The 59,291-nt window shown below is 31.3% G+C and overlaps 4 protein-coding genes across 4 annotated transcripts; 2 read left to right on the forward strand and 2 right to left on the reverse strand.

Moving 5' to 3' along the window:
- Positions 1-12,520: 12,520 nt before the first annotated feature.
- On the reverse strand, positions 12,521-20,764 carry LOC119669495 (delta-1-pyrroline-5-carboxylate synthase). The gene is made up of 12 exons (XM_038079399.1): positions 20,666-20,764; positions 18,690-18,860; positions 18,464-18,607; positions 18,302-18,409; positions 18,082-18,249; positions 17,826-18,014; positions 17,238-17,430; positions 16,876-17,117; positions 13,600-13,857; positions 13,312-13,537; positions 12,982-13,260; positions 12,521-12,916 (listed from the first exon to the last, which is right to left on the reverse strand). The coding sequence occupies exons 1-12, from the start codon at positions 20,762-20,764 to the stop codon at positions 12,651-12,653; spliced, it is 2,343 nt and encodes a 780-aa protein (XP_037935327.1). The 3' UTR covers positions 12,521-12,650.
- A 9,006-nt stretch (positions 20,765-29,770) lies between these two features.
- On the forward strand, positions 29,771-36,439 carry LOC119671810 (chitin synthase chs-2). The gene is made up of 14 exons (XM_038082607.1): positions 29,771-29,905; positions 29,975-30,210; positions 30,289-30,455; positions 30,526-30,652; positions 31,101-31,301; positions 32,611-32,789; positions 32,855-33,364; positions 33,444-33,666; positions 33,744-34,825; positions 34,877-35,024; positions 35,087-35,235; positions 35,293-35,823; positions 35,875-36,121; positions 36,232-36,439. Exons 1-14 carry the CDS (start codon positions 29,844-29,846, stop codon positions 36,402-36,404), a joined length of 4,035 nt encoding a protein of 1,344 aa, XP_037938535.1. The 5' UTR covers positions 29,771-29,843; the 3' UTR covers positions 36,405-36,439.
- A 15,453-nt stretch (positions 36,440-51,892) lies between these two features.
- Positions 51,893-52,942, forward strand: LOC119669418 (biogenesis of lysosome-related organelles complex 1 subunit 3-like). Its single transcript, XM_038079301.1, has 5 exons — positions 51,893-52,278; positions 52,335-52,386; positions 52,438-52,518; positions 52,571-52,680; positions 52,772-52,942. Exons 1-5 carry the CDS (start codon positions 52,210-52,212, stop codon positions 52,886-52,888), a joined length of 429 nt encoding a protein of 142 aa, XP_037935229.1. The 5' UTR covers positions 51,893-52,209; the 3' UTR covers positions 52,889-52,942.
- On the reverse strand, positions 52,883-58,459 carry LOC119669417 (cell cycle checkpoint control protein RAD9A). Its single transcript, XM_038079300.1, has 7 exons — positions 58,308-58,459; positions 58,221-58,254; positions 57,941-58,167; positions 56,750-56,901; positions 56,535-56,696; positions 53,553-53,687; positions 52,883-53,495 (listed from the first exon to the last, which is right to left on the reverse strand). The coding sequence occupies exons 2-7, from the start codon at positions 58,252-58,254 to the stop codon at positions 52,952-52,954; spliced, it is 1,254 nt and encodes a 417-aa protein (XP_037935228.1). The 5' UTR covers positions 58,308-58,459; the 3' UTR covers positions 52,883-52,951.
- Positions 58,460-59,291: the final 832 nt, after the last annotated feature.

Consider the following 59,291-nt stretch of genomic DNA (forward strand, 5'->3'; position numbering starts at 1 on the left):
GAGTCAATGTGCATTATATTGCATTAAAATACATACAATCTTGTAATGTTGGATGTTATTATAAACACACTCAAAAAACAAACAAATTTATGTAAAGGTTCACTTAGAATTTTGTACTTTGACAGTAAAATTCCTGAATTTATAATAAATTTTTTTTATTTCATTAAATGTTTTCGATGATTTTCTAATTTCTCCTTAGTCAATTTACGAATACATTGAGTTTTGTTAATACTATGAACTAAAACTGCTTTATGTCTGCGCTATTTAAAAATATCTTCATGCACCTTAAGCAATCATACACTTAAAAACAGCAAAGAGTTACTCCATAGGCGTAGCCAGGAAGTGGGTAAAGGGCCAAGAAATAGTTTCCATTTATGAAATCATAATAATAAAAAGAAATGTAATTTACTGAAATAATAACTCACGTTCTGCTTAATATCTATTATACGAATTTATTTTGCTAAAAAGAACAAGGTCCTTAATATTAAAATTCTTTTGTTATGCCTGCGCAAACTTTCTAATATATATGGGGATGTCCTTAACTTCACCATTTTGCATCCCAAAATATTTTAAGGAAGAGTGACATTATTCCGGATATAAAATATTATCTTAACCATATATATTTACAGGTGCGAAAACCTCCCCTCTTGGCTACACCCATTGATAACTTCAAGTACTCTACACCAACATATATGGTTTTAAAAAGTTCAAATAATTCAATTAAATGAAACTGTATGTATATCCACTTATACTTCAAGTCGTTGTACTGGGTTACCATGTTCCATTAGTTTCGCTCCCAATGCATGGAAAACAATTTGTTTGGTTAAAGTCTCCAGAAAAGTATTTCATCTTACATTTCTCCATCATAAAACACTTATCCAAATTGATTAGATGAAAACTGAGCAAATTGTGTTATAAGTGCCATTGATGCACTCTTATTACATATTTTCATTGACAAGTTAAACCATTTAAAAGGGTCTCCACTTACAACATCAGACGAAACTTTCTTTCACTACGATGAAGTTTGTATGTATAGTAGTAGGATTTTCTAACTCAATTTGCTGCTGACGAATTGCGAATCGTTTATGAAAAGTACGGAAAATAAGGATTTCGCTTAAAAAATATGTAATTTTGTTTACTCTGTTGAAGTGATTCCATTATATAGATCTCATTTAATTTTCATTTTTGTATGTTAAGGTACTTTAACTAATTTTAAGACAATTTAAAACATTGTTAGATTTATACCGTAGCAATGCAAACAGGTGTTCACAGTTTATTTATATGGATCCTTATTGTCCATATTATTTCCTTGTTACTTTCTCATGTCCGCGGCTGCGTGTTAATCAAAGTTGAAGTTTTGTGGAATCTGAGAGCTTACTTAACAGTCACAACAAAAATGTTAATTTATCCGTAAAAACCTTCTGAAGGCGATTTGAACAGAACTTAAATTTGTCACCAAGCAATTGTTTATTAATTTGATTTATTTTGCAATGTTTTTGATTAATAAATAATATAAATATTTTCCTTATAAATATTTTTGAAATTAAAATAGACTTTTAGTGACTTTTAGTGGATTCAAAAATAAGTGAAAGCAACATATGATCTAAAATAATGGTATTACCTGTTATTAATAACCTCAGCTAATAACTGTAGTTATTACTTTAAAGTTAACTAACTAAATAACTTTAGCTTAAGCTAAATATTAGCTAACAGCATTACGAAAAAAATTCAAAGCTACACTCATTAATTTTAGTACTATATACTTCAGTATATTTTTATAATGTAGTGTTTAATTATATTCAGAGTGTGGCACCCATGAAACCAAATATGCTATTATTTATTACATTATTAATACCGTCAATGAAGGCATTTCATAAGAAATAATTGGAGAAAGCCAAATTCTTGCATTAACCTTCATTTTGTGATTCTAAACAAAATCCCAAAAACCTCCATTGATATCGCTCCATTGATATCGTTAATCGATATCTAAGGACATGAGAAATAGTTTTTCATAAAAAATATCACTTTTATTAAAAGGAGGAGAAATCAAATTTCGCATTAAATTTCTGAAACAAAACCGGATCAATAAACAGAGGTAATTAGGCATACATATAACGGTCATTATTACGAAAATATGAAAACATTTAATTGACGCTGTTAAATGGAGATGTATATATACATTTATATTACTGAAACAGTAGATATTTCAAATATAATTGCGAATACTACGTATACTTTCAAGATTTGTGGGATATGTTTCTTTTTTGTTTTTGTTTTTTTATTCCATTGATATTACAACTATCTTAGATATCTAGTAATACTTTTAACAAATGAAAATTTGGAAGTTTCATGTTAATGATAATGATATATTTCATACAAATTTCAATACATTTCATAAATAATTAGATAAATAAATACATAAGTAAATAAATAAGTAAATAAAATAAATAAATAAATAGATAAATGTATACATAAGTAAATAAGTACATAAGTAAATAAATAAGTCAATAAAATAAATAAATGAATAAATAAAAAGATATGTATATATATATATAATAAATAATAATAAAAAATAACAAACATAAATTAAAGTAAAGGATTCAACTTAATTTAATACTTAATACTTAAGTATGTTGGAAGTGTATGTTTAAGACGTTTTTTGTACCCTAGTTCCAAGGCAGGAAGTCTTCTCATTTCTAGGTTTGAATTCTGAAGCAATTTAGAAAAGTGGTTAGCACTGCTTTCTTGAATTGTTTCGTCTACAGTAGGGATATTCAGATCTTTGTGAATATCGTCGTTTCTGATGTACCATCTAGCATCGCAGGATTTTTGATTGGAGCCTTTGACTAGTATTTATATAAGTCTTGCAGGTGGTTCCCCATATTTCAATTCCATATTTCTAGATCGGAATAATAATAGTTTTGTAAATTAGTAGTTCGTTATCTATTGACAGACTGGAATTTTTACCAAGAAGCCAATATAGATCTGCAAATCTTCGACGAGCTTTCTTTTTCTTCTGAATTACGTGCTCCTTTCAAGTCAGCTTTTGGTCTAATAGCTTGCCCAAGTATTTGGCTTTCTTGCAGATTGGTATATCAATGTTAGCAATTTTCAGTTTCAGTTCTTCAAATTTCCTGTTGGTGAAAATAACTTGGACAGTTTTTTCGGCGTTTATCTTTATCCCCCAGGTGTTAAACCAATGCATCACTTCGTTTAAATGATTTTGAATGTTTACAGTTGCTTTAGTGATATCATGGTTCGGTGATAAAAGTCCAGTGACGTTAGGAATGTCTGCAGTGTATAATAGATATAGAATCGGGCCTAATACCTTGAGGGACACCGGCTTCTGTTTTTATCATGTGGGATGTGTTGTTTTGATATTGCACAAAGAAGTATCTATCTTTTAGGTATCTCTTCAGTAGTAAATAAAAATCGGCCGGCAATATTCTTGATAGTTTGTAAAGCAATCCTTCGTGCCAGATGCTATCGAATGCTTTAGCTACATCTAAAAACACACCCACAGTGATCTTCTTAGAGTCTATATTCATTACAACTTTACTAGCCACCCGATGAATTTCCTGAATAGTATAATGCTTTTTACGAAATCCAAATTGGTGATTTGGCAATAGGTTGTTTTCTTGTATTATTGGTTCCAGTCGGGAGAAAAAAAGATTTTCAAATAATTTGGATAAGATAGGTAATAAGCTGATCGGTCTGTAAGAGTTGGCAATTGAAGCATTTTTGTTTGTTTTAGATATTGATACAACCTTCGCTACTTTCCAAACAGAAGGGAAAATCGTACTGCTAATCATGCAGTTAAAGATGTTTCTAATGTAAATGATAGCTATTACAGGTAATTCTAGAAGAAATTTACCAGATATCTCATCATAGCCTGGTGATTTTTTTGGGTTGATGTTAACGGCGATGATGTTTTTATTTCAGCAATTGTTGTCTTCTTAATTTTAACATTCTTCTGGGTCAGGTTCTTGGGTAGTGCATGGTTTGTATCATTTTTAGGATTTGTAAATGTGCTCCTAAAATACTCAGCGAGAACAGTTGCTTTTTCTTCTTAAAAAAGAAGTGTTATCTTCTTTTTTAAACGGTGCGCAATGTAGTATGACACCATTACTACCCTTTGTCGCTTTCCATAAGGAGTAATTTGTATCCTTTGTAGCACAGTCTTAAGATAAAATTTGATACATTTTTTTGTCTTTCAGCCTCTAATAAATCTTTCAGATCTTTTGTTAATTTATTCAACTTTGTCTTTATTTGTGGAGCTCTAGATACTTACCAGATTTTTCTCAACTTTCTTTTTTGTTCTATTTTATGTTTGATGTGATTCGAGACAGGTATTATATTTTTGGTTTTTGTTATTGGTGTAGATGCAGATGCTGCAGATAATAGTCGAGAATTGAAATTGAATATTGCATCCTCTTCTGTTCTTAGAGCTACATTTATAACTAATTGTTCTTATATTACCTCGCGATATGTGTCCCAACACGTTTTATAATTGTAAATATTAATGTTCGTATTGTTCATAGTAAGAGATGCGCTGTAAACTAGTACTATCGGTGAGTGGTCAGAGGACAACTCAAGGCTGGAATGAATGGAAAGGTTACTTACATTTATGTTTTTTGTTATAAAGAAGTCAATCAAATCAGGTTCCTTTCTTGGGTCACTAGGTTTACCAGTACTTATAAATTTTGCTTTGTATTCATTCAGTGCAATATAAAGATTTTTGTCCTTTGCGTTTGTTAAACGTGATCCCCATAGCGTACTTTTTGCGTTGAAATCCCCTCCGACTATAAATCTTTAAGTACGTGTCTTTGGTATTTGAGAAAGACAGGAAGGACAATAAACAGCAGCCAATTTTAATAGACCATAGGAATCTTCAATCATTATTGTGGTCGCTTGTATTTGTTCTGTACTATAATTTTCTGATTCCAACAGATTTGAGGAAATTTAAGTACGTGTCTTTGGTATTTGAGAACTTAGGAGGACAATAAACAGCAGCCAATTTTAATAGAACATAGGAATCTTCAATCATTATTGTGGTCGCTTGTATTTGTTCTGTACTATAATTTTCTGATTCAGAGCTAACTATACAGTTTTTTATGAAGATGGCAGTTCCACCGTGTGCTTTTCCGTCGGGATAATTGGTTTAAAATATTGTGTAATTTTCTATTTTAACATAGCTTTTTTCAGTGAAATGCGTTTCTGAGGTTAATAGTATGTCGATCAAATTTGAGTACAGAAATGTTTTCAATTCGCTGATATGTCTACTTATACCGTTTGCATTCCATGCTACTATTTTCAAGTCATTGAACTTACCCATGGGATATGTTAATAGAACATATATTAAGATATCAGCAAATCCAATTAAGTAATGGAGTGCTACAGATAATCGGAATATAAATATGTGATAATAGTTTTAAAAAATAATATATCACACAAAAATAAATTTTGACGAATTCTTTATAGGAATTACAAATGACTAATAAGCCATAAAGAACTATTTCTACAGACCACTGGAGATCACTATCTTTATAAAAAAAAGCACTGATTGTGAAATTTTAACAATATTCGAAATAACTGTGTGGTCAGCCAAAATATTCAATTGAAAAATATAAGTAATATATTTTATTTTAAGTATTTTATTATATATAACATTATTGCTTTTTCAATGCATTACAATTTTTAAAACCATTCTATTGAAATATTGCTTCATTTGTCTTATTTGATTTCAAATAAAATTTAATTTAAAATTAACACATGACGTTTTCGATTGGTAAAGCTGGATTTAATCTAGTAATGTTAGTAATCATTAATCATAAATAGATATATTAAAGAATTTCAGAGTAATCTTGCTACTCTAGCAAAATATCTAAAGTTTTATAAATAAATCGCAATGAAAATGAAATTGCACTAAAAGTGCATTAAAAGAGCATCTCGATTAAAAAAATTACTCCAGCTTTACCAATCGATAACGACAATAAAAAATAAACCAATATAATATTGTTCGGTTGCCTGACGCATTTAAGAACGATCATATCGTAACTTCTTCGCAATCACAAACACAAAAATATAATTTAGTATGTTAGGAGAGGAAACCGTCAAACAATTAATGCAGACATTATCAAAAAGTACACAATAATTTTTATAATTTATTTTATTCTTATTAATTATTACCAAAAAAACTAGTTTGTAAATAGAAAACGCTTGAAATAGTTATGAATTACAGCAATTTAAACATGTTTACTTAATAAATTAAATGATTTGGCTAACTAGGTATACAGCTGTTTTGAATACTGTTGAATACCCATCATCAGTGGTCTCCACTAACAACTGTTATTGGTTTTATAGTCCGTATGTAACTTTATGGATTTTAAGTGCCTGGTTGAACATGTCGAAAATTTTGAAGAAATGTCACGCTCATACATCCGTTGAAAGTGCCAAATACTGTAGGAAGCATCGTTATATCGGAATGCAAGGCCTTTGTTACACTTTATAAGACAGCAACCGAAAGTACTTGCTGTACTTCTATTAAAACTTGTGCTTCTATAAATTGTGAAAGAAAAAGCAGATCCAATGATACCAAATGTGTTTTTTGTGAGGGAAATCATCCTGCCAACTACAAAGGATGTCAAATCTACAAAAACATGCTAAAAAATGTATCTCCAATTAAGGCCTAAGGCACCGAAACTTCAAATTCAAGAAAATCCTCTGTCTTCTCTAGCTAAAAATTACATTAAGAATTCTCATGCATCACAAACATTCGCACAAATAGTGAAGTCAGACACCTGTAGCGCAACAGATGCGAAGCTTTCACCAATTTCAAATAATTTTGTGGAAGAATTCCTCGAGATGACAACGCTGTTGAAGCAAATGATGCAACAAATCGTAGTAATGACCAATTTACTGATCAACTTGATGAATAAACAAAATTCTTGATTATGTCGTAGTTATATGGAACGCAAATGGTTTATCAAAACATTCTGTCGAAATAAAAGCATTCTTAAAAATAAACCAGGTCGACATAATGTTGATATCAGCAATCCATTTTACGACGCTTAGTTTCTTTAAAATTCCGAACTACGAACTTTACCACACAATGCATCCCAATGGTAAAGCAAATGGTGGCTCTGCGATCGTCATAAGGAAATCGATAAAACATTATGAAGTGAAACCATATTGAAATTAAGGCAACAAACATTGTAGTACAAACTGAAGAAGCCGATATGACTTTCTCATCACTCTATAGCCCTCCGCGTCACAGTATTTCGAAAAATATGTACAAAACATTTTTTCAGTTGCTCGGATCTAGGTTTCTAGTAGGTGAAGATTTTAATGCCAATCACATAAAATGGGGTTCCCGCCTAATATCCCCAAAAGGAAGACAACTTTTCGAAGCAATTAATGTACTCAATCTCCAAACAATTTCAACAGGTGAACCCACATACTAACCAACGGATAGAAGAAAAATACCTGGCTTAATTGATTTTGCAGTATCAAAGGGGGTATATATCGAGACAACTACCTGTAAGTCCAATTTCGACTTGTCCTCTGACCACTCGCCAGTAATAATCACTCTCGATGACTCTTGTGAAATTATGGAAAAATGTATTCTTCATAACAAAAATACAGATTGGAACAGTTATCGTCAACTAATTACAATTGGTCTAAATACTGAAGTCCAGTTGAAAATTGAATTTGATGTGACTGAAGCAGTAGAGCATTTCAGCTCATGTGTCCAAATGTCTGCCTGTGAATCAACTCCTCCGTTTTGAAATAGTGTAAAGCAAGAATATCCATTTAACATTAGATACCAAATCAAAGAAAAGCGGAGGATGAGAAAACATTAGCAATCGCACGTCCCTATACCTCAAAAACCTAAGTGCTTCATATAATACAAAAAATTCCCTCTAGAAAGCCATAAAAAAGAACAACAGACCGATTGCTTATCAACAACCTGTACGCAAAATAGACAACTTATGTGCTAAAAGCAATATTGCAAAAGCGGAAACATTCACGTTACATTTGAATCAGGTCTTCAAACCAAATGATAATCAAAATATGCCAGATGTCATGATACAAAGAATAAATTTTCTATAAGAGCCTTACCAGTTAGAACTTCCAATTAAAAGATATTCTTTTAATGAAGTTAGAGATGTAATAGAGAAGTTAAAAGTGATCACAGGCATTGCCCTGCAGCAGCTACCACCAAAATAATTTGTATTTCTCACTCATCTACTTAACGCTGTGATAATAAGGGGGTTTATTCCGCCACAGTGGAAGATAGCGAAAATTTACATAATACCGAAACCAGGGAAAAGCCTAGAATATGTCAAATCTTCGGCCAATAAGTCTACTTCCGATCTTGTCAAAAGTTATGGAAATCCTGTTTTTAAAGCGCCTTACACCGATTATTTAACAAAACATACTCATCTCTCACCATCAATTCGGCTTTCGCCAAAAACATAGCACAATAGAACAAATTCATAGACTTGACAGACGTATCCATAGTGCGATAGATGGTAAGAAATATTGCACTGCGGCATTTGTAGATATTTCACAAGCTTTTAATCGAGTATGGCATGAGGGCCTTCTTTACAAACTAAAACTGAATCTACACCTAAATTTTTTCATATTTATTGAATCATACCTCTCGGCAAGGCACTTTTTCATTAAGTATGAAAACGAAACTACAGAACTTCATGATATAGGAGCAGAAGTACCTCAAGGTAGCATCTTCCCCTTACCGATGAGAGAGTTATCGGTACATTTGCAGACAATACACCTATTTTATCAGTTGAGAGTGACCCAATCCGTGCTTCCAACAAACTTCAAACCTGCCTTAACAATGTTGCTCTCTGGATGAAATATTGGCGTATCAAACCAAATGAGTTAAAATCTGTCCAAGTAACATTTACTACAAAAGGTTCTACGTGCCCGCCTGTCTTAATAAACAATACTTAATTACCACAAGCTGTAGATACAAAATACTTGGGCATACATCTGAATAATAAACTAACCTGGAAACCACACATATTTAATAAGCGTAAAGCCTTGGGTCTCAAATTGCGAATCTTATTTTCGTTCTTCAGCCGAAATTTCAAACTGTCACTACACAATAAACTGCTTATATACAAAACTATACTAAAACCTATATAGAGTTATGGAGCCCAATTATGGGGTAATGCAGTAGACTCAAACTTGGCAATTCTCCAGCGTTTTCAATCTAAAACACTACGAATGATCACAAATGCATCTTGATATGTAGCGAATGAACAGCTGCATAAACAACTACGTGTTCCGACAATCAAGGAAGAAATATCTCGAATTACAAAGAATTACGCTCAACGCACATATATGCATCCAAACCCGCTGGTTACACACCTGATGTCCCCCTCAAACACTTTTTCAAGGCTAAAAAGAAAAACATCGAGAGACGTTTTACATATGTATATGTAAGTCACACACTTCTATTTTAATTATATATGGATATATAACTGGACATAGTCCATACGTGCCTTTCTTTTTTAGATCGTAATAACTATAATTACGATTCATGTTAATATATATTACTTATTGTCATTCATACCTGACAGATTGTAATAAAATAAATTGATTCAAAAAAAAAAATATATAATGTCCTGCGAATTTGTAAAATTTGTAGTTCACACATTACGTTAAGTGAAATATATGTAATTGCAGTCTTTTATATACAAATATATGTAAAATTGCCCGTTTTCTACATTCTCTCTTTATACATATTTGTAATTCCAAGAATATAATTATTAATTCCATTTCTTAAGACCAATATTGATTAGTATTGTATATCAGAAACTTCCAAAAAAATTATGTAAAAAATTTAATTTTGATATTTTTCACGTATATTCTATTGATAAATTAAAAAATTGGAATTAACAATAACAGAAAATTGAATAAAAACTTTTCTTTATTCAAAAACACAAATAAATCATAATGCAATATATTTTTGTTAATATCGTTTTACACAACAAAGAATTATATTCCTTTAGTAAGAACCACATACAAGGGTATTCACTCTGTCTTACAAAGTCATTGCAAGGTGCAAAACTGTTAAAATTTGATATTGCACAAAAATTCAATTTTCTTAATATATTAATATTAGGAATAATATAATTTAATTAAATAAATAACGGCGAGTAGCTGAAATATTACTCAAGTAAAAGTATGCAGTCATCGAAGAAAATTACACACCATATGCAAATCTTTAGGAATTGGACCTTAAATATCAAGAAGCAACATAATATAACATTATAGTGATTAAATGGTAATATAATAATATTTACTATAATAATAAAATGATTTAATATTTACATATATATATACATCATAATCATATTTAATAATCGATTTTAGCAAATTTTTATCAAAAACTGTTGAACTAAAATTTGAAGAATGCTTTATTGAAGCACTAGTATAGAAACTGATTTCATTTATAATTCTCCAATTAAAAACAAATTGACCCAATGAAAAAGTCAATAATTCCGTTTAATTAATTGCCTTCACTATTTCACGGAAATTGAACATTGGCTGCTTAAATGGCACAATTTTACTTTCCGGGCTCTAAGCAAATTGAAATAAGTATGTAACAAAAGACGTACAGTTATCCAGGATGTAAAAAGTGAAACTGAAAATAACCTGAACGTATTGAATATAAAAGTAAATAAGTATGAGAGGTTATACTTACCGAACTACGTATTGTAACATAATTCTGAAAGGATAATAATTAGGTGTTTTTCCCAAATAACCCCTTTTATTTTCATTTAAATCTCAATCGTCATTTTGGTCAATAAATAACAAAAAACATAAGAAAGAATATAGGAAGATAGAAAAATTGCTACCAAATATTTTTAAAGAAAACTATTGTAGTCTCTAACTATGAAAGTTGTTTAGTATCTTCTTATGACTGAATTTTTATATTTAAAAACAACGGGTCATGCAAGTTAAATTCGGTGGGCCTGAATTTAATCTGTTTAACACATCGGTTTTTGTGATTAAGTCTGGTGAATTAATTCTTGCGTTACGCCCCCAGAGAACTGCAAAGATAACTCGCGTGTGAAAGCACACTAAAGTGTTTTCGTTGAACGAGTGCCAGTGCTAATAAATCGGTATCATAAATATGCGTAGACTTTTCAAAGTAGAATACCGCACATAGCAGAAGACTCATAAGTCATAACATATACTGGAAAGGATCTTGAGTCATAGATTATTATGAGTGCTGATAATGACTACCGATTTGATCAGTTTTGGGTTTCGTAAAAATTTTGTATGAGCGCTGTAATTTGCTAAACATATTATTTGGGTTTTTGTTTCTTTTTTTTTTCAAGAAAAAATGAAACACAATAAACTACAATATATGAAAACTTTGAAAAATGGTGTATTTCAACCGCCATAAAAATTCCCCACTTCCGGACGAAAAAATCCTTCAGGAACCACTGTTAGGTAACACGTTTGAAGGCGTGCTAAGAAAAAACTCAAATCGTTAGTCAGCTTGTCACGTCAGTAACCTGAAACCTAAGATTTACCCACTACAGCCTCATAATATCGACCAATCATATTAGTATATCATTTATAACATGTGCCAATTACGATTTAAGAGCACTGCAAAGCACAAAGCATCCTAGGTCTATTAAGAGTCCGAAGCGTAAGAAAGATAACAGCCCCCAGTTAGCAATACATGAAACATGAAAATCACACTCAAGAGGTTATTGTTAAATATTCAAGGTTCACAACACCAAAATAAGTTAAACTTGAGTGTTTAAGCTATTAATTAATTAATTTAAATGAGTTTGTTGGAAGAATACTAAGAATTCCGGTTTTTCGGAAATTGAAAGCACTACGTAAATATAAAAATTTGGTGTCATGAATAATTAACTACTGAAGCGCACAAACAAGAATAATATTTTTTAATAAATTTATTTGTATTGGTACTTTTCGAAATAGATGATTTGACATGAATATTATAAATAAATAACCTACAAATATTGAAAGAATCGAAATTCATCTCAATTTTCTGAACTTTTAAACGCAAAATGCTCTTACTTTATTTCAATAATAAATCCAATTATGTTGTTTTTAAAACTAATATGTAAGAAGTTCCCCATGAAAAAATTCAGTTATTGGAAAATAAGGGCCTACCTAAAAAGATATAATGTTCTTTAATTTAGGCTCCTTCAACAGAATTAGAATTCCTCTTCTGATCATCTTCTGGAGCATCATTTTAAAATTAGTGAGTCGCTGAATGCCAAATCTAGTGAATGCAATTAAAGCAATTCAATCGCGTGGTTTGGTCACCGTGACCATGATCTTGTGACTAGGATCAATGGGTTGATTAAAAATGAGTTTTTCTTCATCATGTAAAGTTTTTTGTTTAAAATTTCATCTTTACTAAGTGAATTTATAGGTAAGTCAACTGTAGTCGTTTTCTTATATTAGTATTTTATAATACTTTGAAAATTTTACGTTTGTAATTTTTTCATAAGTTTATTAATATTTTAAAAATTTTCATATGTACTTTCGGGATGTGAATTTTACGTTTACTACAAAATAAAGCATTTTGACTTAGAGAAATGTAAATAATAAATTTGTGGTTCAACATAAAATTACTCATTAACCGGTTCTGCTTCATGAAGCCATGTTTTTGGACCACCTTCTACGAAATCAACTACTGCATGATCTTTACCACAAAGTATCCATTTAGTAGTGAGAAGGCCCTCCACGCCCACTGGTCCACGAGCATGGATTCTAGCTGTTGATATACCTACTTCTGCGCCCAGGCCAAAGCGAAAGCCGTCAGCAAATCTCGAACTGGCGTTATGAAATACGCAAGCACTATCTACTGCAGATAAAAATCGTTTTGCTGTCACTTCTAAAAAATGAATAATCAAAATCAATTTATTAAATCAAGTCACGATGTGATAGATGATATGTTACCATTTTCAGTTACAATAACATCTGTATGGCCACTGCCAAATGTGTGAATGTGGTCAATGGCGTCGCCAAGATTTTTTACTATTTCTATACAGCACTCTAACGCTCCATATTCATGTTTAAGGCTCTTTGCAGGTGGTGGACCAAATGTTAATCTGTCATTCAGCTTTGGTCCAGCATATATTTGAACTTCCTCTCTCTTAAGCATGTTACAGACCTCGTTAAATACGTTACCACTCATCAAATCTTCATGAATAAGAAGAGTTTCCATAGCATTACAAGCTAAAAAATATAATTAAAATAGATGTAAAAATATTTTCTCTGTTTACTAACCTGCAGGATAGTCACACTTTGAATCCCTAACAATTTTCAATGCTTTCTCTAAATCTGCATCTTTATCAATATACACATGACATATTCCTTCAGCGTGACCTAATACAGGTATATGCACTGATTGTTGTTGAATGCTTCGAACCAACTCTGATGAACCACGAGGAATAATTAAATCAATATGATCCTCCATAGATAATAAATCGCTTATTTCTTCTCTTGTTGATACCTTAGATTTCATAAAATTAATTAGTGGTCAAACTTTTCATTGTTTTTTATATGTTAAACTACCAATGACACAGCATTTTCTGCACCGACTGTAGCTAAGGATTGCTTAACCAGCTCCATTAGAGCTTTGTTACTAAATGCGGCTTCCTTGCCTCCCTTAAGCAATAAACCATTTGCTGACGCAATGGCGAGCGCAGCAACTTGAGGTAATGAATCTGGACGGGATTCGAAAATAACTAATAAAACACCAATGGGAACTGTAACTTGGGTGAGATGTAAGTTTTCTGCCAGTTTTGTACGCCTTAGTACACGACCAACATTCTGCAATAAAATTAAATATTAAAGTAATTAATGAAATAGTGAGCAACATGCTAAATACCTAGAGACATACCATATTAAAAAATATATTCATTTTTATTATTTCCTATGGAATTTGACTAGTCCAAAGGTGTTACTGTGTAGTGTGGATCTTATGTTTTTCTGATAGGATACATTTTTTGAGGAATTTTTAGATGGTTACTATATTTAATTACAGTATGGACGTGTAACAAACTGATCAATAAAAGCTGCTTCGAAACCTATACAAACTAAATCACTAAATTGCTTGAAGATATGTCATGTAAAAACCCATATTTTTATTCCTAATTGGAGCAAATTCTAACATTTATTGCTGAGCAACACTGTTTTGAACAACGAAAATTTCACTCTTACTCTCATTCTGAATTTTAGAATTTGCATTGTAAACGACAACAGTTTCACATTTGATCTGATCATAACTGTCTGTATGACAGGATCCTTAGAAAAGCATATTGAAACAGTGAGAAAGAGAATGAAAAGCAGATTAAAGTTTTTATACAATTATATTAAAAACTACGAGCTTAGCTCCCTAACAAACGTTATATTCACACGTACTCTTTCGTATTGAACAATACGCATGTGCTTTTAACATGCCCTAGAAGAGACATCAAATTTTGCTCTAATTTTGAAGTTCTTAAAAAATATTTAATGTTTCTTCTAGAGAATGTTTAAAGCACATATATATTGTTGATTATGAAAAAGTTCGTATGATTATTATAGGGGTTGGCGAGCGAAAGTCGCAGGGGTAGAGCCTCCTAATACCCATTGAAACATAATATTTGAGAATTATTCGACCACATTTTAGATATTTAGACGTGCTCGGTAATTGGATGAAGTGATCAAATATTATGTGATTTTTTTTGTAAAATTGCAACATTACGAAGTTACCGCATTAATGAATAACCAAGGCATCAGTTCGGATAAATTTTTAAGTATTTTGTAAAATATTAGCGACTTTTTACTATTTTAAATTCTTACACTAAACTTTAATATAATTTAAAATCTAAAGTGATGATAAAAATAATTATTAAGGACTAGGACTTCATATACTTTATTTGTTTTTAGGTCGACGCTTTTGCTATCCGCTGGTCAACGAAAAGTGCAACGATACAATATCAGCAATTTGTGAGTCATTGCACTGATAAAAGTGGATTTATGTAATTTAATATATTGGTCCCAGGTATTTAATCCGCCCCAGACGCCTTTAAAATCATATAATAAAAATACTATATGACATTAGTAAGGCAACAGCGTATTTCGATGATGTTATCAAGTCATCACAAATTACATCAGAACACAAAATCAATAAAATTAGTTTTACAACATCTTACAGAATACAATTTAAGCTTGAATTAGGATAAATATTATTTTTATCAAAATGAAATTAAATAAATATGTTAAATTGTAGACCCCAAAGATATTTATCCACTTTTGGACAAATTACCAACAATAAAAAATATGACACCACCATAAAACTATAACGAACTAAGATCATTTTTAATTTTAACAGTTAATTACTACGACAAATTCATCGATTGTATGAGGAGGGTAGGGGCACCTTTACATAAATTCTTTTGGGTGAATAAAATGTGAATTTGAATTTCTGAATGCGCGCAATTGTCTTACTTAAAATAAATCTTAGAAATAGATTTGTTGATTATACATTACAACCCATACCTCCCCAGTGCATTTTCAGCTGATAATATTGTTCTAAATAAGACTAAAATGCTTTTATTTGAGTAATCTTAGAGCTTCGATAATGCTAACCAACAAGGTTTTTGCTAACGGCCAAACTTAGTGGTTTCTAAAGTATTTTTGGTTGCTAAGTAAGAAAAAATTTTAAAAAATTTTAAAAAATTTTAAAAAATTTTTAAAAATCTACAGAGTGATTATCAAGAATCGGACAAAAAGTGACATTTTCACTTCCGATCCAGAAATGCGACAGTATATTTCAATTACTGAATAGAATACCCACAATTTTCAGCAAATATTAGCGCAACACCAAATTTTGATTTTCTTTTGATTTGCCTGATGCCAGAACCAAATTTATATATAAAATTTATCGGTTATCGGTTATGAATTTAATGAGGACATGTCTCTCCTGCTCTCGATCTCAATGTGTAATGCCAGATATTTAAATATGCTTTAATCATGCATAAATTGAGTAGAAATGAAGTTAAGTTTGTTAAGTTAAAGTGGCGGCCTTACATACTAAAGTCCACTTGGATGCAAATAAACTTACTTCCTTAAGACCTGACGTCGAATGAGGTTGCAGCGTATTTACTCGAAAATACTGCAATTATATATCCAATTTATAATTGAAGCAAAATCATTAGCTTTTTCCCAACCCATGTCATTGCAGAGTGAGAGTAGCAAGTGTAATAATCTAATCTTGTACTTTAAGTTCATCGCTCAAATTTTTCTAATTTTTTTTATAATTCCAGTTCTTGTCAGATATTTTAAACCTTGATATGTTTTATTAAGTTGCTTATTCATAAGTAGAAGATCATGAGAACATATAATTTTATAAATTCATAATTTTTATGGAGTAAGTATTGTTCAAATATTGTTTGTTTTTCGAGAATAGAGAATTAAAGAAAAAATCACATAAAATTGAATAGCTGCTTTAATAATACTTTAATACTTTCAAATACGAGGGTGGTTTGATAAGTCAGTGACTTTTTGAATTTTCCGCGCAGTTACTGTAATCTGGTAGATTACAGCTGACGGCAACACTGTTGCATTTGAAGTAACTGCGCAGGTAATTCAAAAAGTCACTGACATATTTCACTTCATGACAGTTTTTCAAATCGCAAAACCGATTTATATACAAGATGTGAAAGCATTAAATCTTTGAATGTTTTTGTTTAATAGCGAAACACACTAATATACGTTTTGCCATTCGGTTCTTGATCACACCTCCTATTTTGACTGCTTATAATAAATAAATAAATTAAATATTTAATTAAATAAAGTTCATACCTTACGGCTAGCGTCTGATATTTGTTTAAGTCCAACCGAGAGGTTTCGTAATTTCGCGGAGGTTAGAGTTAATCGCGATATTATCGGCTTAGGCAATCCAACGCGTTGGGCTTCCATCACATCCTTTGCGTTAGCGTTCAGTATAAAGTCTTCTTTTTCTGTTAACAAATCGGCTAAAGTGTTCACGACGCTTGCACGTTGCTCCGGTGTAAGTGCCTGCATCTGACGACCACCAATACGAGCTGTTTTTTAACAAAATTTTGTATATATGTTGCAAACATAAAACACTTATTTTTATACACTTTTTTTATAAGCTACTTTAATTTTTTAAGATTGGTTTTATATAAAATAAATGTGCTCACCATTTTCCGCAAGAACATCTACAGGCGTAGCAGAAACTTCTGTTGACTCCGTAAAAAAAGTTCCAACTTTTCTTCCACCAATAATGGTTTTTATAGCCTTTTCCTGCATGCCGTTGCATATTACCACGCTTACACCTCTATCTAAAGCCCAAGTTGCTGCTTTAACCTTGGAATCCATGCCGCCTGTACCAACCTAAATTAGAGTTCATTCATCCTTGATTAAAATCGCAATTTTTAAATTGTGCGAGGAGATTTCTTAAGTTAAATTGAAACACATTGCTTCAACAATTTGAAGCAATACATTTGTAACGATAATATAAACTATATTAACAAAAATATTCCAAACTCTAAAATTTGACATGCTATTCTTATAAAATTGTGAAAAGCCTATAAAAGAATTCGGGATCTGAATCGCAATATTGCAATGCAATTGCACCAAAAGACCATGCAAAATTTTCAATATGTCATGATGTATCAAATTACTACAATTACTTTTTTCAGTACAAGTTTTATTTTTATGTCAATTAAAAAATTATTAAATATATAATTTATTTAGTATAATATTAAAAATAAATAACACAAATTTACCTTCGATTTTTTACCAAATTCAATAGTACGACTATCATTTAATGTATACGTATGCATCAGCTTAGCTCCATCTTGCCATGGGGGCTTATTATAAATACCATCTACATCCGACATAAGAATGAGTAAATCAGCTTGTACTTCGGCTGCAAGCATCGCAGATAAACTGTCATTATCCTTTATCGCTATACCCTTTATGACACACGAAGTGTAGTAAATATAAAATTATCTTTCGTCTATAATTGTGACAATTGTTTACCTTTTTGGAACCTGCTGGAAGATCATCATCTACAATAAACATTGGAGGTGACACGGCATCATTTGTATTTATTATTGGTACTATATTTAAACTAATTAATTCGGACAGTGTACAAAATAAATTATTACGCGTTTCTTCGTTGTAGAAGTCAGGTTTAGTTACGAGAACCTGCGATAAAATTTATTCAGTGAATTTCAGAACTAAATATTGACATTCATACCTGTGCTATTTTTACGCCATATTGTGCAAACATTGCATCATAAAGTGACATAAGTCCTGATTGACCTACTGCAGCAGCAGCTCGAGGCTCTAAAAACATTCCTTCGTCCTGCAGTCAATAAAAAATTTTGTAAAAGTGTGCATAGCTTAAAAAGGTATTTACCGATCTATTTGGATCTTTAGGTGAGAGAGTTTCACGCATTGATAATGACATGAGAAGTTCTTGAGCTAATTTTTGTTTTCCAAATGCAACTGCACCACTTGTCACAATCATAACCTCCCGACCCTCTAAATGACATTCAGCAACCTTTTAACAAAAAGACTTCATTATACAATGATTGTTACAATAGCTTTCGTATGTGACAATTATATTACAAACATTAACTAACCTGTTCCACAATTGAAGCCAAACGTCCGAGTGCAAGCCCATGATTATCTTCTCGAGTTATAACTGCACTTCCTAGTTTCACAACCAATCTTCTTGCATATTTCAACTGACTTCTTTCAGTAAAAGTGGGCTGACTTCGATCGATCACTTGACGTTTTTCCGGTAAAATAACCTTTCAAAATGATGAAATAATTACTTTCACAAATTTTTTAAAACTTATCTAAAACCAATTATGCCAAATGGTGTGCAACTATTGTTAGCAGAGATCAAAGATATAAACTATATAACTATTCCAAACAGATTTTGCTGGTTAACGAAATATATAATGAATTGACTACAATATGAATTATAATAAATATAAAATGGATTTAGTCTCCAGACAATATGGAAGCCATTAGTGAATAGTTGTATTTGTTCTATTGATTAACTTTTATAATTTTATAAATAAATAAATTTTAAAATTAGTTGTCATAGACGTAGAAAATAAAAATGACGGTACGCAGAAAAAATGATTAGTTGCAGCAGAGTTCACACAAGGCAAAACAACATAAAAACACAAACAACACTAGTTTAATCCGATCAGCAAATATTTCGTACGCCAAAATATAATACAATTGCTTATCGTTTGTGTCAGCTGATTTAAGATTTCTCCTACACTTATGTACGACGAAAACTAAATGGCACTTTCAATGGCACTTTCAATGGCACTTTCTTATATATTTATGTATCTTAAAACGTCTAAGTAAAATTATCAATTGTAAGTGAATTGCGATTACCTATTAAAGCAGTGAGTTATGTTATTTTTAAAACAGACGTTTTTTATTAGCTTAACATATCAAATTTATATAGTTAATAATGAAGTAATTTAATTTAATTTAAAACGTGATCAATTTAAATAATGAACATATCCGAAGCAATAATGAACAACACAGAAATTAATAAAATTTTTATTGTGGTGATAAGCTACAATATTATTTAATCAGTTTTTAATTGTTACTTAAGTGTCTATAAAACTTATCGTTACGGAGCCGTTACTTCTCTCCGCTAAAAATTATTAGGGATACAACTCCGTAAAACTATAAGTAATATTATATCATATATATATAAATATTTTGTATACATTTAACAAATTCAAATAAAGATTTAATATTCAAAATTACACAATGACATTTTGCATTTATTATGGTTGCCATCATAAATCTATCTAGCAGAAACAGATGACCTCTTCGGGACCTCTTTAAAATCCAAATCTTCAAAATTTATGCCGATCTTTGAAGAACGTTTCAACGAGTTAAGAATTTTGGCCATTCTGGAATAATCTTGAAGACAATTTGTGTAACTGGATATTTTTATAGTCATATACCAGGAAAATCTGACAAGATCTTCAAAACGATCAGTATTTAAGCAAATGCCTCAAAAATCTTTTAATATTAGCACTTTTTTTGTAACTTATTTTACCAATCAACACAGTTAATTGTGAATGGAAGTAACCTATTGAATTATTGTTTGAATTATTTGTTTATAATATAAATACTTCAGCGATCATTGCATAAAGTCCAAAGGGAAAAAATTAAGCGTTCTGTCAAGTAACTGGTTTAATGCGGTAAATTTTTTTACTAATGGAATTCTAATCGGTATGGAAAAAAATAAACGACACTAATCGGTAAAACTTGTATTGGGGAATCATAAAATTTGAATTATGAAGTAACGTTTCAAAATGCATTTCATTTAAATTGGAATAGCAGTTGATGTTATTTTATACAGAATACGCTATTTTCACGTCAAACATTTCTTATATATAACAAAATAACATTTTCTTATTTTAATTAACTTATATTATTCGATAATTTGTAGCATTTCGTTTAATTTTTTAAATGAGTTTGTTTAGCTGCAGTGCTAAACACTTAGCACAGTTACACATTCGTCTGCGTTAATACATAGAATTTACACAAAAAAGTACATTTATAATATTCTTACAGGCTGTCTTGGTCCTTCCCCACTCACAGCTCTCCAAAATTTTAGAGAGCAACGATTTTCAAGCACATTCACAACCCCAAAAGTTTTTTTTAAAAACATATTTTATTTATCTTTAGTTCACTGCTTATTTATTAAATTTTTAAATCGACGAAAATATATACAATGTTTAGCTTGAAAAACAATTCAAGACGCCGATTATTATGTCTTAACTGTCAATCACCTCTAAGCGAACTAGCTATATCTTTTAAATTGAATCGTCTACCAAATAATATTTGAGCACAGGCATTATCTCTCGATAATGAAGCTCAACTTCGTGCAGTTGTAAATTATTCGTATAGTATGATTGGTTGTAAATGTATTGTTTTTGATAATATGAGCTAGACGCGTTATCAATCAAAAATAAACTTACAAATTGTAAACATATTTATTATCAGTCGTTTTAATATTTTTTTTTTTATATCAAGTAGGTCAACAATTTATTTGCTTGCTACTGCCTGACTAAATAAAGCATTTCAAACCCTACATAAAAATACAATCTGTAAAAATATCTATCTGTTGTTATATATGGAAAAGTAGTGTTGCTGGACACCTTATTTTCAATTGAATAAGCGTAGACACTTTTAACAGCGTTTCCAGTTTTTTACGTATATTTCAGGAGCTAGTTAAAGACATTAAAAATTCAAAATCGAATTTTTTAATACTCCTCTTTACTTATATTGTAAACCAAGAGTTGCAGTAAACTCTCTTTTACTGGAATTTTGATTTTAATTCAAATTGTATGTACAACAAGGCTATGTTATTACTTTCCTGCTTAATTTATCCATACTGATTTCTTAAGACTCGTACCTATAATCTCTTTTCAAGATCAAAATTGTTGATAACAGTTCAACGAGATACTCGCGGGTTTCATTTAAGAAACATCTTCGCGACATTTCTTTTTTCTTTACGAATATTCCTGATCATTTCTTTCTCTAGATACGGTCATAGTGATGTCATACTTTGTTATAAAATATTTCAGAAGGGCGTATGTACTTCCAGTACATCTAAACTACCGAGCATAATTATTTTGATAGCTGTATTAAGAATGTTATTTCTGATACGGCATGAAAGTTCGTTATCCGTTTGTCCTTTCATTATTACTATGCTATCGAGATAACAAAATTGTCAACATTGGTGATAGTTTCTGAAATGCCATCTTTTCCTACAATGACCGACGCTGTTATGTGGTTTCCACATACATTTTATATTTTTTCTTGTCATTACTTTTTAGACTTCTATTATCGGTGTACTTTGCAAGTAGTCCCAACATGAAATTTGTTCCATTCAAAGTACATAACAAATATCATCAGCATAGACTAAATCAGTAATTCTCAACATTTTTCTGTTGTGGTACTCTTATAACAATTTTAAAAATTTGGAGGAACACTAACAATAAAATAAGCTTGATCAAAATATAACTTACTTATAAATACACGATGTAAAATAAAAGTTAACGATATAAATTTTTAGTGTAAGTTAAATAATTTGTACTACTACGACAACAGAATGTTTATTGAGTGTTTAATTAAAAACTCAACTACACAGCAAGCAAAAAATTCCACGGCACAGTGATCCAAATCGAATAATTTTTAAGTAAATTTCAAAATCATATCAAAACTTTTTATTTGAACTGAAATCTTGGAAATGAAGCAGAAAGCACAACCATAAATCATATCCCATAAAATTAAATCATTTTGTGATTTTCTTATTTTTAAAAGTTTAATTTTAATTATTGAAATATAAAGGCATGTATTGTGCCTCTGTTGAAAGAATCACAAATTCCAAAAAGGTGCCAAAGGGAAATAAATATCAGTTTAAACATATAAGCAATCGAACTTATTATTTCATATATGATCACTAATATTTTGTTCCAACCCCAATAACTTTAGATCCAACGCATACATAATCTCTACTGCCTTCTAATATGAAGGTAGTCCAAGCCGAAGCAGAGTTTCAATTTTATAAGCAACAGCACTTTATCTACATACTAGTATCATACATACTATATTTTTGAAAATTGTCAAATACATAAAATTTTTAATTTCTGAATTTTAAGCAAATGAACCGAGTGCAATATTCGCAGATGGAACAATGAATTACGAGATACAACGAAATACCTGTAAGGCAAACAAATCATGAAGATGAAAATGCACAAGTTTGATGCTGAACCAGGACAGATGTGATCCACTGTTCAATCGCGGATATAGTAACTCTATATTCAGTACTCTAAATACTCTTAAAGAGTCTTAATCTTTTTTAAATACCCATCATTGTCCATAACTGACTAAATAAAATAAATTTGAATATTGAAATGCCAAGTTCTTCATGTTTCACACTCGGATCACTGGAATGCGATTTCAACAAAGAATCTTTTACAGTCTGATATCTGAGATCGCCTAAACTAGTCTTACCTCGCTTAAGCTCTCTAGTTGTCTTAGAATTAATACAGATTATTGAAGCTATGTCATAGTGACCAGCTTGTTTTTACTGTATAGTTTCCTAACAATCAAACAATCTTCTTGAAGCTTTATCGTTGCAATCAGTTTTTTGACGATATATTGTTTTTCTGGAATCCAACTAACGTATTGAAGCTTAATAGAACAAACCCAGCTTATTGAAGTTAAATTTATAAGTATGAAAGGCCAAGCGATCTAGAGTTTAGTAGAGTTTTATCAAAGGCGAGCACTGTCTCTAATAATCCCGGCAACAGTTAAATCCTTTTATTTTATCGAACTTATTCAGTAGGGTAGTTTTTGGATTCAAATTATAATGTTAATATAAAATATATACAGTAAATAAATTTAAATATAGTATAATTAACGACTATTTTTATTTTTAAAATAAAATCCGTTCTTTACCTACAAATTTTATTGTAACGACCCTTGGCGTTGCACTGCGGATTATGTCATTACAATACTGCATTTTACAAAGTTTCTTTTAAAAATTTCTATTAGTGACTCGGTAATGTTAGTGTGGTATTTAAAAAATGTATTTTTTAGAGTTAATGAAAATATATAGTACACTATCATAGTACTATCATAATATCCCACACATATCAAAAAATTTTTCATGAACACAAGCAGAAACAATACACTTAAAATAAGAGCGTCTTATGCAAAACACTGAAATGGTATATCGTTTTCAATATATAATGTAAAATCTTTGATATTCTCGTAAGTGTTTTTTCACGAAAGTAGTGCATTTTTGAAACGATCATTCATATAGTGTGTATTAGTGTATTTTACAGCACGTTCACAGTGCCTCATTAACACAGTTTTGCTCATTAATAAGGCCTTTAATAAGAATAATCTACCATACAAAGAATTTTATTTATTTAAATAAGCTCAGTATAAATAAATCAATTGATTTAACGAGGAAAAAGTCGAATGGCAAAAAGTTCAAAATAAATTTCCAGTTATATAGTTGATGAAATTTTAGAAAATATCAATACATTGACTAAAATACATCACAAAAAATATTTATAAGAAAAGTCTGATTTTAAATCTGATCAACCAGTTAATCACAAACAACAACAGCTTCTACAGGCACAAATTTTATCCCACGTTTGTTGGTGTACAAAATGAATAATATGGCCTGAAGAATGTAGCTCATTGGATAGTGAGTCGTTCTTTTTCTGTAGTCTGCTTGCATTTTAACACAACACTTTCCAGCAACTAAGCTGTATAGAGTTTGATCAATGAAATACAGCAATTCTAAGCAATCTTAGAAGCACCTTAGAAACTATCTTCACTTCCTACCTTAACGAAGCTTTAGAAGAAAAAATTCTAATTGAACTAAAAGAACAAATACTTATTGGAGTATACAAATACCAAAAACGCAGCGGTAATCTTATTGCAACCAAATAGACACATAATGCTAACATTTGATTTATATCATATATTGGAAAACTTCGGTATCTCGTAATATTAAGCAGAGCTTGGCTCGACCGTGAGCCAATATAACTCACTGTGCAGATTGGAGGACCGCAGAAACAAGTAAATACATCCATTGTTTTTTTGGAGAAAATGAAAACACGATAATGTTAAATTTAATTATATTAGTTCATTCATTTGAATTCATTTTTTATGGAAAACCATAAAAATAAAGTAATATAATTTTACCAAAATATATCAAGGGAAAATTAGAGTAATAGTGGTAAATTACAAACATGTGGCGGGCGTGCAAACATATTACCCGCTGCCCGCATGTGGCCCGTAGGCCGTGCTTTAAATAGCCGTGATATAAAGTAAAAGTTTTGCAATACTTTTCAAATGCAAAGCTGAGATGGAATGAACATGTAAAAAAAAAGAGAGATGAACTGAATATAAAATACAGATCAATCAAATGGCTTATTGGAAAGAAGTCGAAACTGTCACTTCATAACATGCTTTTAATTTACAAACAAATATTGAAACCAATTTGGACATATGGTATTCAGCTCTGGGGATGCGCTAGCAGCACACATGTTGAAACCATACAAAAATTCCAAAACTTTATATTAAGGGGTGTGGCAAATGCACCATGGTACGTAAGGAACTCTGATCTGCATCGTGATCTAGGGATAAATACGGTGGTGGAAGAAATACAGCGAAATGCAAGAATTCACCTGCAGCGACTGTACTCTCATCCGAATGATGAAGCTAACGAACTGACGTCAATAGAGCCAACACGTCGCCTTAAGCGTCTAAAACCTTGTGATCTTTGGTCGCAACCTGTCCGAAATGCGTGATAAATGAACTTGCGTGATTTCTGACTAAATTCTTTATAATTGTTAATTAAAATTGTTTGTTAGCTTATTATATTGTTAGCTAGTTACTCTTATAAAATTTATTTAATCAAATAAAATAAATTTATATATAAAAAAAAAAAAAAAAATACTTTTCAAATCTTATATAATGCAAGGCATGTTAATGCTTAGGAAACACTGCAAAGCAATATATAACCACACAAAACTGCGCCAAATACTCTCTTCTTCCATATCAACTAATAGAGCACATTATACACAAACTGCTCCGAAAAGCATCCAGCAACATCACCAGTTACAACACTAAACCCAGTTACTTAATAATAAGTTAATACAAAACATTCGATGATATGTTAAACAAAGAAAACTTACCAGTACGTCAGTTAATTACTTAACTTAAAAATTTCATCAATTTCACTATTTCAAATAATATTGTAAAGTCAAAGTAAATTTGACAAAATCTAAAAATAACAAAAACGTTTTAATATATAATAATAATAATAACGCACTAATATTAATTGAAACAACAGTACTTTCAAAAACTTTCTTCAACCAATTCAGTATAATCCAAATTCAAATTCTTTAAACTGATATAGGTCAACGACAGTGAATATGACAATATGACAAATACTTAAGTGCTCTTTTCAGCTCTTATCTTAAGCACAACAAAGTAACAGAGCAACGTAGAAGATAATGTCATTTATCTGGTTTGAGATGAAATTTTCCTTACTCCAATCATATACTTATACTGTCTTTTGCACAGTAAGCAAAACATAAATACTTCTGTCGATTTAAGGCACCTCTTCATATTATAAAAAAAAGAAAATTATTGGAGATACGTATGTTTCAACTGACCACATATTGACAATAGTAGATCGAATACTGAGCTCTCCCTTCACGACTTCTAAACTTAAATATAGAATTTTAAATTGTTTGTATAATATCCCTATGAAAACAATACTACGAGTAGTAGGCTTAGCATTTGCATTATATCCTACACATCTCAAATTTATTGATAACAAGGCTAATTGCGAAAAATATAAAGAATTAATTACACGATTGAATACTTTTTCTCTAGTCTTAGTCATATTAATTAGGGATCTATTAAAATCTTTGTACAGCGTTACTAGGAAACTTCCGAAATAAGTACCCTTTGATATAATGTTTGTAACGAACCTTTCTGGCCGGGGTTTTGCTCGCCGGATTCCAGGTTCAGTCCTACAATAAATTTGTTTGTTAGGAACAGTGGAACGTGTGAATACACGGTGGATGGTGACGTTGGTGCGGTGATGTGGTTTGAAGAAATGTGAATTTCTTCTTTTTAACAATGTATTTGGCGTAGAAATATTACTTTCGACGCCCCTGAAGAAAAGGTTTGAAGAAATGTGAATTTCTTCTTTAAAACCAATGTATTTGGCGTAGAAATATTACTTTCGACGCCCCTAAAGAAAAAAAGGTATGAAGAAATGTGAATTTCTTCTTTAAAACATGTATTTGGTATGGGTGATAATGTTCATGGGTTATTATCACCTTACCGAGTAATTGATTAACGAAATAGGGTTTCGTTATAGGTAATGAGTAATAGAAATTTATATTTCTATTACTAACGAAATGTTAATTTCGTTTTTTCTAATAATTTTTAATAGAAATATGTATTAAAAATTATAATTTATTAACGAAAATATGATTTCGTTTTAGTAAATGAGTAATAGAAATTTATATTTCTATTACTAACGAAATGTTAATTTCGTTTTTGATAATGAATTTTAATAGAAATGTGAATTTCTATTAAATTAAAAAAAAATTAATAAAAAAAAAAAGAAATCGAGATGTAAATTTCGATTTGTGGTGCTTTCAGCATGTGTATTGTGGAACAACCTGTTCGCAGCTCGATGTCTTGCTGAATCCCCGTCTACTGCTTTTGCTTCGCCTTTTATACCTGCGATGTGCGAAGCAAACAGTATATTTGTTCTTGTAATTGCAACGGTGCGTTGTTTACAAGTTTTTCTATTGTTTTTGATGTGTGTTGTTTTTTATTATATTTATTTTGTTTTGTATTATAATGTGATTGTGTAGTAAAATTTACGAGTGTAAATTTTATGTTACATGTTGAACTTTCAAAACTAAGACATATCAAACAAAAGGGCTGGGAATCGCACTGTTTAATTTAATATATATATATATATATAAATAACATAATACATATAATATAAAACCTTTAATAATTTATTAACAACACAATTTAAAAAGCCTAAAAGAAAAGGTGTGCAAGAGCTGACAAAATAAATTAATTAATTATCTTATCCAAAAAAATATCGTCAGATACAAAAAGCTCAACGGCAACTATAATTTTAACTCTAACTCTTTTCAATTTTAGAGCATTCCCGCGGAACAATATATGATTCCAATGATATTTCAATGTGTATTCAATTAAATAATGCTTTTTTTATACTAAATTTATATAATGAAAAATAAAATACTATACTTTAAGAAAACACTATGCATTCATGCAAAGCAAATTTAAAGCGATATTTCAATTATTAAACTAGAAAGTACTTTATAATCACACTCAGCCCATTCTCCTGACATTGACAGAATATTATTTTTAACCATAAAAACTTTGCTAACCTTCTTCTTACCGCACCAATCCTTAAATCAAGCAAATTTTGCACCAAATTAAGTAGCGTTATTTTCGCAATAATTTGATGAGTCGACATCAGTTCGATTTTAAAAGAGGCACAACTGATGTACTGCTTTATTTTGAAATCTACGCTTCCACAGCTTTATCACCAACAAAACATTTATCCACCTTGAGAAAATGTTGATGAAGATGGAACTCATATCGTTCATCTTATGTTAAGAAGTGACTGAGTTCAAAAAATCTTAACTTCGTGAGAAATTTTCGTATCAAAAGGAACTACGATATTAAAAATAATAACGTCATTTAATTATACACTATATAGAACACTGTATATAGGTATATAAAATCCCTGTCAGCTACTGGAACAAACATAATTAAATATTTGACAACAAATAGCTGACAACAAATAGCAATTCAATTATATTTATATGTTTTCAATATTCTAATAATCATTTAATAATAATATTATTTATATTATCTGATGAAGTGATAAACAATAATTCAGTCAAGGCATAAAGAGGGGTTTTAAAAATACCTCGAGTTAAGAAAGAGTAAAAGTGCTTAAGTGCACTGGCTTAAATAGCTTCAACATAATATAAAATATTTATAATGTGAATATATAAAACAAATATCAATTTTTATTAATACGTTCATAAGCTGAAACTGAAACATTTTTCGCCTTAAATCAGGCGAGTTCATTTATATGAAAGTTCTGTGTATGGTAAATTATACTTATTAGCAGCTTTAATGAGCAAAGCTGCCTAAATGAAGCACTGTGAACGTGCTAAGAGCGCAACTGAAATCTCAATATTAGAGAATATCGATTATGTTCTTATAATATATGCATCTATAGCAAAAACTAATATTAAAATGAAATTATTATCATTCCATTTTGCTGCTTGAAGAAGGATTTGTGATTCCCAAACATCACCAAATAATTACATAATGCTGTTGAAGAATACATCAAATTCTACAGTATAGAAGAAGTCATCTGATATAATAACAAAGAAACTTCACACGCGCTTCCACTATCACAAATTTCATTCAACTGTCCGATCAGGAGTTTTTAGATATCACCTTCTTAAACCTGCTTATATTAAAAATTTATATTAAAAAATTTAAAAAAAAAGATAGAAAGAAGAATCGGTTCATTATAGAACATTATTACAAAAATTTCAGTGCGAAAGGTTCAAAGATCACAGTACAAACAATCTTCAAATTGTTTGGTGTCTTTGTAGAATAATTTAGAAATGATTGAATAAATTTCATATAAGTTACGGCCCTATTAGCTAATCATTTTCTATATTTTTGCAATACTTAATACTTAGCTGCGATATTTTCAAACAGATGTGATTTTTAGAAAATTGATAAAAATGAACTTCAGTAATAAGTACTCATTGTTCAAATAAAACTTGATCAATTATTGCCTTAATTGCACTCGATATCAGTAAATATTTTCATAGAATTGGTATTTATCTCTGCTTTTCAAAAATGAATCAACGTTCAGGTTCGCATTCATAGCCTACATTTTACAATAACCTTTCATTATATTAATTGTGTGCATCACTGTTCAATTTGATAAAAGTGATAATTTTATCTCATTGTTAAAACATAGTGGTTCGTTATCTGTAAAATACATTTATCAGCATTTTTAATGGTGAAACAGTTTAATTCAAATCAATTATTTAAAAAGTGAACACTATTGCTCTTATTTGGAATAATTTGGAATAAGATTTGTAACTCTTACCATACATATGGAATCAAGTACGAAAGATCAATGTGAAAGTATTGAAAATGGTGGTATTGGTAAAAATCGGTAAATTTTATATTATATCCAACATCGTGACTCATAAATAAGTTTATATTTTATTTTCTATACTTGAAGGAAAAGAAATGAAAAACCACCTTTGTGGGATTCTTTCCAAGATCCCCCATCTAAACGATCTACAGGATCAGCAACAAATTGGGGAAAGCTCAATATTTTTTTAAAAATATTTAAGGCGTTTACTTACGTATTCGTTTTTTTTACCATAATTATAACAACAATTATATCCAAGTTATCATTTATGTTGATGGTTGCGCAGATACAAAACCGACGTCTGAAGTATTGCGTTGTTCAAGGTAAACCTACAGATTCTATGTACATCTAATCTACTAAATACATTATTATAATCAAAACAATTGCATTTATTTTAAAAGATATGGTAAATTCTTTGACTCTGCAATTGCCGAAAGAAGAACAAATAGCTTGGGTGTGGGCAATAATTATTTCTTTCTCTGTTCCGGAAATTTTTACATTCTTTCGATCTTTGCGAATTTTTATATTTAAATACGTTAAGACGCCAACACGACTGGAAGTACTTTTGGTATATTCTATTGTTTAAATACCTTATATATTTGCAACTTTTAATGAAAATAATAATTAAAATTTTGAAGGTGTGTTTATTCGAAATACTTCATGTGATTGGACTCGCTTTATTTACTTTCTTAGTATTACCTAATCTGGACTCAATTAGAGGCTTAATGCTTTCCAACTGTGTTTGCTTTATACCTATTTTATTATGTAAGTAAATTTCCACTAATATTAATAGACTTTATTTTATGAATATATGCAGACCGTAATCTATGTACGTCTTATAATTTATAAAAGTTAATTTATAATAGTTCATTTATAATAGTTATATTATTTTTAATAATAATCGGCTTCAATTAAAAAATCCTTAGTATCTCAAAAATGTGTAAGGGTATATTATTGTATCACTTAAACAATTTAAATGACTTATTTTTGAAATATTAGGTGATTTTTATCTGAAGTTTTGTTTGATCATTTTATTTTTTTTTTGTGTCGATGTATCTAGAAAAAATTATCAAAAAGGAACCAAGAAATTATATCCGAAAATTCCGCGAGGTATATAGAAAGCAACCTATACAGGAATGTTTTATGTTTTTACCGTAGTCATATACATATATAAATCATATTATTTTATAATAATTTTAAAAAAAATTTTTAGTTGTTTTCAGCAAAGTCACACTAAATTGGAGCTCAATCATTGGTTTCTGCACTGGCATTTTAGCTCTTGTATTCCAGGCGACCTCATTTGTTGTTTGGCCGGCTATGTCTAAATTAATTAGTATACAAATTTTAATAGTGCCATTAATATTAATATCTTGCCGTTGGTGGGAAAACTATACCTACTTAAATTCCGGCATTGGTAAGTTAGACATTTTTACGAGTACATGATACTTTAGGAACTACTGTACTTCCTTAAACCGTTTCAATTACGCACGTTTCTTAAAATTACATTTTATGTAACATGCTCAATTAACGGGTTTATTGCAAAATCTGAATTAAAAAGAATAAAAAATAATAATTTAAACATTCCAGAAAATGTAAAAGAAGGAATGTACGGTGTTCTATACATTTCAATATACATATTAAGATATACAGACCTATTCTGTGCACTTTATAAACTTGTCAAAATTGACTGCTGTAAAGGTTTTGGTATTCTGTGACATAAATAAAATGCTCTTTTCCTTGTAAGTTGTCAATACTACAAATGCTGTTGACAACTATAAAAATATGCTCTTTTTAAGCATTTTTTATTTTTTGCATGCATGACAAATATTCTTACTAAAATATACGCTCTTTACAAGCATATTTTTTATTGTTATTTGAATGCATGAAAAATGCTTTTGGCAACTTAAAATATGTGCTCTTTACAAGCATTTTCTACGAACAGTTACGAACAATTACGAACAGTTTTCTATACAAAACACTTTACACCATAGTGTGGTGAGAAGCACTAGGTACTTGAGCTTTGAAATTTGTCAAGATGTGTCCAGAATATCAAAAAGCTTTCTGCTATATAAATATCAAAAATTTTATTAAAAAATTTGACAAATCTGTCAAGTGCACAGAATAGGTCCGATAAACTATATAATTAAAATTTATATTAGTTGTATTTGGCAGCTCCGACGTATAGCAAATACATAACAATTCGCTTAATTAAAATCGCTAATTTGTACGCAAAACAACAACACTATTTTCTCTATCTGAACAACTATTCATGACTAGTCGTGGCCAAACATCTTAGCGACTATAGAAAAAAATGTTACCACAGCGAGAAGCGATCTATTGAGAATCTTCATTAATTAAAAATGATCGAAATTGTGGAAAATAAATATTTTAAAATTATACAAAAACTTTCAGGAGTACATGAAGGAATTATGATTGAAAAGCGCTTTAAATTTTTTAACTTCTTAGTTGCTTACATTATGTGCAGATGTGTCAGATCAGCTTTCTGATCATAACAATTGACAGAGTGGAACAGTGATGCCAGTATGTTACTTAGCAACTGTAGTAAGCAACTTGTTGATTTTTGCCACCGTTCGGAGATGAGGAATACACCAACTGTCGATTTTAAAATAATTTGCTCAAGAGTGCTTATACCTGTACTTATAAAAAAAGAATGGTGTTTCAGTAATGGAAACTAATATCTTACTATTATTGTTTCATTGTAGCGCATTTTATAAAAACCATGCGGAAAACAAAGTCAAGATATCAAACATACCTGTTTCTTTCACCAATAAAAATTGTACTGTTCTCAATTGTTGGATTCGCCTTACATGGATATCGTTTTCCAGAATATTTGTCAAATTTCTCGTATGCATGGAAGACACATCATTTCAGAATTGAAAACGTTAAGTACTAATTATTGTATTAAAATAGGTTAATTTTTTAAAACAAATGTTTTGATCATTTTAGGTATCTATAGAATTATCATCATTTTCTGGTTTTAATGTTGAGTCCAATTCAAGTGCTTTGTTTTACGTTTTATTTCTACAAATTGTTTCTTCATATTTATGCTATATTTTTGCGAAATTCGCTTGCAAAATTAAAATTCAGAAATTTAGCTTTTCTTTGCCCTTTAGTTTGATTGATCCTATATCTGTGGCCATTATTATATTACTGACATTTTGGCGAGATTCAAATGTTTGTGTATTTCATAACTATGTACCTGATTATTTGAGCTTTAATTCACTTTCTTCGAAAAATATATTAAGTAGTTTGACAAACGATTATCTTTGGTTGTGGGTGTTATGGTGGTTATCCCAACTTTGGGTTACAGCTCATATTTGGTATCCAAAAAACGATAAAAACTCACCAACTGAAAAGTTGTTCGTTTGTCCGTGGTATTGTCCATTCTTGATTGCTCAATGTATTACGATGAATCGACGCATTATTGACTGGAGCGAAGAATACATAGGCAGTAAAGTAAGTACTATATTTTATTAATAAATTTAAAATTAAAGTTTTAAGAGCATAATTACGGCAATTAAATGTCATGTGACAGAATTTACCAAATCATAAAGATGCAGATCCTACATCTGATGTATTGGAAAGTGATAAAATTCCGCAATTAATTATATGCGCTACTATGTGGCACGAAACTTTAGATGAGATGATGGAGTTTTTGAAATCAATTGTTCGTTTAGACGAAGATCAATGCGCACGGCGAATGGCAAAAATTCATATTAATGGTGGAAAACCTGATGATGAATACTATGAATTGGAAAGTAATTTATATATATATCTTAATATATCTTAAATTGCTTAACTAATTAAAAAATATTCCTTTTCTTTTTATGTCTAGCAAATATTTTCTTTGACGACGCATTTATTTTGGATGAAGACTTGTGCGAAAATTTGAAAAATCCTCCGATAAATGACTATGTTAAAATACTTGTAACAAGTATAGAGAAAGCTGCATTTGAAATTTATGGGGTATTTATGAAAATAAAGGCTCCAATAAAAACTGAAACACCTTATGGAGGACGTTTGGTGTGGACCTTACCCGGCCGCTCTAAACTGATCGCACATTTAAAAAATAAAGATAAAATTCGACACAAGAAGCGTTGGTCTCAGGTTATGTACATGTATTATTTGCTAGGATTTCGAATCATGGAATTGGAAAATTTATCACCACGGCGTAAAACAATCATCGCAGAAAATACATTTTTATTAGCACTTGATGGAGATATAGATTTTCAGCCCAAAGCCGTACAGTTACTATTAGACAGAATGAAGGCTATTGAAGAACTTGGTGCAGCATGTGGTCGTATTCATCCTGTTGGCAGAGGTCCAATGGTTTGGTATCAGATATTTGAATATGCAATCGGCCATTGGTTACAAAAAGCTACCGAACACGTCATTGGTTGTGTTTTGTGTAGCCCAGGTTGCTTTAGTTTATTTCGAGGTAGTGCGCTTATGGAAAATAGTGTCATGAAAAAATATACTACAATTTCCACTGAACCTATGCATTACATACAATATGATCAAGGCGAAGATCGATGGCTATGTACTTTAATTCTTAAGCAGGGATTACGTGTTGAATACTCTGCAGCATCTGACGCATACACACATTCACCAGAAATATTTAACGAGTTCTATAATCAACGTCGTCGCTGGGTACCTTCCACAATTGCCAACATATTTGATTTGCTTTCCGATGCGGATATGGTAGTTAAAAATAATAGCTCCATATCAACGCCTTACATTATATATCAAGCCATGTTAATGGTGGGCACAATTTTAGGACCAGGAACTATTTTTCTTATGATGGTTGGTGCTGTTGTTACTGTTTTTAGCATTGATATATGGACAGCGTTTCTTTGGAATTTCATACCTCTTCTATGTTTTATATTATCTTGTATTTATCTCAAACAACAGTTTCAGGTAAATTTAGTTATAAATATTGTATTTTAAATATATTTTTATTTTTCGCAGTTACTATTGGCTTTTGTAATTAGTTCAATGTATTGCTTGGTGATGATGGCCGTTTTAATCGGAATTATTATTCAAATGATCGATGATGGACCCTTTGCTCCTGCCTCTCTGTTTTTTCTCTTAGTGTTTTTACAAATATTTATTGCTGGTAACTAAATATTACATCCGTATAATTTATAATACCTTAAAGATTATTTATATTAAAATAAGGCCTCGTCCATCCTCAAGAAAGTGCTGCCCTAATATGTGGTTTTATATATTATATAACTATACCTTCAATGTATATGCTGCTTTTAATATATTCTGTGTTCAATATGAATGACGTTTCGTGGGGTACACGAGAGGTGGCGGTTAAAAAGGTAACAGTTTTCACTTGGTGCATATTTTAAAACTACATATAATAACTACCAATATAGGTGACTGATAATAACGAAAATGCAGAAGAGAATATTGAAAGTAAAAACTATTTACCCGGTTGGATAAATGATCAACTTTTAGTAAATTCTGAGTTGGGTGAAATATCATTGAAGGAAAAGCGATTTTGGAAGGATCTAATTAAGCAGTATTTGAAACCGATGTTTCACACAAAAGAAAAGAAAGCGGAAATCGCAGAAAGTTTACAGAATTTGCGTAATATGTTTGCCTTTGCTTTCGTTATGATTAATTCGATATTTGTGTTAGTGGTATTTCTTCTTCAGTTAAAAAAAGACTATTTACACTTAGAATGGCCACTGGATCCGACAGATTACATTACATATGACGACGATAACTCACAGATTTACATATATCGCTCTCATAAGGAATTAGATCCAATAGGCCTGTGTTTCGTAGTCTTTTTTGGTTTAATCTTAATAATACAGTTTATTGCTATGTTCTTTCATCGATTTGCAACTATTTCCCAGTTACTAGCAACTACATCCCTGGATTTCTTTGGCAGATCAAGCACAGTATGATTACTTTGTACTTTTAATGTTTACTTTAATAGTATAACATTTTAGATAACTGATGAAGATGCTGCTCAAGAAATAAAAGGTAATGCAATAAATATAGCTCGTCAGCTTCAACGACCAAAACGCTTAGATGAATACAACGAAGAAAAAAATTATGATAATGTACAGGATGGAGAAGAGAGTGAATATACACCTAAACGACAGACCATATTTAAATTACATGAAAATAGGGATAAAAATCAACTGGATTACAGTGATTTGCCAAGGAACTTTGAACGTCGGTTTTTAGGGGAAGGTAAAATATGATTTTAATGAAGATTTATGACTATTACATTTGTTGAAATTATATTTTTACACAATCATATATAATACATTTATTTACAAATTAATAAATTTTAATTTTAGATGATATCAAAGCTAATCAGATTTCTATGAGCAGAAAATCTTTAATGATGTTGAATGAGACCAGACATAATGCTAAGAGGCGTCTGACTCAGCAACTGCGACGTAATACAGAGATAAATGAAAATTCAACACTAACTTATCAACACCCCTCATATGATTTGAAAATTTTATAAGATTTTTTATATATGAAATATTAATAAATACACTTTCTTTTTTGTTAGTTAATAATACTTTAAAAGAGTATATTTATGTGTATTGTACATATGTATATGTAGAAAGGCGTATTATAACATATCGCAATTAAAGTGACGGAAGCTCTTCCTATAAAAAACTTAACTATATTGTTTATTTTATAAATAATAATTTTAATTTTTTTTTTTAATAAAAGGGAATTACTATTGAACTATTGAATATATTAACTATTGATTCTAAAAATGAAGAATATAAAAACAAAAAATCGTTTTTCACTTTACTAGCTTATAGACATATCGCTTTAACAGATTAACGACGAATGCTGCCATTATTACTAGAAATAATCAAGCACTTTTCTACAAATTAATATCCGTTTGAAGGCCCCAGTGACAGAGTACCTTACACTATTCTCTTCATAGTACGCGCGTCAATTGACGTATTCTATTTTATGATGTATTTGTTTTTTCGCATTTGCTTATAATGAAATAATAGAAAGTATAATAATTAATTTTAAAACAAAGTATAAATAATAATATAATTAAATTCGAATTATTTTTGTTGTATTCATTTTAGTGACAAAAGTATTAAAACAAAGAAATGAGAGCAAAGCGCAAATCATAAATTAAAACTAAAATTTTATACTTTAAAATTGTAAAAAGTTTAATCAAATAATTTAAATGCTGTTAACTCAACTCTTATAATAATATTTATTAAGAAAGTAACACTGACCTTCCAAATAATGATTTATGGAAAGTCGCTGAGGTTAGTGCCCCTAAGGGTGACTTACGAGTACATGAGTACTTGTCTTTCTTAACTAGCGATCCATTGGCATTCTTGACAATTGTACAAAAGGCTTTTAGGAGTTACAAAATTAGAATATTTATTTAATAGAAATGTTTTTGAATAGTAAGAAAATCAAATAAAAATTTTTCATTACCTTGAGTTACTTGAATTTTTATTATTACCTGATCTTGAGGATACAATGAGGATACTGTTTAAGTATCGATCTGAAAAAGACTAAAACTGTTCTGAATACTTATATTGGTAATTATTGAAAAAAGGGTAATTATAAAAAGGGCAGGAAACAATAGTTTATCAATGGACGCAGTGTCACGGAAACCTTATATTTGAGCTCATCAAATATTAATAATAAGACAATATTTTCAATCATTACTGAGGTTCTGAAAATAACTGCAAACATTAACAATGTTGGTGAATGAAATTCTTATCCAAAGAGTTTTTCCAATAATAGAATTGCAATCAAATTAAAATTTATCAATAAAAAAATATATTGAGGAATCAGTATGAATCTTTTTTAAATGCAAGAGTTTTCATTGGTTTTCTATAGCATATAGTATTCCGAAAATAAAAATTGGAAATATTGTACTAAACCAAAAAATCTCAAACCTAATTTGTATAGAAATATTAATTTAAAAAAAAAAATTGTAAGAAATATTATTAGAATTGAAATAAAAATTATTATACATAAAATTAAAAATTTTTACATTTACTCACTTTATTTTCACTTGCTCAAAAAGTATGATTCATTATTTTCATTGTCTGCTTTGATTAGCTATACCTCAAATACTATTTTTTATTTCAGAAATTTCTGCATGACCTGCGACCGATAGGATCCATTTCTGATTATTTTGACCAAGAATATCCAAATTTTCAAGACATCACCAGGGTTAATATCAGATGATAGTATCAGTTAAGATGAATAAAAAATGGTTCTGATAGTTATGATCAAGGTTAAAGCACACACATCTGTCTATCGCTTAATTTTCTGCATAAAAGATAGTTGTGTTTTTACCTAGTGATGCCGAGCATTTAACTTCGGCTCATAAACACCTACTCCAGATCCGTCTTCATTGAGTGAATAATCCGTATATAAAGTTAGCTTCGGAAAAGTGTTATCGACATCGAATGATTTCAGTGATTTTTAGGAGTTAACCGCCCACTTTATTCTTGACGTCAGTATATTCTGTACCATGCTATTGTTAAGGAACTGAAAGTAAGTTTATAGAAATAAACTGACTTTTTTATCTTCACTCACTGTTATGAAGATAAAAAGCTGTCATCATCTTTATTGAGATTTATATGGGATATACCACTTCTTTTTTCCATCATTTTGTAGAGTCGTTATATCTCTATAATATTGTAAATAATTCCATACAAATTTTTAAAAATGCCACATTTCGCTTCTTATTGTATTGTATAGACATAGAGTGCTTTTGTATTTTGACCACTCGCTATTTCTTTTCGATAAATTATGGGTGTTCCCGATAAAATAATAAATATTATCAAAGCTATCTATGAAGGTACCCTTGCAAAGTCTTACATGGTGGTGAGCTCATCGAAGCTTTCGTGTGCCGCACAAAAGTAAAACATGGCTGCGCCTTGTTTCCGCTTTTGTCTTGGATTTAGTCTTAGACTTAGTATTTGAAGATATAGAAGCACGCATGCCTGGTTTAAACTGGAGGCTAAAAGGCAGACTAGCTGATCTTAAATATACTGACGATATTGTTTTCCTGTCAAACCATCATAGCGATATGTAACATCAACTTACTTTGTTAGAAAACGAGACCAAGAAAGCTGGCTTTATAATAAACTGCGAAAACACGAAATCAATGAGAATAAATTTTAATAGTAGCACAGTGCTACGCAGTAGCAGCACCGATATTGCAGATGAAGCCAGGTTTGAATACCTCGGCATACGTCGATTGTAGGATACGTAAGGCACGCGTTCGGCAGACTCAAGTCGATCTGGAAGTCTACTATCATTACATGGAAAACAAAATTAAAAATACCTTCTGCTCAAAAAGCGCTCGGTTTTTTGACCAAACACGGAACCACTGTCATCGCTCAGGCACCGAAACTCAAATTGCCCTTTCGTGGTAAGCGTTTTGAATCGATTGAATTGGTAAAAGAGAATTCGCTGCACGGGCCTACGAAAAGTGCATGGCAGATTGGGTTGGGATATGTGTATCGCTTCAGAAGGAGCATATTTTGAAGGAGATAAAATAAATTTGGAGTGAAATTTAAATTTGTGTGTTTTATTTACAAAATTCGAATACTTTTTGAGCAGAAGGTAAGTAGACTAAATTTGTAATTTTGTTAAAATACAAATATGTTCTAATAATAATAATAGTAACATGGTTTTAGAATGGCGAAGATTTTTGCTTGATATAGTGAAGTCGAAACGGAGGGGTGATAAAATTTATTAATACCTAAGTCCGTGAAATATACCCGTTTTGATGTGAAATCTATCATCAATATTGACCCTCTAGTTAAGCTTCGTATCAAGACTTACTTCTAGATACTTAATCTTGTACCCTTGCCGGTGAGTCCATGGACCATGATTTATTGTAGAAAGCACCTGGTCCTCTACCCGACAATCCGAAGGAGATGAATATTCCACTTAGCTAGGATTCGGCTGGATTGTCTATTTCCTCGGAATAGGAAAGAGATCTTCTTGAGCCTGGCCCAACTAAAAAGACCCACACAAGGATGAAATTATCCGGCACTAGGCCAAAAGGATGAAGACTTTACTTGCCAAGGGCATTCCACTGGAAAGAGCTCGGTCCTTGACTGCAAAACCGTCCAACGTGACTAGCGAAAGGCAGGTGACACCAAAAAGATCTCGATCGGACAGCTCCACCCCAACATCTAGCTCCTAACCGACAAAGCATTACAGGGCAAAAATCCAATGAGAAAATTGGTGAAGTACAAAAATACATCCTCGATGAGATGTACGAAACTTGTTGAGTTTCTGGCATGAAGCCTCACTTTACTGGTTACAGTTTAAAGCGCGGATGGCTTATCATAAACTGTATAAATGACGAATGGTGAGATGGTGATTGTTTTGGACCCCATTTCGTCTGAAAAGGTCGACTAGCCGGGCAGTAATGACTTAGTAGTGCCTTGCTGAGACGAAGACAAAAGGGAAACAGGGTAAAGGTTGTGATTGATGACCATCAACATCTGCGATGGCTCGTGCTAAGGCAAGCAGACAGAAACCGAAAATGGGTTTTAATTCCGGGAAACTAAAATTAATAATAGATAAGGGCAAAAGCCGAAAACCTTCTGCTCTCACTGGTCGTCTCAGGATGTGGGAAAAAAAGACACGGATGCTCCTGAATTGCTGTGTGGCACAAAGGGCGGCAAGGTGCGGAAGGACCAGTCTGGGAAGTAATGTCCCGGACTCTGTCACGATCGTAAGACTCTTGAAGGCAGCATCAAATCAACCTCCACTGGGCTATAGCAGCCTCCTATAGGCTTAAAATCCACAGGCCACAAACAGGTGCAGAAACGGTCTGCAGTAAAAACATGTAATTAATTTATGACAATAATGTTGATCGTCCTAGAGCGGTGATAATGATTAACAAAACCATTAAATCTCTTCCAATTTCAGAGCTCACACAACGTGAACTGGTGGTAGTACAGAAGAAGTACCTAGTACTAGGGAAATAATAACAATTGTCCTTGCATCTATGCACCTTCCTGGCGAAGCAGAGGATCGGTGTCTCTCGAGCTCCAGCAAATACTGCCATATCTGAAATATGTAGTGGGTGATGTGCTGCGATACTAACACACAGCAAAGGGTATGGCGAAGCACGGACACTAATATACGAGGTTAATGGCTTTTTAATTATAACACTACTAATAATTTAATGGTGGTAAATAAATAAATGAACCTACTTTTGTAAATACGGTAAGGGTAAGATATTAGATCTCACGCTAACGATCGCATTTATATCTAACAATATTTCAAATTGGTTGGATGAAGACCAATTTCATCGCTATGTAAGCTTTGATTTGGAAGGGGAAGTTGAAGACACTTTCGAAATAAGAAATGTTAGAAAGACCAACTAGTCACTGTATAGAGCAAAAACATTAACCTTGAAGTTAGCAAACTTGAAAATAACTGTAAACTTGTTAAAAAGAAACGTTCCATGGTGGAACTGAAAATATTGCGCAAAAAGGCCCATCAGCTCCTTAATAAAGCGAAATCTTGCGGGAACTGGGCATCATATAAAAGCGCCTTAACGGCTTACAATACAGAATTAAGGAAATCAAAGGGAGAATCATGAAGGAGGCACTGCGAACAGATTGAAATGCTCCCAGCGGCTGCAAGACTCCAAAAATCTCTCAACAAAGATCACTTAAATAGTCTCTTTACACTAAAAAAGGCTGACGGAAGCCGTACGGAAAGTCTGGAGGAAACGGGACAGCTATTGCTGGACACTCACTTTCCAAGCTGTGCCATGTTTGTTGAGACCACGAAAACCATCGAGAATACTTAGTGCCTACACAAAGAGAGCTCTTATATAACTTTCGCAGTCAATACAACTAAATGGGCCATCTCCACTTTCACCTTCTATCGACAATATACAACGTAGTTTTCTTCAAAAAGGCGTTGATATATTGGCACCGATATTAAGAAATATATATTTTGGATAAGTCTTAAACTAGATATGATACCTGAACATAGGGCGAAGTTTAGGGTAGCTTTCACACCGAAAACACGCAAAAAGATGGACCACACGCCGAAAGCTTCTTTTCTGCTCAAAGCGATGGAGAGATTCCAGATCAATATATCAAAGAAATCTACATTAAAGCTTTACCTCTTGTAATGAACCTTTTTATCAGCCGAGGTTTCGCTCATCGTTACAAGAATATTTCTTTATAACCCTGAATCTTCTCGTATAATAATTTTAAGACCGGTTAATTTTATTTTAATTCCTTTATTTATTTTTTTTTACAAATTAATTTTTACAATATGTATTACTTATTTACTAACAACATATATTGCAATATATATTGCATATATTGCGAATATTGAGAATTACTATAATTCCTGTAATAATGAAGAAAATCTGACCAATGGTGGACTAGGAACCAACGCTACCGACAAGGCTGCGTGCTACGGATCAGTGTTACCGACTGGGCTACACTGGTGGACTAGGAACCAACGCTACCGACAAGGCTGCGTTGCTAAGGATCAGTGTTACCGACTGGGCTACACTAGTAGAGTAGGAAGCAATGTTAATAAATTTCTTAGTTACCTGGTTGAATATTACTTTTGGTTCTGCCAAGTGTTCTGCTCCGTGGCCTGTGATCAAGTGTCTTTACGTTAATTTACTCCTCCTTTTATATAAATCTTGCGAAACGGGACTTCTAACTGCCGAGTGCATATTGTGTAGCTTTCTTTTAAGTTGTTATTGCCTATTTTAAATGCCTGCAGCTGGTATGTTTACTGTTGTTGTTTGCTGCACATTTATTAAAAATTTGGCAAAATAATTACACTTAAAAAAAAAGAAGTGTTATCACTTAATTTATATATTAAGGAGGATTACATTTTTTTTCTTTTTTTATTAAATTAATAATAACTTAATAATGTTGATATTTTATACTAACTTAATAATACCTTAATTTTAAACTTAAATTTTTTTAATACCTTATACTAGCATTTTTTTGTTGCGTTTATATTAACTAATAATAAACAATTTCTTTCTCAATTAAAAATAGCTTAATTCTATTGTTGTCTTATATATTTTTTTATTGTTTTTTTCTTTTTTTTACCAGTTTTACATTAATAATGATAACTTAGTTGTACGCATAGTACATTGCGATTTTTGTGACGAGATAGTAAAAGTCGTCACACTCTACATATTGAACAATATGCTTACCAGTCAGGCAAATTGACTGAGACCGCTGTACATAGTCTAACGAGTAAAATCGAGTAGTCTTTAGACGGTAAAGAAATAGCTCTCTGCACATTGTTTGATATTACAAGAGATTTTGGCAATGCAACATTCAGACCATTTAAGGAAGGACTGATCAGGAAAGAATTATTTAGACTGATCATAACATGGATTCTCAATATCCTGATAAATAGGACAATAGTTTTTGAAACGGGGGCAAAGAGATTATCTGTCAAGTCAATCAAAGGATGCCCTCAAGGAGGCGTTCTATTGTCACTCCTATGGCTATTGGTCATTGACGTGCCATAAGGTGCTTGATAAGATGAAGAGAAAAGTAGTCTTCTCTAAAGGATTCGAAGTGGTCGTCAGTGACCGATCAACTTGGAGAAATAATAAAATCATCGTAAAACAGGGCTCCCAATTATGGTATACTGATGGGTCCAAAATTGAAGATGGCAGTGCAGAAGCAAAAATTACAGGACCGAAATTCCGCAAAGCAATTTCAATGCGAAAGACCTTTTCCATTTTTCAGGTAGAGATCCATGCCTTACAGCTATGTGCGAGAAAATGCCTATGTAGGGGCTCCTGAGGTACAAAAATATGCAAGCAGCTCTAAAATCTTTGGCAAACTCCTCAATCGAATCTGGGAATGCTTTCAACTTGTCAATACCCCGGCATCGAGGAACTAAGTTACTCTTATGTAAGTACCGGAACATGAAGGGCATGAGGGCAATGAAATTGCAAACTCCCTACCAAAGAAGAGTGCACTCCTTTCATTGATCCAGAGCCCTTCTGCAGGATAACAAATAGTTTCACAAAAACTTATTTTGTAAACGGGAAAAAAGCCATCCACTTAAACACTGAAGAGTCCAAACAAGCAAACGGCAGTTAAGAAGACTCATTGATCCTGAACACATCAAAGTTGATGCTATCCTTAATCTTAACAGAAACGATATTAAAATCACCACTGAACTTCTTACAGGACACTGTAGGCTCAATTACCATATGAAGAATTTAGATGCGGTAGAAAGTGATTCCTGTCGACTCTGTTATAAGGAGAAGGAAACATCAGAACATGTTCTAAGCGCTGAATAGCAAGACGTAAACTTGATTACCTTGGAAGCGGAATCTTAGTCCTAAATCAAATGAGTAAAATTAAACCCAACAATTATGAGATTTATAAATAATCTAGAATGGTTTGAGTTGGGCTTTTAGTTAGTTAGGCGCACAGTAGATCTTTTAGGTCCGGTGCATTCATAGCCTATTATTTAATAATAATAATAATTATATAGTCGTACTCATCTTATTAATGAAGAAGAGACAAGTACCATATGGCCTTTTACTAACCGTTTAGGTAATCCTGCTGAGTCTTAAATGCTTTCAATTTTCTGGCAATGGGAAATTAAGAACAGTTTCTTGGTTTCCGCGATTTTGTGTGTCCTTAGTGCATCTTAATATGGAGACCACACCTTGGTGCGACAAGTTTCATTGAAATCTATTAATACGTCTCTACGGAGCACATAAGCCTCTCGTTCCACTACAGTGACTGACATTTCTTCATATAAGAGCATGGGTAAATTGAGTTGACTCTACACTCCAATTCTCTGATCGAGTTAATTGGAGCCGGGTTTACTATAAAACAGCCTACTGAATATGTCTCATTTTGCCTTTCTGGAATTGGGCTGGGACTGTTTAGCTAATCTGGGAATATCCATCACGAACATGATGTATTTATGATCAGAGGAACTTGTCCTGACTGAGACTCTTAAGTTATTAATCGCTAAAGACCGGGAAGTTGCAACCTACATGATCAACCGTACTTGGAAAAATGAAAGTGGGAGTATTACTTTTATTATCAATCTTAAGGTTAGACTCACCCCGTTCATTAGTTTTCGTAGCCCACCAGCAAAGCTGCTCGGCATATGCGTGATTGTATAATAATTTGACTCCCTGTGAAGGTGCCTCGTTATCGTGTGGCATGTAGGCACGGAGTTTAAAATCGACATAAGCAGATTCTTCGCTAAAACTAGATATGGTAACTAGATAAGGTAAGCTACGAGATCTGAAGAGAGACGAAGAGGTGCTTAAATCCGAAGTGCTACATCTAAGAAGTCGTGTTAGTGATTTACAAGTACATAGCACAGCAGCACCAATATGCGCTCCAAAGCACAAGGCTCCAATGTTTGACGGAAGTGTCCCATTGCAAATATTTAAGCTTCAATTCGAAAAGACAGCGGCTAATAATTGGAATACTGAAGATAAAGTAGCTGCATTATTTATTTCGCTGAAAGGTTCCGCAGCAGAAATATTACAAACCATGCCCCAGAGACAATTATGATACATTGATGTCCGCATTAGAAAGGCGATTTGGAAGCGAACACAGGCAACAGATATATCAAATCGAACTACAAAATCGATGCCAAAACTCAGGTGAGACTCTCCAGAATTTTGCAGCTTATGTTGAGCGACTAGCACATTTAGCAAATACAGATGCATCGGTAGACTACATCGAACGCGTAATAATATAAAGCGTAATATATATAATGGTACACGAGACGTAGATACTAAACGTGCGGCACTTGTACTACCTAAAAGAACATTCGCTGAAACGGTGTTACACGCGCTTACTCAAGAAACCGCATCACTCGCCACTAAGTCCATTCACAAGGTTCATAAAATGGAATTGGAAGAATCAGCAGTTGTAGAAAGAATTGTCACAGTAACTAAAGACACTTTGTGCCTTTTATCAAAACGGCGGGTGAATGCTATAATTGTGGAAAACAAGGCCATTTTGCAATTGTCGAGTTTAGCGAAACCGCTCTAATGCCAATCCAGCTAGAAGCAGAGCTGGAGATGAAGATAAACAACTCTTACCCAACTCGTTAAACTAAGACGAACCAGTCCCAAGGGGCGGAAACTGGTTCCTACAACTATTGGCCCCACAGTGTCAATCTCACAAATTAATCGACACAAGAACGATATTACAGTCAACGGAACTGTGAACGATCGTCCATTACTGCCAACTCTCGATACTGGTGTGTCACATTCAATTATTCGCCGTAACATAATAAAGGGAACGATGGAACCTTTGCCTGGTTACAAGCTTTGAACGGCAACTGGAGAAGAAGCTACTATCGCTGATAAAATGTCTTGCGAGATTCTGTAAGACTAAGAGTCCTGAATGAACTCAATACGCCAGTAACACTTAAAAAGGGTGTAGTTATTGGACAATGTCATGCCGTGGAAGCGGTGATACTATGCGATGAGTCTCAAAACAAACCTGTCGCCATTCACCAGCAAATAAGTCCTGATCTTTTTTCGAGGTGTCTGGAAGATGTTAAAGGGAATGATAAAATGAAGGTCAAAAAGCTACTGCACAAATATGCTTCGATATTTGCTATGGAAGATAGCAAACCCGGAAGAACTGCCATCGTGAAGCATAGGATGACGGCGCGAAGCCTATTCGTCAGACCACAGCCTTTCAATGAATCGCGGTAGCTGGATTACGCTTGAATCCCAGAAAATGCTCTTTGATGAAAACGCAAGTTACGTATTTCGGACATAAAGTGACGACGCAAGGCATTCATACCGATGAGGAAAACATAAATGCAGTAAAGGATTGGCCTAGACCAACAAACATACATTAATTACGAAGTTTCCTTGGCTTATGCACTTACTACCGTCGATTTGTCCCAGGATTCGCCAATATAGCGAGAAGTCTGCATGAGTTTAGTCAGAAGAATCACACATTCGTGTGGCAAATCGATCAAGAGAAAACTTTTCAACAATTGAAGCAAGCTCTTTGTACAGCACCAATGCTAGCATATCCAGTACCAGGGCAGGAAATTATTTAAGACACCGATGCAAGCGCTTACGGAATTAATGGTGTTCTTTTTCAATTTATCGATGGTCAAGAAAAAGTGGTGGCATACTTTAGCAGGATTCTTGGAAACCCAGAAAGAAACTATTGTGTAACCCGAAAGGAGCTGTTGGCGGTAATGGAATGTGTAAAACACTTTCATAAGTACATATGGTCAAAAATTTCGTTTGAGAACAGACCACGCAGCGTTGAGATGATTATTACAATTTAAAAGCCCAGACGGACAGATCGCTCGATGGATAGAAAGGCTACAGAGCTATGAATTCAAAATAGAGCACCGGAAGGGTGTCCAACATGGAAATGCTGATGCGTTATCGCGACGACCTTGTCAGCTAGAATGTAAACGCTGTACTAAAAATGAATTAAAGGAAGGAATAGTTGATATTCGTTTGACAAGTCTACAACCAGCAGAAGATTGGAACCCAACCAATATAAGAAGTAGCTAACTAAAAGATACAGATCTTACAATGTTACTAAGGTCCAAAGAAGAACGATCACGGCCAACTAAGGAGCAGATATCCTCCGAAACTCCCATTGTAAAGGCATATGGGGCACAATGGAACAGCATCCATCTTGTCAATAGGGTCCTTCACCGTAGTTGGGAAAGTGAAGATGGCAAGCGTTCTCGACTCTTAATTATCGTTCCGAAATCCAAAATTGCAAACGTATTAGAGGAGTTTCACAATGGGCCAAGTGGAGAGCATCGAAAACTTTAGAAAAGATCAAACAGCGATTCTATTGGGTTGGTTGCAGTGAATCGATAACGGAGTGGATTCGAAATTGCTCAAATTGTATGGCAGCAAAAGGTCTTAAGATAAAAAGCCGAGATAAGATGCATATAACGTTGGAGCATCATTTGAACGATTCGTCATGGATGTAGCGGGCCCATATCCAACCAGTGATGCCGGAAACAAATATATACTCATTGTTATGGATTATTTTAGTAAGTGGCCAGAAGTATACGCTTTACCGAATCAAGAGGCAAAAACAGTTGCAGAAGTATTTGTACAAAATTGGGTAACAAGATTCGGAGTCCCAATAGAGTTGCACTCCGACCAAGGCAGAAACTTCGAATCCACAATGTTCCAAGAAATTTGTACAATTATGGGCATTAGAAAAACAAGGACAACGGCTTTGCATCCACAGTCAGACGGCATGGTAGAAAGATTCAATCGGACTCTAGAAGAACATCTGCGAAAAGTTATAAATAAATGTCAACGTAATTGGGACAAGCGCATCCAAATGTTTTTGATGGCATATCGATCGGCTAAGCACGAGACAACAGGTCATACACCAGCGCATGTAGTTTTTAGTTCTGAATTGCGGCTTCCTTCCGACCTTAAGTTTGGAGCAACCAATTCGGTCGAACACAGTGAAGAAAACTACTGCGATATGATGAGGAACGAAATGAATGAATTACACCAACAAGTAAAACAACACAGCCGGCTGATGAGCAATAAGATGAAAGATCGATTTGACCGAGCTGCAAACTCTGAGGGATTCGAAGAAGGCGATTTGGTGTTACTATATAACCCGTAACGTCAGAAAGGTTTATCTACTAAATTACAAACATTTTGGGAAGGACCGTATATGATTATGAAACGGTTGAATGACGTTGTGTACTGTATCCAGCGTTATGGAACTACTCGTTGCAAAATGAAGGTAGTGCACCTGGAGAGGCTTGCTTCGTACGGTTCCAAAGAATTTGTGCCTGATCGGGCCGATCAGGCTTAAGTGGAAGACAGTGTAACAAATTTAGTCTGGTAATATCAAATCGTTGCAATACGGCAACACTGCGAGTTGACAAAAAAAGAAAAGAAACAAAAAAAATGTCTGCTAGCTAGTCGAGAGAAGTTGTTTTCACCTACCGTCGAACAGAGAGTTTTTGTTGGTTTTTAATTGTAAATGATAATAAATTATTCAAGTGTATCTGATATTAAAGAAGCTTATAACTTTCATATTTCAAATGAGTATTCTCTTTCAATTTGTATAAGACATTTATTAAATAAAGATTGTTAAGTGTTAAAGGTTAACTGGCGTGATTATTTTTGACAGTTGTTAAGTTATTGACAATCCTGCGATACGAACGGGAGTTAAGACAGAATTACCAAAGAAAGCAAATACATAACAATAGCTGCGTTTCAGCAAACATGATCCGCTCAATTTTACATGCAAAACAAAAACAATGGGGTGAACCAGCAATTGATCTGGTTCACTTTCTGGTTCAATGTGGAATGTATGTAAAAGATAAAAGTGGAACGTATTTTAATGCAAATGAGGTTGGCAATGCGATGCAACGGTGCAGTAAAATAATAAACAAATCTACATTTATATTTATTTATTATTGATTTTATTTATTTATTATTTATTTTATGTACTTATTTATTTAATATGTCGTTATTATTTATTTCTTTGTTTAAAATAATGTTTTAACTATTACTATAATTATTACTTTAAAATTATTACTTTAAAATTCATTCATTACTCTCGTCCGATTGTGATCATCGCTGATTGGAATTTATTAACAAATCTATTAAAATATGAAACATAATTAAATAATTAATATATAGCAATTGTATTTTTTTATGTGCAAATACCAATCAAATAATCTTTAACGAAAGAATTATTGATCGTTTCCACAAAACTTCCACTTTATCCATGCTGATTAATACACTTGAACTAGTATTTAAAAATGGAATGGAAGAGTCAGTTTCGCTTGATGATTCTAATAAAATCTGCAATTTTCATTTATTTACTATAGAATTAAATTTAAGTTTTAAAATAAATACTAAATAAAAACTTACATTTAATACTTCACACAGCTCAACAGTTTTAATTTTTTTCTATTTTTTAGATTTTTTGTATAAAATAATTGGCAACGCATGAAATATGCCAGTTGGGTTTGTGTACAAAATTTTTTGATTTATGTGAATAATTTTGGCGCTAAAAAAATAAGTGAGAAAATTTTGAATACAAAAAATCTAAAAAATGGAAAATAAATAAAATCTGTTGATATGTCTGAAATATGAAATGTTAGTTTTTATTTAGTATTTACTTAAAAACTTCAATTTAATTCTATAGTAATTAAATGGAAATTGCAGATTTTATTAGAATTATCGAGCAAAACTGACTCCTCCATTTTCTTTTTAAACACTAGTCCAAGTGTATTAAGCTCAAGGGAGTGCATCAGCATGAATATAGTGGAAATTTTATGGAAACGATCAATAATTGTTCCGTTAAAGATTATTTCATTGGTATTTGCGAATAAAAAATACAATTGCTATATATTTATTATGTTTCATATTTTAATAGATTTGTTAATAAAATCCAATCAGCAAATACAAAATAGCCGTGGTGGTCACAATTGAACGAGAGCAATGAAGGAAATTTACATATTTTTGTGGTATATGGCAAATATAAATACTTTTCGCGAATTTGGTATTTGTTTTGGCATACCAAAAGCTTCTGTATGGAGAATAATTGAAAGAAATAGTGTTTAGCTTATATCAATTGCAAAATTTCCGTTCGTGATTGACAGCACACATGTTAAAATAAATGCACCGCACCATAGCAATTAGGCTTATTTCAAAAGGAAGCATGAATATAGTTTAAACTTGCAAGCAGTTTGCAATGGTTTTTTATAAACGTGTATGTTGGAGAGACTGTTTCCTTATATATTGTTCTGCTTTAATTAAATAAATGTATTCAACTTAATGTTTATATATTCATTTCAAATTAATTGATTTTCATAAATTATCAAACAACACTTTTTTAATAATAATAAAACGTAAATAATTAAAGTAATAATTTTAATAATTTTAATTTATAGTAATAGTAATAATTAAAACATTACTTCAAACAAAGAAATAAATAATAATGACATATTAAATAAATAAGTACATAAAATAAATAATAAATAAATAAAATCAATAAAACCAGCAATTGATCTGGTTCACTTTCTGGTTCAATGTATGTAAAAGATAAAAGTGGAACGTATTTTAATGCAAATGAGGTTGGCAATGCGATGCAATGGTGTAGTAAAATTATTAACACATCTACATTTATATAAATATAAATGTAGATGTGTTTATAATTGAACCAGAAAGTGGACCAGATCAATTGCTGGTTCACCCCATTGTTTTTGTTTTGCATGTAAAATTGAGCGGATCATGTTTGCTGAAACGCAGCTAATATAATCTTAAAATGACGGCATTTACATTGTGAGCTTAACAGTAAATTAAAGCAAACATCGAGGTTATACGACATTTACATTGTGAGATTAAAAGTAGATTAAAGCAATAATCGAGATTAAAGTACTAATTTCGTTGTTTAATCTCTACAAAAAGCCATACAAAAGCTAACCTCGTTTTGGTCAAGATTAATTTTAAATCTCCTAAGAAATAGTGATTATTTTTCTATGCAACTCTGCAAAGAAAAAAGTTAAAAGAATTTGAAAAGAAATGTCAAAATCTATTCAAAACAAACATTGAAAGTTTGAAAATACCGAAACGAATGGAATTCCTCTTAAATTTGTTTAATAAAAGTTTTGTACAACTAAATTTTTTTAAATTTTTGTTATAAAACTATTTTTAAAATATATATTATAATTTTTTGTACATAGTTGTAATTAAATGTTTTATTATTATGGTCTCCTTGTGTTGAATTGTATTGTATTGTATTCACAAAAACTTAATTAATTAAAATAATATAAAAAAAAATGTTTTGTTATTGTAGTCACTACTTTTCGAAACTTTTCTACCAAATACAATAGTTTTTATTAAGTAAAATAGAAACCTTAAATTATCACTAAAATAAAATTAAAATTAAATGATAACAAATTCCATTTTCTTATTATATGAAACAACGAGAGTTACAATTTCCACCTTCGATTTCGTACGAACGATTGAATTTCAAACAAAATATTTTGTTTAATCAAATGTTGGCATGAAAGAAACAACACGTCACGGGAAAAATTCTCAGCAACAGTAGCCACTCACATATGGTTACGTACATCTGATTTGTGCGCACGAACACGTAAGACAAAATTCGCATGCAATGTAACCGCAGTCTAGCGCAGCTTGAACGGAAAATAATGCGAACACTATTCTATATATTAAATGATTTTATTAAATAACAACCCTGTTTATGCATTGCGTTTCCATAAATTTGTAACTGACATAAATTTTGGTAGTTGATATAATGGATTTAGTCTACGGGGAAGCATCAGAATCGGACGAGGAATTTGGTGTGCCTAGCACTCCTCCCAAGGTTCTATGCGTTTCCATTTAAAAAATGTATGTGTGTCATTTGAATGTATATTCTAGATAGCAATATTAGCATCTGAAATATTGGGTGAAGCAACAGAATCTGATGATGGTAATATTTTGGTTTTACATCCAGGTAAACATAATATTTAATTTTCTATAGATATCTACTACACGTCTGATTCCACAATAAAAAGTACCACTGGAAATAAGTACAACAATAATTTGCTTCAGAGAAAACTAAGTAAGACATAAATTTAATAGCTATATGTAGAAAATACGTAATCCAATTTTAGTTGAAAGTAATATAACGATTTGGAAGGAGCTGACAAATACTATTAAAGACGATGTGACTACAGCATCTGTGCAGCTATTAAACACAGAGCAATTATTAATAAAATCACAGGTGAACTTTATTTTTTAACTCAACTTGTATATTCATGCACATTCATCGAGCAAAATAAGTGGTATAGAAAACATTTATGTTAACTTTTCAGGTATCTATGCAAGCAGCTTTAACGTACCTCAAACAATCGCAAGAAAATGTAAAAGATTTGCTCGGGAAATCAAACTTTATATTTACATCAAATTTTATATCACCAATAGAAATATAAAATACTTTATACATCTGCAAAATTTAAAAGTAATAAAAACAAAAAGTATATTTGTGTATTTTTTTAATCAGCGTCTGAGTCCGATATATACACGTTGCAATCCGGCTTAGGTTCTTTAGGAACATATGTGGATTCGAAACATCTAACAAATATTGACCGCATGCGGTTTGTATTTCGTCCAGGCGACGAAGGTATACACTCGTTCTCAATTTCTCCTGCATCATAAAACGTAACAGGAGAATCAGTGTCTTTCAGTATTGAGTCAGGTGGCATACGTAGAGACACATGACTATCACAAATATGACTAACATTATTTAATAGATTTGGTGGTGTGTTTACGGACTTTGAAGCACTTTGTGTATTACCATTATCATCAAAAAGTCGTGAATCGTTACTGAGTGTTGATGCATCGCTTATAAATCTTGTTTTTGATTGGTTTTTATGCTCGTCATCATGCACGTTTAATTTTCTCTTTATACTTATATTGGCATTAGTTAGTTCAGCTGGATTACAATCTTCATAGAAACTTATATCGTCAGGAGAAAGTGTGGACATTATTAATAAGCATTCTATTTGGTCATATTTTTTTATTTTTAAAAAAATTGGACTGAAATTATATTAAAGTTTCACAAAAAGATTTAAAATGATTTTTTTTAGTATATACCTGCCAGCGTCATCAAGATTTAAGCTCAAATTTTCATTTAACGATTCCGCAAATATTAAAAAAGCACGAAATTCTTTTAAACAAAAAGTTACGTGGCATTTATGGCTTACATTGTAGTGGTCGAACTCTGAAGCCCTGAAACATATATAAAAATGTGTACGGTTAGATATCTTTAATATATAGAATAGCAAGTTCTCATCTGTATCCAAACAAAATTATTGCGAAAGAATTTACCTTCAGCATTGCCGCAACTTCACAAATTGTGAATTTATTACCGCTCCTTTTATTTATATGGCAGCAGCGTATATTCAAATGTCAATCAATCTGAGTAAATTTTACCACTACTATTACATTCTAACTGCACCTAAATATTTAATGATTTCAATTAATCTCAAAAATTTTATTTATATTGCTAAGAAACAAAGAAATAGTTTTCATTAAACGTTTGCATTTACAAGGATGTGACTAAATAGTTTCTAACTAATTACCTATTGTATTAGGCTCAACGCGTGCTGAAAAGCACAAAATAGCATGCTATTTTTATTCAACATGCTAAATAGCTTTAATATTAGTGTTAAATTTTTGCTATATATTTTACATACAATATGAAACTTAAGTTAAATTTTAATTAACTTTGCTAAATACTAATTTCGAATTGTCAAATCACATACATTTATCACAGTTCTTTCAATTCATTTTTATGGAGATGTTTTAATTTAGCAAAATGAAATTGTACCTACTTTGGAAGAGTGAGAGGTATAGCATACTGATTGAATATGAATTGGTTTTGTATGCAATTTATTGGTAGTTAATATATATTTGTGTCCAAATTTAATTAAAGAAACAAATTATTTTAACATAAAACACAACATGTCCTGCTTTGGATATATTTAGGCAGCCGAGACCATGAAATTTGTGGGATTATGTAAAGAATAATGTTAATGCAGAAAATCTGTAAATTTTCGAGCTTTGAAAGCAAACGTCTACCAAGTTATGATGGTGCTATTGCTAGATCAAAAGGATATAGAACTGTAAGATGTCCTCTGGGAACATTTGCATGATATATTTCTCATCAAATTAAAACGTTAATACAATATACTAAAATAGAAAATTAATCGAATTCTAAATCAAAAATGTGTTTTATGTAGATATATTTGTAAAACAACAGGATGATGATCTTCGTATTATTAGAATAAGTGGATAAAACAAAGTTTTAACATATGCACTGAAAGGTTGCTAGGAACTGGCAAATTTTGCTCCCAAATTGCACAAAAATAATAGTATTATTTTTAAATCGATGCAATGATCTTTCATATTTAATAATATGTAAAATCTAAGCATAATAATAATGAACATAAAAGATCGGTTTCAGTACCTACTTGAAGTAAAGTTCAAATAATAAATTTCTTAAATTTTATTGGATCTGAATTTATTACTTTAAGTAAAGTTCAAATAATAAATTTCTTAAATTTTATTGGATCTGTCTAGGCATATTTTAAATAGTCATTTAAGCATCTGAAGATAGTTTAAGCTTCCGTCTATCAATGCTATGAGTATAAACTAATAAATGGAAATAATTCCACATATGGTCATGAACAAACACCAGATGTTATTACTCACTAATGTGTTGGTTTGTAATTGTTATTATTAATCTAATCTTCAAGTAAATAAAGAAATTATGTTATTGTTTTGTGCTTTTTATAATATAAAATTTTTTATATTCTAATTATTTCCATTACTGAATAAAAATAAAGTTAATTTAATTTAAGACAGCGCAGTTCGACACATAGTTTAATTTTAGTAACAAGATTTACTATAACTTCTAAAACGGTCAAATAATTAGAAATCAATTTTTTTTTTATTGTCAACGCAAAGATATGGCTTCACAAACGTCACCTATTATAGCCGGTATCGTAGTAGAAAAATTGCTAAGACAAAAAAATTTTGTGGATGATATGGAATCTAAACCAAGACTATCGACGAAATAAATAGATGATCTATTCGCGAGATTCAGAATAAATAAAACAGTCCAAGTCCTGAATTCGTTCTACAAATTTAATAATAAGCAGTGTTTATATCTCAGCTGCATCGAATCGAAAGTGGTAGTTAAATTGAGAATTTTTTTTTGTTTTGGTGTAAGTAGTAATTATTTTAATTTATTACTTAAATATTTTTAAAAACTATATATTAAGCTAACTATAATTAAATTATAAAAGACAGACCTAAACAAAACTTATTCTTTGATGTTTTCATCAAAACATTAAATTTTACCATATTTCGCGTTATCTATTAAAAGCATTTTATAAACAAAAATACGAAGAAAATTGAAATGGTTCTCAAATTTGAAAATTATTGAAAATTTGTATTTTAAATATATAAATAAAATTTTAAGTGAGGAACACAGTAATAGTACGTTTCCACTGGCTTCGTTAGACCAATTAACTTACTTGAGATTCAAGTAATTCAAGCAATCTCAAGTAAGTTAACTGGTCTAACGAAGCCAGTGGAAGCATACTATAAAAACATGTAAGCACAAAGCATTTATACATAATTCAGTTTTTTCACCCTTTTTCTGAATTTTTTGTTTAGAATAAGAAATAAAACAGATTACTAAATATTAAGATATTATTACCTACTTCAAGGTAATCATCACGTTAAAGTGATATTAAATGATTTTCAGAAATTCGTTCAAACGAAACTAAATTCGTTTTCCATTTTAAATTTAAATTAGTTTGCTTTGAGATAATAATAATTGTTTTTTTTAGCCGATTTTAGAGGCATAGAATACAGCTATATTTAATAGTTAATTTAATTACTCGTACAATAAAAACTAGAAAACAATATTAGTTCAATTCCTGACTTCTAACTAAAAACATATATTAAATCAGAAACATTAACAATAACGTCTCCAGAAAGACCTCAACTTGTCAAAAACTTAACTAAATTATTTGGAATACAAAATATGAATGTGAATATACTTACATTAGCTGAAGTTGAGAACGCATAAAATTGTCACTGACTCGAGATCCTTCTATATAATTTTTAATTGTAACATAATCTTTTTGAACTTCGAATGTTATTTCCTCTTCATTTAGATTAAAGTTAGAGGAAATTTCGGTAAAAGTTTTGTGCGAAGCAGTAATACTGAAACATGTAAATTTTACTATAAACGATTCTAACAACATGTATCCACTTACATATTTGGCATGCTTTCAGGAAGCACAGCAGCATTTATATTTTCTTCGTCTATAATAGCAATCAAAACATTTTTTAATGTCTCTAAATGACATTTTAAATTAACTTGAAATTTTGACAGTTCTTGAATTATACTCAGTTCACACCGCTCTACCTAAAGCATAACAAAAAAATAAACTAATTATACATTAACATAAAGCAATAATATGAAAGAAGTGAAAATATTTTCAAAGACTTTCTAAATAAAAAAACAAAAAAGTTTATAAGTAAAATTGGAAAAAATGGACTAATTTCGTTATAAGAAATTGCTTAATTTCTAGTCTAATGATAGCACAAGCTATTGATTATTATTAAGAGCTTGATATGGAAATAAAAAACAACATAAAAAACAACAACTTGGAAAAATCAGTTAAGTGTAGTAAAGACTTGTGGTGATTATGATAATGGTAATATTCGTGTAAATATTTCTTTAGTTCAGCTCAATCATTTTAAACTAAAAGTCTTAAAGCATTAACGAACCTTTAATTCGTTGGCGACATCATTTGAGCTGCAGCTAACCGTAACAGTTGAAATGTGGTTGTAATCCAATTTTGTATCGTGTTTTATTTCTATTATCTTTGACGAATTTAGGTCACAAGGTTGCCAATTTGTAGGCAATTAAAAGGAATTATCCGATATTTGTGTCACTCAGTCACGATATGTCTGTTCAATTGAACTATTACAAAAATAAATTAAACCTAATATAAAATATGGTCTAGCTAGCAGGTCTAAATCCTGCTAAATCGCCAATCTTCTCATTCCAACTTTTACGCAATCATTAAATTAGTTAACTCAAAGCCAAATCCTACCAATTATTTTCATTGCGCATATTAATATCCCCCTGACAGTGCAGTCTGTTAATTTTTCTGCAAGTTACAACATTGACCAGCAGTGACTATTGGGTTACATACTGTTTAAAAAATATGGACAATCAAAGTACCAAATCTATAAAATCAAGGTAATTTGAAATTGCAATTAAAGAAGAGAATGCATTTAAACATTTTTTGTTTTATAAATAAATCAGATAGGGATTGTATAAATATCATCAAATATATTCTACACATTCAATACAGATTCGAATTCTTTCTGCTTAATTATCCTATGGAATTTGTGAATTTAGTTGAGTTCAACAATAATTTGAAATATATACTCACTTGCTTCATATTCCGAAACACGCAGAGACAGGCCTTCATTGAAATCTTATAATAGTTTTCAATTCCCGCTTTCACATGATATGCTTCAAAAAAGGTTTTCGTAAATTTACAACTTCCTACCGCAGAACGTGTAGAATTCAACGCTCGTAATTGCAGTCCATTATCATTAACTTCAATGAATAAATCTGGTCCAAGTTTTGATAGCGATTGAATTGCTTTTGCAAAAACTTAAAAAATAGTACAAGTTATTTAAGTACTTAAATTTATAACATTTACTCACTGCTAGCATTCGCTCCATCTAAGGTGCACTTCATCTATTTTAAATAAGCTATTAAAAACTTAAAATTGAGATGTTTTTGTTGAATACTTGACTTAAAGATTACTTATACAAAACAGAGATAATTGTAGGGAACACGAATAAACCAATTTCTCGTTTATGTAAATAATTCAAACCGATTTAAACGAATTTCAGCGAATTCTTCCACTTTCAAGTTTAGTGTTTATGCCAAATGAAAAACTCACCACACATAAATGTATTGGTGTTATAAGAGGAACTTGCGAAAATAGAACAAAATAATGCTTCAAATTTACCATTATTTTATGATTTGCAAAAACATTTCTGTGACACATTTATGTGACTTTCTCACTTCGTATTCTCGTTCGATTTTGTCACTTTTGATAGTTAGTCAATCGAAGTGTTTATATAGCTTTGGTGAATTTTTTTCAAACTCTTTTCTTTCGAGTGTTTGTCACTTGCGAAATTCCGTGCAAGATATTTGAATTTAAAGTGGTGGTGAAAACATTTGTCTTTTATTAAATACAATATTGGTTAAAACAAACAACAATGCAAAATGAAATGAGCTGTCTGTGTCAAATTTTCATTTTGCATTAAAAGCAACTATTACCGTAACGTGACTGTAATCAAAACATGTTCCTTAGAAGCTTTGCTTATGTATTTTATGGGTTTATAAATAAAAAAATTCGTGTTCAATTTTTTACGGATAATATAAGGTGCTTTCGGCAGCTTTAAGTATGGAAAAAAACAGCAAGTGGCTAGATTTCTTTCTAAACACAGCTTTCTATCTAAACATTTTAGCAACTACAGAAAGATATGTTACCAAAGGAATTAAAGAACTATTGTGAATCTTCAATTGAAATTTCAACGAATATTTCAGTCATATGTCAAAAGATTGTAAACAAAAATTCAAGCACAATTAAAGTTTCACAAATTTGGAAATTTTGTAAATGAAATATTTTAAAAATATGCAAAATTCCTGCATTCTGAACATTGCTTTTAGTTCATTTTACATTTTAATTTTTTATTTTACCTTTATTATTTATTTACATACAA

This window comes from Teleopsis dalmanni, chromosome 1 (assembly GCF_002237135.1).
Source record: "Teleopsis dalmanni isolate 2A chromosome 1, ASM223713v2, whole genome shotgun sequence".
In the NCBI taxonomy this organism is placed as follows: domain Eukaryota; kingdom Metazoa; phylum Arthropoda; class Insecta; order Diptera; family Diopsidae; genus Teleopsis; species Teleopsis dalmanni.

Coding starts and splice junctions, on each gene's coding strand:
- LOC119669495 (XM_038079399.1), bottom strand. CDS start 20,764: ATGTTTTTAAAAAAAACTTTTGGGGTTGTGAATGTGCTTGAAAATCGT. Junction 18,861..20,665: donor GGGAAGGACCAAGACAGCCT/GTAAGAATATTA, acceptor TCATTTTGAAAG/GTTATTTTACCGGAAAAACG. Junction 18,608..18,689: donor TGGCTTCAATTGTGGAACAG/GTTAGTTAATGT, acceptor TTTTGTTAAAAG/GTTGCTGAATGTCATTTAGA.
- LOC119669417 (XM_038079300.1), bottom strand. CDS start 58,254: ATGAAGTGCACCTTAGATGGAGCGAATGCTAGCA. Junction 56,902..57,940: donor TGTTTCGGAATATGAAGCAA/GTGAGTATATAT, acceptor GTTATGCTTTAG/GTAGAGCGGTGTGAACTGAG. Junction 56,697..56,749: donor CCTGAAAGCATGCCAAATAT/GTAAGTGGATAC, acceptor TACATGTTTCAG/TATTACTGCTTCGCACAAAA.
- LOC119671810 (XM_038082607.1), top strand. CDS start 29,844: ATGGAATCAAGTACGAAAGATCAATGTGAAAGTATTGAAAATGGTGGT. Junction 30,653..31,100: donor CTTTATACCTATTTTATTAT/GTAAGTAAATTT, acceptor AAAAATTTTTAG/TTGTTTTCAGCAAAGTCACA. Junction 35,824..35,874: donor TCTTTGGCAGATCAAGCACA/GTATGATTACTT, acceptor ATAACATTTTAG/ATAACTGATGAAGATGCTGC.
- LOC119669418 (XM_038079301.1), top strand. CDS start 52,210: ATGGATTTAGTCTACGGGGAAGCATCAGAATCGGACGAGGAATTTGGT. Junction 52,387..52,437: donor AGCAACAGAATCTGATGATG/GTAATATTTTGG, acceptor AATTTTCTATAG/ATATCTACTACACGTCTGAT. Junction 52,519..52,570: donor TTTGCTTCAGAGAAAACTAA/GTAAGACATAAA, acceptor ATCCAATTTTAG/TTGAAAGTAATATAACGATT.